The sequence below is a fragment of the Petaurus breviceps genome, unplaced genomic scaffold, assembly GCF_028583685.1.
Source record: "Petaurus breviceps papuanus isolate PSGF00001 unplaced genomic scaffold, PetGlider_PUasm1.0 91041, whole genome shotgun sequence".
Lineage (NCBI taxonomy): Eukaryota > Metazoa > Chordata > Mammalia > Diprotodontia > Petauridae > Petaurus > Petaurus breviceps.
The window spans coordinates 571,015-638,049 of NW_027187400.1; the positions used below are offsets into that span (position 1 = coordinate 571,015).

Here is a 67,035-nt window from a genome sequence, read left to right on the forward strand (position 1 = left end):
TGCAGGGATCACATATTTCCCCCTCATCCACAGGGGTTGTTTCCTAACTCTGGTCCCCATTTGGCCAGTGGCCATTGTTGACTCCTAGGTGGAGACAAGAATTTCTCAAGGCCTGAGAGCTCCAAACCCCCTACCTGCCCCAGATTCCCAAGCAATGTTTTTCTTCTCATTTTTCCATGGACTATGCACATTGCAGTTCTCATAAGCCCTCAGAGCAGCAGCCTGATCATATAGGCTGCAGGTTCCCTCCATGCTAGTGTCTTTCTCAAGCATGAGGGTGAAACAACACAGTGCCTCAAGGGAATGAGAGCCCCTCAGGAGTCCTCTTGATGTCAGCCCCTTGGAGAAAGATGCTGGAGTGGTTTAGTCTTGGTAGGTGAGACAGTGCATAGACCCCCTGTCCCAGCCTCAGAGAGTTTAGAGAAAGATGTGGGGCTTGGGAAAGAAGACTGCCAAAGGGCAAGAAGTGGGGCCAGAGAGACAATTCGAGGGACCTAGGCATGCCATTGTGGGAAGGGACAGGATCGGAGGAGTAAGGACATTAGCTCTGAGTACAGGATTGTTTCTTTGGTGAGAAGCTATCATATCAGTCAACCTGACCCTAAGCTTGACTTTTCAAATGGAGCTTAAAGATAAGTATAGGAAAGGAGGCTTTGGGGAAGCAGATCTCTCTATAGTTAACTCTCAGTACCCAAGTCAAGGACTCTTAAGTGTCTTAAGTGGGATAGACCCAGGCCCAGCCCTGGTGAAAGCAGTGACTTGTCGCCAAGTGTAGGCTGTGCATCATGTATCCCTACAAGACCACAGAGCTTTTGGCTGTGTGTGGGAGGCACAGGCCAAAAGGACTTCCAGGGGCTGATCTTTGGTAGCTGACTTTGCATGGCAGACCTGCCCAGCAGCCTAGGCTCCAAGGAGGTCCACTTCAAGAAAGGAAGGATCCTCCGTCTGTATCTAAACCCTGCTGCTGTTGGAATCGGGCCCAGGCCTTCCTCATTCCCCTTAGCTCAAATCGCTCTACCCAAGGCAGCTCTGAATTCTCAGGGAGAAAAGGGGGGCTACTCTACCCCCAAGTCAAAACTGAGATTTCCTTCTTCTCCCTGCCCCCTGGAACTATTTCTAACTGTGATCATAGCCCCTGGTTGCCCAGTTAGTCATTTCAGGGCCAGATCCTTTCAGGCAAATTTGAGATCCATTCTCAAATCACCAGTATTCACAAAGTGAGACCAGAAGTTGAAACATCTTAGCTCATGGGAAAATAGCAATTATGTCATGGCTCAGAGCCCCCATATCCTCACCCCAGTGTGCCTAATAATCAGCAGTCCCGCTTGGTCTCCTCAGGACCCCAGGACAGCAATGGAACAATGCAGTGGAATGGGAATACTCAGGGGGTTCCCCAAGGGAAGGAGCTGCCCTGGAGGGACATGGTTGGGAAAGCTGGGCCCAGTGCCTGTACAACCTCCCTCTCCTTCCCCTCATTCTTTGATCCCCCTCACTCCCCAGAATGCAGTATTTATAATAAAGAAAAAGGAAAAAAGAAAAAGGTTACTATATCCATTTTGTGACTAATGGCTCATTTGTACAATATTGAATTAAAGTTATGGGATGTTATGGTTTGTTTTTCTCAATGAGCTCTGATACCTCTGTAGGCAGTCTCCAAGCTCATTCTCCTAACCTCCTTCCCTCTTCTTGCTTTGCCCAATTTCTCTTTTGAGAGGAGCTCCTTCCCTTCCTCTCCCTCTCTGGGGTTAGACCCCCTTACCCTGTTCAGTGTCTAACCATACCTGGGGCTGGGTTACCTTCATAAATGCCTGCTGGACTAGATTGGATTTCGTCCCTGCCAGTCAAGATTCAGAAATTCACCTTCTGTGACCCAGCTGCCAAAGAATAACCAGAAAGTCTTTAGAGTTACTGGCCACCCCTGAGGAACATAGCAGCCCAAAAAGGCAACGTTTCACCTAAGGTTGAGTTAGGCCTGCAGGAATCACCCTAGAGAGCCTGTCATCTGGCTGCCTTTTAAAATAAAGTGGAGTGGGATTTCTAGGGCTTGGGAAAATCCCCCACAGCTTCTCTCCTCACTTCTTAGCATGATGGAACTTCATCAGATCCTTTCCTGAAAGCAGGTTTCAAACAGCGAGGAAGCATGAGAACTCAGAAGAGTAAGGGGAGATACCACTCAGCAGGCAAAGGGCACAAGCCCACCGTCTGTGTCGTCCTAAGAGCTGGATATCTGTATAGTATCTTACAATCACAGACCCCTTCTCACAGAATGCTCACCTGCAGAGAGAGCCTGGGTGCTCATTGGCCCAGAGCTAGGAAGAAGTGGAGAATGGAGGAAATGCAGTAGGGACCAGATTGGGAAGGGAAGAAGTAAGCTTGAGTTTAAAAACAAAACAAGATTCCATAGATGTCGAATGATGGAGTTGCCTCAGAATGAGGTGAGAGAACTGTGGCTAGAAACACCAAGTAATTAGAGTCCAGGGTGGACGACAGGAGCCAAGAGACCTGGGCAGAGCAATGCAGGCATGGCATGGGTAGGCCAATGGACCACCTGGACAAAGGTGATCCAGTGGAAGTCCAGATAACCAGCAGAGGAAGCAATGGTAACATGAACCCAGGTCAGTGGTTGCTTGTTCAGTGAACGTTTTCCTTTCCAATACTTGCTTATTAAAAGCCTGTTCCCAGGGAGAACCTGACAGGGCAGGATTTAGCCCCAATTTTACAGATGAGGAAATGCAGGCTCTATTCGATTAGCTGACAGTTAATGAGTGGTAGACTCTTGTGACTCCTGGCCCAACCCTCTTCCCATTGCCTCCCCCCTTGAGTCCTGACCACCACTGTTTCCAAAGCCACCAGGGTGAGTAGGGAAACAAGCCACCAGCTGGCAGCTGGGCCCCAGGCACTGAGTGTGGGAGTGGAAGATGGGGAGGGAGGAGTAGAAAAGAAAAAAGACCAGGGTGGGGTTGGGGGGGTTCTGACTATTTAGGCACAGAGGGAGGAGGGAAAAGGATAATTAAGTGAAATGACTTGAAAACAATTATGAAGCACTCAGTAGCAAAGAATATTGAAAGGCCCAGTTGGATAAGAATAGCTCACATTTGGCATCTCAGGTTTATAAAGCACTTTCCATGTATTATTACACTTGATCCTTACAATGACTCTGAGATGTGAGTGCTATTAGCACCCCCATTTTATAGATGAGGAAACTGAGGATCAGAGAGGGCGACCTGCCTAGGGCTACACGGCTCCTAAGTGTCTGAGCTGGGATTTGAACTTAGATCTTCACAGCTCTGAGTCCAAAACTGTATCTGGCAGCCCTGGACTTGGAGTTAGAGGAGATTGAAGTGAATTCAGATCCTGGCTCCAGCATTTGCCAGTTGTGTTTCTAGAGAAACTTTTCTACCTCTAAATGCCCCAGTTTCTTGATCTATAAAATGAGGGTGATGGTCCTTAAGTTGTCTAACTTAAAGGAAAATGCTTTGTAAATCTTAAAGCACAATTTTAAAGTGTTGTTATTACAATCTAACCAGAATCCAAAGGGGAAGGCTTTCAAAGGAAAGGCTTCTTGGAAAACCTCACGGTCAAATGGACATGTAAATTAGTGGGAAGGTCATTCCCAAAGGCAGGAAATATGACTGAGGCAAATTACACTGTGTCTCTGACATGGCTAAGTGACGGGTTACAAGAAAAATCTAAGGCAGCCTTGAAAGGTAAAAAGCCAGGGGAAAAGGTCTGCCAAGCAGAGATAGGGGTATGAGTTACCTTGGACCAGGTAATCTCAAAAGGTAAGGTTCTTTCTAGCTCAGTGTATGGATCTATAAATGTTTATGTCTGATGATAAGATGTCATTGTAATACCAGGTTAAATCCTTGGGGGGAGGGGAGGAGTGGGAAAGTGATGAGAAGAACAAATCAGAGCAAAGAATGTCTTTGCTCTTGGCCTTAAGATCCTGCTTCAGAAAGATGAGTGGAGTCACAGTGATGAGGGTGGCCAGATATGAGAGGACCAATCAGAAAGGGCAGAGAGGCTTTGGTTGTCTGCAGGTATTGGTTAGAGGGCACTGGAATTCTATTTGGGATCCGCTGACCCAAGGAGGAGGAGTGGCTCTGTAAGGAAACCCACCAGTGCTGTACCCCCCTGGCCCACCAGAGGTCTGACCCTCCCCCCAGTGGGGCTTGGAGAAGCTCCAGCCCACCCACAAACACTATGTCAAAGGAAGATCTCTCCACAGGCAAAGATGGGGCTGTTTTATCTCCCAGCCCCCACTTAGCAGGGCCAGGGAAGTGACCAGTTTCATCCAATCCTTGTCCTCCGCCAGAAGAGAGGGGCCAGCTTTGCTCCTCCTTTCTGACTCCATCTCACAGATTGCATAACAGATTCGAAAGCAAATGGGGTTTTTAATACCTTGTTAAAGGTGTCGGGGTTCCAGGAGCATACAGATTTAGAGTCGGACAGGGCCAAAGAACTTTGGGACCTTCTCTCTGGAGGTTCTGCAAGGGCAGAAAACAACTCAGAGAAACCACATAACAAAACAAAAACAGTCTCAAGGGATACAGCTTTCTGCTGTTAACTAAGAAGCTTCCCCTGGGAAGGACTCAACTCCCCTGGAGATGACTGCTCATGCTCCAAGGCTCCTTCCCCTGTTCTTTCATTTCTGTCCCAGACTCTTGACTCTGTGCCTCCCCACACCTCCCACCCTAACTTCTGTGAGTTAAGAACCCAGGATAAGGAGGCTCAGGTTTGGGGTCCAGGGGGCTCATGGGAGCAGGCAAAGGGCTTTCTGAAACTTCAGCCCATGCCTGAAGTTAGGGCAAAGGTGAATGTGGGGCACTTCCTCCTGATCCCACCCCAGGCTGCTCTGAGGATTGGGGAAGCAATTCCAGGCAAAGGCCAGACTAGCAGACAAAAATTATGAAGCCAAAGAGCAGGAAAGGACCTCAGAATGGAAGATGTAAGAGCTGGGAGGGCCCTTGAAACATAGGATGTCAGAGCTGGGAGCATCCTTAGAACACAATGTGAGAGCTGGGAGGGCCCTTAGAACAAAAGAATGTGAGAGCTGGGGGTGGGGGGGCCTTAGAACACAGAATGTCAGAGCTGGGAGGGCCCTTAGAACCCAGGATGTCAGAGCTGGGAGGGGTCTCAGAACACAAAATGTCAGAGCTGGGAGGACCCTTAGAACATAGAATGTCAGGGTTGGGAGGGCCCTTAGAACATGGAATATCAACAGGTCACAGGAACTTTGGACACAGGAAAGTTAAAGCTAGAAGAAGCCTTATAATATAGAGTTAAATACATAAGGAACTTTAGCACAGTACAGCTCTCTAATTTTATAGCTGAACAGACTGAGGCCTGGTTATCCCCAAAGCCAGTATAATGTTTCTATGACTAGAGGAATATTTCCATACGCGATGGTTTTGTGATCTCACTGATTGCAAGCCTTCTCTCCATGGCGTATAAATGGCAACCCTTCCATGCCTTCTCCTGGGTGACTTGTCAGTGTCCTCCCATAAATTCTCCATAAGGGCCATGGACTTTCCCCAGGCCTTCTGACATCTCATGAGTGCCAGTAGACCACAAGCAGGTTGTCCATCAGTCACTCTGCACACTCTAATCATGAATAAGATAGCCTGCCATTGTGTTCTGCCATAATCAGACCGTATCCAGAGTAAGACATGTAAACTGCCATCACGTTTTAGAAAGAACATTGGCAAAGTAGAACACATACCCAGGAGAATGAAGAAGAAGGCAACCAGGCCACCTAAGAATCATCCAAAGTAAATAGGGAGGACAGACATTTCAGGGAGTATGAATGCTGGGAGCATGGGCTGTTTTGTGAAAGAGGGATTAAGCTTGTTCTGCTAGGCCGCAAAAGCCATGGGTGGAAGGTTGAAGAAGTAGTCCAGATCAATATAAGAAAAAACTTCTTAACATTGCTAACAAGAAATAGTGGGTTCCCCATCAATGGGGGGTTCCAAGAATAGGTAAGGTGGCTGCTTCCCTTGAATATTATAGAAGAAATTCCTGCCCAGGTATAGGTGTCCTCCAAAAAGAGGACTCTTTTTGGTTCTGTCCAGTTCCGAGACCATCTAGCTCAATGACTCTCTGGATCTCTGTTCTCTAACTATAAATGGAGCTGTAATCTCTACCCCATCTACCTCACAGGATTGCTGGGAGAAAGGATCAAGTGAGACATAACCATGCTGTTTGGAACCAGAGATAGCCATATATTATTAATTTAAGTCATTTACTCTAATTCCTAATCAGGAATTGTCAGCGTCCCCTCTCCTAGTGATGGTTTCTGAGAAAAGACAAAGGGGTAGGGGTGGGGTGGGGAGGAGTGATGCTAAATCCTTAGTTGATTTGACAACTACTGCTGGGGGCACCTGAGTCTTTCACACTCCAGGGAAATCTTAAATTTCCTGATATGTGAGAGCCCTGAGAAGAAGCAAGAGGCCCATGGTCCGGGCTCAGGAGAAGGACCCTGCCACATGGATTAAACCATCCCTTCCTTCTCTGGTGCATCAGGTTGCTTTAACAGCTAACTGGTCCTTACACCAGGTCCTTCCAAGCCATCTCCTCCAGGGGGCAGGCCTGACTTTATAGAGGCCCCGCCCCTCCAAGGACAGAGTCAGTACCTGCCCACACCTGGTACACTGGTAACCAAGCCCAGAGCCAGAACAGAAGCAGGAGCAAGCCTGGCACCGCAGCCACTCAAGGGGACTACACCCCCAACCCTAACCTAGCCTGGGCCTATCCCTGGAACTTCAGGCATTCCCAGGTGGGTATTGGGAAGACCTGGGAATAGGGATGGCTAGGGTGATGGAGGGCAAGTAGTGGATTTGGACCCTGGAGCCTTTTTGTGCCCCGAGCACTGTAGTATGTAAGTCCTGGGATCTGGAAGCTCTGGGGACTTTTTTTCCCAGGGAAAGAGCAATAGTATAGATCCATCTCTAATTTCAGAAACACCTGGGTCTCCCAAGACCCTGTCCCTTACAGGGTCAAAGGAGCTCCTCTCTAACCAGGGACAACAGTGCAGAACGGCTGTCTCTTTAAGCAGATGGGATATGGGGAGGGAACTAGACATTGGTACCCAAGGGTCTCCAGATTCCTCAGGGTCACTTCCCTCTCCATTTCCTTCTCCCTTTTCCACTCAGGTCCCCCAGATTTCCCCAGAGCCCCAGCACAGTGCCCCACGTGGACCCATCCTCCTTGTCTAGCCTGTAATCCAGAGCTATCTCATCTCAAACCCCCAGTCACAACTTACTGATCCAGCGTCTCAACTGGACTTGAGACAAGTGTTCAGGAAGCCTCCCTCCATGTCCAGTGATGGGGATTTTTCTGCCTCCCAAAGTTTCCATTTCACTTTCTGACAACTCAAAGTGTTATGGGTTTTTGTTTTTTTTCTTACATTGGGCCCAAATCTGCTTCTCAAGCAACTTAGTCCCATTGCTCCTAATTCTGCTCTCTGGGGCCAAACCAAACAAGTCTAATCCGTGTTCCACGTGGTTGCCCTTTCAATATTGGAAGTCAACTAACATGTTCCCCTAAGTCCAAGCCAAACAGCCCCAGTTCCTTTCATTGTGTGAGTCCCCCAAACATCCTGTTCACCTTCCCCTGGATGCCCTCCAGTTGTCAATGTCCTTCGTAGAAGGTAGCAGCAAAAACTGGCCATAATACTCTTGAGCTGGTATGCCTAGGACAGAGGACAGTGCAGCTTTGTTTTTATGCCATAGTCTGTTAGCATGAATCTTTCTGGCTGCCATGCTAACACTACTGACTCAATGAGCTTGGAGGCTGCTGAAGCCCCTAGGTCTTCTCACATGAACTACTGCCCAGATACGTCTCCTCATCCTTCGACTTGTCCAGTGGGCTTTGTGAACCTAAAACATGGGTTTTCACATTTATCCCTATTAAAATTTCTTAGTGGTGTCATGGAAACAGCTCTGGAGTCAGAGAACATGGGTTCAATACTCTGGAAAAAGTTCCATCCTTACTGTGAATGAAGGGATTGGATCAGATCATCTCAAAGGTCCCTTCCAAATCCAGGCCCTATGAAGAAATTCAATTGTAATGTGGACCTGTATTCCCAAAAGAAGTAATTAATGTCCTTAGATTAGAAGCCCCGCACAGAGTCACCAGGGAGAGACTGAAGAGGACAAGAAGGCTTTCCCAAAGTTCCTCTTGGCCCCTTCCATCTTTCCCTGACCAGCCTGCATGAGGCAGATTCCTTTTTCCCATCAAATTCTAACTCCCTGGAGAACCTTCAGGGTCAACCTCCCTATATCTCCTCCTCACACTACCTCCTCTTCCACACTACCAACAATCCATTTTTCTGTGAGACTGAGATTGAGAATGAAATAGATAAGATTCCTTCCTCTCACAGACCAGAAAGAAAATGCAGCTGGTTTTGCAAAGCCCACAGGCCTTCCACTTTCATAGGCTTTCCCTGAGGAGGAAACAAAATAAAATTATGGATCCATAGAACGTAAGATCTGGAAGGGTCTTGAGAGACCGTCTAGTTTAATTGGCTCATTTTACAGTCTAAGGAGCTGAGACCCAGGAAAAAGAGGTGGTTAGCCCAAAGTCACATGGTTAACAAGCAGTAGAGTTAGATCTGGAACCTAAGTCACAGAACGTCAAAATTGGAAAGGACCTCAGCAGTCCAAACCATCCCTGCTCCATCCCCCCCAAAAACAAACACCTTCTACAACATACCCAGGTAAGTGGTCATCCAGTCTTTGCCTGAAGACCTCCAATGAGGGGAAACCTACGATTTCCCTAGGCAGTCCACTCCATCTCTGTACAGCTCTAGTTATTAGGAAATTTGTAAGCCTTCTGATTTCCAGGCTAGACTACACTACACTGTTCCTTTCTGGGCAGGGCCCTATGCTTGGTATGGTTGAGAACAGAGAACAAAGTAAGACAGTCTCTGCTTTTCAGGAGATCAAAGTCTGGTAAAGAAGTTAAGACACACACATGCAGATCCCCATTGACCTCGTACCTTGTAGGTATAAGGATGAAGGGAATCTCATAGAAAGTTAGAACTGGAAAGGACCTTCAAATAGACACTGTCAGGGATAGAGGAGACTTTAATGGCCATCTCATTGAGCTCCCTAACTTTACAGATAAGTAAAACAATTAAAACATCATCAGTGTCCTCGAGTTAGCCCTAATTTCCCTATAGCTCAGGATTCTGGCATAAAGGGAAAGTTTGGGAAAGCCAGCCTTGCCCTCCCTGATGTTATTCTTGAGAAGACAGGCAATCCTGTAGTTCCTATTAAGGACAATACTCCACTATCCAGGGATTTATCTGAACTTCTTTTGAAGCTCTTTCTATTTCCAGAAACTCATGAGTCCCTTCTCCTAACACACCACTGTATACACCATGACAAAGACAAAATGTACTTTGATTTGTCTTTAAAATACCAGTCAAGATTCATTGGTAGCCTTTAGTTGGGGGATCAGCTTTCCCACAGGGCTGTCCCACAATGGAATGAGCTGCCATATAAGGTAATGAGTTCCTCATCACTGGGTGTTATGAGCCTGGGTGAGCACCATCAGGGTACCATCAAGAGTATTCTCGAATGCAGTGGGAGATTGAATTAGATGATGCCTAATAACCCTCCCAATGCTGAGATTGGAGAAATTAGGCCCAGAAGGAAGGAGAAGCCAGATTCTTAGTAGGGGCTAGGAAGAAAAGAGAGGAAGGCCAGCTTCTGATGCCCAGGGCACTTTATGGAACAGGAGGAGGTGAGGCCAGAGCTGGGAAAGTCCTGGCTTCATGCCTCTGGCTCATGGATCATTCACAGGTTTTGGAGTTGAGAACATCAGGCCTCATCCTCACCTGGTACCTGACTGCTCTGTGGAGAAGCACTTCTACTAATGAGCATCGATCACCCATGCAACTTGTCCAGTGCCGACTATCGATGCAGTAAGTAGGAATCACACCCCCCTGCCCAGGCTTCCCAGGGGGTCTTCCACCCTGCCTTAGTCTATGCCTGTGGGGCTGGGGGCCAGTGACTGTTTCTGGCCAACACTGCCAGATGTTGTCAGCCTACCACCAGCTCCAGTCGACAGGAGATGTCCCCATCTCTGCTGTCACTCCATCCAGCCACTTGGGGTCAAGAATAAGTCAAGTGAATGCTCTGGCTCCTAGGGGTTCTTCCAAGCCAGCAACCCAGCTGGTAAAAGAGATCCAGGAGGGGTGGCTAGGTGGCGCAGTGAATAGAGCACCGGCCCTGGAGTCAGGAGGACCTGAGTTCAAATCCGGTCTCAGACATTTAACACAAAAACTAGCCATGTGAACTTGGACAAGTCACTTAACCCCAATTGCCCTCCAAAAAGCAAAAAAAAAAAAAAAGAGAGAGAGAGAGATCCAGGAGCTGGTATAGGGCAGCTGCAAAAGTCTAATAGTGTTCTATAAGGAATCCCTAGGGTTCTTTCCCCTCCCTCCATAGACCCCCTTCCTCTCAGCTCCATCAGTCAACCAACAAGCACCAACAGTGTGTTCTAAACACCAAGAAGATTTAAATAGCAGCATTTAGTTATTCGGAAGCTCCCTATAAGAGGGATACCCAGGCTCTCTTTCCCTCTCAACTCCCACCCCCAGGTATCAGATGACTTCAAAATTCTCTTCCCTAAGAAAGTAATCATCATTATATCTCCCATTGTATAAATGTTCATTTTTTCCCAAGGCATTGGGAAATTTTACCTACATTTTTTTTACCTACATTATCTAAATTTATCTCCACAAAAGGAAGTAGAGGCATTACCTGCATTTTATAGAAGAGGAGAGTGAGGCTGAGCTATGTTAAAAGACTTACCAAAATTTGCAGGGCACATTAGTAGCCAAGTGGGTACTAGAACGGTTTCCTGATTCCCTACTTGGGCTTCTTTTTACTAGACAAGACCAATTTTCGAAAGAGGAGAAGGAAAGGGAATCCCAAGAGCCATGGGGCAGGGGAACCAGAAGAGAACCCTTGGGATCATGCAGGTCATAGTTACTTTTTCCTGATCTGATGCCAAACTCTTGGGCAGGGTGAGGAGCAAAACGGGCTCCTGGGAGCTCCTATTCAAGCCCAGGCCAGGGAAGCTGAGGGTTCAGAAGGCAGGTGTGACCTCCCTCCCCACAACAAGACCTGTATTGACTTTGGAGGAGTCCTTTGTAGGTAATCATTAGCTACTGTGTATGTGGAATGATACCTGAAGTAATAAGTATTCATAGTCCCTGGCACAGCTGGCCTTGGCCACTATGGCAAAATCCGCTGATCTCACACTGGGCTATGGACACAAACCAGAGGCCAGCTAGAGGCCACTCCTATCCCTGTAGTTTTGTCTTTCCAAGGACATTGCTCTTCAGCTGAACAAACTAAGGGGTGTATTGAACTCCTTCCAACACACATCAAGGTCCTTCACCTGCCATGTTTTCCTCCTATGTCTTTATCCAAATCCTCTGTCAATGTCAAGGCTGATCAGGCTCATGTCCACCCTGGTCTGTGAAGTTTGCCTTGGTAATCCCAGTGTGGACAGATCCCTCCTTTAACTCTTAGCATTGACACTGGCCTCCTGTTCGGATGTCACTGTGACCTCATCTGTGTGGCTCCGTTCTCCATCACTGTGAACCATTATCATTCCAGGATGTACCATCATGGGCAATTCCTGTCTGTCTTTCCATAAATCTTCCACAAGAAAGTTGTAGTGGGAAGAAGAACACATTTAAAGTAGAGGGCCAAGCTTCTACCTAAGTGACTTTGGGCACATCCATTCCCTGGTTTAGGCCTGAGTGCCTTCATATGATGATCTTCAAAGCCCCATCAAGGACTATCCTAGGCTCCTACCTGACATGCCAGAGGCCTTTCTCTGGTTCCTTTACTCCTCTGTGGATGCCAGGGCAGCACTCAGAGTCCCCAGGAAGCAAATACAAAAGCCCCACACCCCTAGGGCTTCGTTGTTTACTAGAACATTCCCTATTCTGCATGGGGAATGGTTTGCTTTTCTACCACATCAGCACACTGTGACATTACACATAATACCATCTCGCCACTCGTGTTGTTTGCTGGAGAATCCTATCTTTTTAACAAGACTAGATGTGAAAACTAAGTCCTAGGAGGGAAGTGGGGAGGAGGAGGGGAAGAATGTGTGTTCTGTGCCTCCTCCTTCTTGGCATCCCCCTGGGTAGAGTCAGACCCAGGACTGGATACCCTGCAAATGGGCACCAAGTCTTTGCTGACTGATAGAAGAAGGCTCCTCTCTCCCTGGAGAGGCCATCTCTGATGGGCCTCTTCTCTCCTCCCAGGGTCCCCAGACGTGGTCAGCCTGCAGGCCCCAGTGATCATCATTCCGGTGTTACTGTCCTTCTCCACACTGCTTGTGATTAGCTGCATCGTATGGAAAACATGCCGGAGGTGGAGGACTACTGGCCAGTGCTCCCCAACCCAGTGACAGGTAAGCCTAGGTCTGCCCTAGAGATAATAGTAACAAAAATGGTAACTCATACCAAACTCTCACATGTGTATAGTGAGGTAAATAGGACAGAGATGATTACTCCCTCTTCTTCATCTCCACAGATGGGGAAACTGAGGCTTAGAGAGGTTAACCTGAAGCATGATACAATGTAAAAAAAAAAAAACCAAAAAACCACTCACTGGGGTTTGAGTCAGAAGGCCTACATCTAACATCTAGCTCCACCACTTATTAGCTGTGTGACTTGAATCACATGACTTTACTGGAGTCTCAGTTTTCTCATCTGTAAAATGGGGAGAACATCTCATTATGGCATAGAGGTGACCATGAATTCTGGGAAACTCTGCCAGGGTAGCATAAGTGCCTACAAAGTTAGGAAGGTTACAAACACAGTTCCCAAATGGCTTATCACCTGAGTCTCAACTGAGCTAAGTCGCAACATGCTCATAACCATAAGCATGGCATCCAAATGTCCAGAGTAAATAGTGAAATTATCTAGAGAGACTGGAGGCATTGAATGCCATCTGCAGTTCTGGTGAAGGAGGCAGATAAAACTGTGTATCTTTTAAAAATACTATGCTTATACTGCCCTTTCTCACAGAGCTGTTGTGGGGGGAAAAAACAATTTGCAAACTCTAAAACCCATGAGAAATGTAACCTCTTTTATTATTCTTTGTCTTCTAATCATCCCCTAACCTCAGCTATTCAATGACAAAGCCAGGACTGGCCTCCAACTCTCTCCTGGATTTCAAGCCCAGGCCTTTTTTGGCATTTTGCCCCCAGAACTCACCACCATTCCCAAGGTGCACTCAACTCTCCCCAGTCGTACAGTGATACCCACTCTTCCCTCTCTTCCCGAACTTCAGTCTTCCTATCTTTGCTCTCTTTAATCTTGTTCCAATCCTACTCCTCTTCCCCCCCCCCCATGTCAAAGCCTTAGGTAGAAATTGAGTAACAATGCTCTCCCCTCTCCATGCCTGAGCCCAAATCTAGCCCAGTTGGCTGGATAGGGAGGTGGCTCCCTTGCTGGTGCTGAAATGTAACCCAAGTCCCAAAGTCTTATTGCTATGGGACTTTTCCTCTTCGATAGTGATCAATGCCCCAATCCCACTGCAGGTTGCTGAAGGAAAAGACTGAGAAGATGTCTGCCACCTTGTTTCTCAAAGCCTGAAGAGACTGAAGCTAGAAGCTAGCCCCTCCATTCTTCTCCCCTTCTCTCCTATCCCTCGTGTGGGGCAGGCCACTACTCTCCGCCCATGAGGAGAAAGTTCCATACCAGTGGGTTTGGGAATTCAGGTTACATTAAAAAATAACTAAACAAATAAAAGAGCTATGGTTTCTATGCATACAATTAGCCCCAATAATCTCACTAATCCCAGGGTACTGCTCCCTAATTGAGGCCCTCCCTGCACAATATTTTGAGATTTCTTTATCCCTTCAAGACTATCCTTTGACTTTAACTTGATTTCTGAGTATTCAAATCATGGTCATTATAGCATTTAGAATTTCAAGAAACTTGAAGGACCATCAAGTGCAACCCTTTCTTTTTATAAAAAAGGAAACTGAGGCTCATGGGGAGAAGGGACTTACCCAAGGTCCAAGAGCTGTTAAGCCACAGACCTGGACATAGAACCCATGCCTGCAGACTCCCAGACTCCAGCTCTTTGCATTACAACTTCCTCCACTGGGGTGAGGGAAAGCCCTGATCAGCTCACCCACTGAGCACATCCCTCCACACACAGCCCCACTTCTTCCACTTCCAGCCTCTCATTTGTGCTTATTTGTGCCCTGCCATGACAGGCTATCTGTAATATGGTCCCCTTGGGTGGAAGAGAAGCTTTTGCCTAAGGAAAAAAAAGGCCTTGAAAAGAACATTTCCCAAGTTATCAGCTAATAGCAGGAGAGGCTGGGGGAAGTCCTGGCTAGGCAACAGAAGAAAACAGGACCCTCCAATTCCCTGGGGTTTCCTCCCTCCCTCCCTCCCAGTTTCGCTTTCTCTGCGCTTGGCTGAGCCAGAAATCCAACAGCCCAAAAGATAAAGAGACAGTCCCAGCCTCAGGGAATGGGCGCTTTGATCTCGGCCTTGGAGCAAAGACTCTCCACTTAAGCAAGGAGCTGGAGAGAGCCTGGCTTTGGGTTGATGAGAAAGGAGGGAGGGAGAGTGGCTGCAGAAGTTCTGCACAGTACTGAAGATTTTCCAATTCTACCTGCCTGCTCTCTGCTGCAGGTGCCTGATTTGAGAGCTCAATGCTTCCTTGGGACCATCTGCCTGCTTCATACCTAGCTTGGGTCTATCTACTAGCAGCAGCCTCTCCTACTGGGACCAACAGCCCAAATATGAACCAGCAGGCAGAGACATAGTCCTGAAGAGCCAGCAGCTGCCGCCATCTTTATTTTCTGCCTGGGGTGGGCAAGGCAAGAATTTGTAAACAGCAGCTTAAAGTACTATTTTCCATTTGTTCATTTGACAAATATTTACTGAACAAGATGGTCCGTAGACATATATATAGTAGGCTTTCAACAAATATTTTCTGAGTTAATGAAGGATGCTAAACCAGCTTTTGTGTCTTTTCTGTGACCATCCAACACTCACATACTTCTCCATCCTCTCTGCATTTTCCCCCTACAGTGATGAGGGTCTTGAGCTACGGACGTGTAACCAAAAGGTGCTCCATAAATGAATTCACTTTCTCAGCAAAAATTTAGTGCCAAGCATGTAAGAGACGCAATGTGTTATAGCATAAGATATCCTGGTCTGGAAGCCTTGATGTTTCTGATCCCTATTAATCATTTCTATTTTGTGCTTTCTACTTGGAAGAGTTGAGTAGTTCTGATTCCACTTGGGTACATGGTGGTCTTGTCCTTTCCTTGGTCTTTTCTTGTCCCCAACAAAGCCCCTTTTGATTACCGAATTCAGCTAATTACTGGATTCAATGACCCCAACATTTTGATAGGATGGTGTCACTTTTGTGTTTTCAACCCCTTATTGGCCTTTCTTTTCATTTTCTATACCCTTTTTTTGTAAATCTAAATTTTTTTTCTGTTTGTTTTTGTTTTTTTTCTTTTTGGAGGGCAATTGGAGTTAAGTGACTTGCCCAAGGTCACATGGCTAGTTTTTGTGTTAAGTGTCTGAGGCAGGATTTTGAACTCAGGTCCTCCTGACTCCAGGGCCGGTGCTCTATTCTCTGTACCACCTAGCCACCCCTGTAAATCTAAATTGATCAATAAATTTCTAGTGCAGCTTCCTCAGTCTCTTTACACACTTTTCCCTTTTCTTCCTCATCAGAACCATGTGTTTCATTAGAATGTATTTTTAAGAAAGGGTCTCTCAAGTCTCTCTTGGTTGATTTCCCTTGCAGCATTTTAGGCCTTGAGATGCTGCCTCTGTACGTTTAAAAATTCACTATCCTAAAGTCTAAGGTTCACAGTCCCCTATCCTCCTTCCAAAATAATCTTCCTAAGGCACAAGTCTGCTCATGTCATTCCTCAGCTCCTAAGTATTCATTCAGTGGATCCCTAGAATTAAATATGAACTTCCCTTCCTTTCCAGCTCATGTCCCTACCCTATTGCCAGTACCCTAGCCCACTTCAAACTGCTTTATGCACTGCATTCCTTCCATGTTCCATGTTTGTCATCATCTCACCAACACCCAACAGAATGATTTGCTGGGGTTTAAGAATTGACTGACCCATAGTCTTCATTCTCAGAGGACCTCAGGACTTCACCCATTAGCCTGCATTCATTATAAAACTTCCCTTGATCTGCTAACCCCAACCTGAACACAAAACTTCCCGAACTTTCTCAGCACCTCAGCGGGCTTGTCTTCTTGAGATCCCAGATCTACATTATGCAGACCCTAATTCCCTCTCCCCATCTTCTGTCACAGACAGTGTGTTCAGGTTACCTTTCCCAGCACCCAGTCTTCAGTGAACACTTGACCATTCAAAGAATATGTACAAATTTAGGAACAGGACATCTGGAAAGGAGAACTAGGAGTGAGCATAGAAGAAATCTCCCCACTGCTATACTAGTGGTCCTGTGTTTGGACAACCTGGGTTCCCTGGACTGAGCTCATAAACCTTAGCTAGCAATCCACCTGAACCTAACCCCACCAGGGGACTAACAATAAAAAAAACAGATCATTCCCACAATTCTTAAAATCAGGATTCAACCCCACAACTGCTCACCCCCAAGTTCACACAAGATACTGCTATAATTTACAGGCATCTTCCTTGTTCCCTACTAACAAGCAGAACATACAGTCCCTTGCCTATCTGATCAGAATCTCCTGTCCTTCCACCTCTTCCACCACTTAAACCTGTCCTTTACCTTTATTATAATCTCTGATTATTCAATTCCTTCCTTATCTGCTAGTCAAATCCCCTGCTCTAAGGGGACTTCCCTCCTTTCAGTTTCGACCTGTAATTAGACATTTCAGCAAGATACTACCCACCCATCTGATATCAAGCAGTAGTTCCCACCTAAGCCTCAGCCTTGGGGCAGTTAGGTGATACAGAAGACGGAATGCCGGGCCTGGAGTCATGAAGACCTGAGCTCAAATCCAGCCTCATACACTTACTAGCTGTATGACCCTGAGCAAGTCACTTAACACTATTCACCTCAGTTTCCTCATTTGTAAAATGAATTGGAGAAGGAAATGGCAAACCACTCCAGTATCTTTGCTAAGAAAACCCTAAATGGAGCCACAAAGAATTTGAAATGACTGAACAACAAGAAGCTTTAGCCCTGGGTCACCCCGATCTCTGCCTTCTCCTCTCTTAATCCAGAGCAATAGAATGATGCTGGGGAAAGTTATGAAATCACAGGCACCGAGTTAGCATATGATTAGAATTGTGCTGGTAGATGTTTAAAAACCAACTCTCTGGGGGAGGAAATGCACACTTTTAATATTCATTATTAACATTTTCTTCAGCACTGTCTTATGTCTAGAAAATCAACAAAACAACAAATTAAACTCTGATTTGTAACCTTTGCCCACTTTTGAGGTAGAAATGATTATGCTGAAAATAAGGAGCAAGCAATCAGCTCTTGAATACTCCTGAATATAACCAACTGAGCTATCACCACTGTATGGCAATTGTATTCATTTGTGATTGATGGTCTATCACACTTCCCCCAGCTACTATGTCAAATATGCTCATCTTTAAGCCACCTCCAAAGCCCTCTTCCTACAGACATGCTCACCTGTCCAATATACTACAATGGAAAGGGCATTGGTTTAGGAATTGGTAGAATAGGATCCAAACTACATTTCTAACGGAAGGAAGGAAGGAAGGAAGGAAGGAAGGAAGGAAGGAAGGAAGGAAGGAAGGAAGGAAGGAAGGAAGGAAGGAAGGAAGGAAGGAAGGAAGGAAGGAAGGAATTGTTTACTATGTGCCAGGCACCATGTGAAAGACATTCTGGGGGTACAAAGAAAAAGCAAGACAGTCCCTGCCTTCAAGGATGTGACATACTAATAGGGAAAGACAATACTATATATGGAAGTACTGTTGTTTTGGACTGAAGAACCACAGGTATGGTGAATGGGCCCACAGGACAATTTATTGATATGTCCTTTCCAGAAATGTTGGTGTTGATTTGATTATTGTTCCAAAAGCCAGAGGTTGGAGTGGTGACATGACAGGAAGATGACTGACAAGTAGCAGGCTATATGGTGGGTCAGGTTGGGCTAGTTATAAACTCTGACTAATCAGGAGCTTAGAGGGACTGAACTAGGTAGCTTTTGAGGTCCCTTCCAATTCTAAAACTCTCAAACTTTTTTATGACTCTACACATTCTTTCTTCTTTCCCTTCAATAAATAACTGATTTTTATATAGCACTCAGTTATTCTCAGGTCAGCTAGATGGCACAGTGGATAGAACACTGGACCCTGAGTTAGGAAGACCTGACACTTCTCTCCAGCTCCAGACACTTACTACCTGTGAGACCCCGGGTAAATCACTTAACACTGGCTGCCTCAGTTTCCTCATCTTTAAAATGAGCTGGAGAAGGAAATGGCAAACCATTTAACAAAACTATCTTTGCCAAGAAAATCTCAAATGGGGTCACAAAGAGTCAGACATGACTGAATAATTATTCTCTATTTCTCTCTTTTACTAAAAAACTCTTTCCTCCACTGGTTTCTTCCCGTTTGCTTACAAATATGCTCAAGTCTAACCCTATGCTAAAAACAAAAGCAAGGTATCATCTTCTGTCTCTTCTCCCTTTCACTGGTAATTCTCCAGAACAGAAGAGTTCCACAGTGACCTGTGGACAGCATGTGACCCCAAATTGTGCACAATGCTCCAGACCCCAACTAGGTTAAAATGTAATTTGGAAATATTTAGAAAATTTAAAAAAAATAAAATTTAAAGGCTTTTTCTCTGTTTCATATTCCTTGACTCATTTGCATCATCTGACAAATGCCCCCCCCCCACACACACACACACTCTTTGGCTTCATGACATCATAGTACAGTGGAAAGAACACTGGTGCCAGAGTTGGACGACTTTATTCAAATCCCACCTCATGCTACCTATGTGATTGTGGCCAAGTCATTTCACTTCCCAAGCCTCAGTTTCCATATCTGTTAAACGAAGGAATTGGCCTGAGTGCCCTTCCTGTTCTAGAACTGTGATTTCTTTTACAATCTCTTGGTCCTCTGGAAACTCCCTCACTTTGAATAGACGTTCTCACTTGTTCTGAGCAAGTGTGGGTGCCCCCCAAAGCTGTCCACCACCTTCTCCACCCATTCTCTCTCCTGGTCACCTCATCAGCTCCCATGGGTTCAGCTATCCTCTTGATGCTTCTAATGCCCAAATCTGTATATCCGTCCCTATTTTCTCTCCTGAAATCCAGGCCCGTGGCATCTCCACTTAGGTGTCTTTCTCACTGGCACCTCAAACTGAACATGTATAAAACTAAAACAATCACTTTCTCTTCTAAACTTATCCCTTCCTTTGACCACCCCCCCACTTCATCTAATCAGTTACCTTATATATATTGTCATATCTATCTCCTCCCTCCCCCCTGCCCCTTTCTATCACCCTATTTCTAGCCCTTATAACCTCCTCTGGAATCCTGTCATAGATTTAGTATAACAGAGTTGACTTGAAGCCAAGAAGATCTGTGTTCAAAACCTGCCTCAGACACAATTCATTTAACCTATTAGCCTCAGTTTCCTTGTCTGTAAAATAGGACTTCTCTCCCAGGATTGCTCTGCAAATCTTAAAGTACTAAATGAATGCTATTATTATTATTTACTTCTGGTCTCTTCCTCACCCTTCACATAGCTGTCAAAGTATTTGTTTCTAATACACAATTCTGACTGTATCACTGCCATAGTCAAAGACCTTCAAGGGCACCATTAGGATAAAATATTTTAAAATTCCTTGGTCTTGCATTTAAAGACGTCTAGAGTATGGTCCTTCTTTCAGAGTTATTGTTCATGACCCCCCACCCTGTGTACACTCTGTTAGCTTTGCCCTCTCCCATCTCTACAGACCGCCCCCCAGGCCTAGAAGTCATTTCCCCACGAAAGGACCAAAACAGAATCAATTCATGTTCTTTCCCCCCAAACTCTCCCCTCTTCCCAATTTTTCCTTGTTCTTTGTCAAGGGTAAGCTCCTCATACTCCAGTAATGTCCGTTTTTGTTGTTATCCCCAGGGTCTCCTACACAATAGGGGCTCAATAAACGTTTATTGTTGTTCCTGAGAACTCATCCTGAAAAATGTGCCTACATCGGGCAATGTTCCTTCTTGGCCATTTAGGAAACGAACAAGTCAGTGAAACGTTCAAAGTTAGGTAACAAGAGCCCGGACACTTGACAGGGATTTAGAGTTTTCATGTTTTCAATTAACAAAAGTTTATTTTCTTTTCCTCTCACCTCCTTCCCCCACCCCACTGAAATATGTAGTCAAGCAAAACAAATTCCCTCATTGGCCATTTCCTTCAGCTCAAGTATGAAATCTGTTATTGGAATTCACCATCTAGTGGCAGCTTTTAAACGCATCTGGATCTGAACTGCACTGTGCTCATGCTCTGGTTTTTGGAGAAAATGGTCACTTTTCGTTTTCGAATCCCAGCGTCCAGCCTGGCACACACAACCACTCCAGCATGAGATGCTTTTGTTCCTAAAGTTCTCCTCACCCTCCCTGGGATGGGAAGTACAACGGCATTTATGCAGGGCTCTAAGCTTTAGGAACCATCTCATTTCCTGCTCACACCACAGGGAGTAAAAGAAATTAGAAACTGAAGCAGGCAGCGGCTAAGTGACTTGCCCAAAGCCACACGGCTCGGATCTACAGCCGAATTTGAACTCGGGTCTTGCTGACCCACATCTAGCCCTCTTTTCACTGCGCCCTCTTTGTGAGGTAACCAGGGATTAAGTGACTGGTCCAAGGTCACGTGGCTAGTAAAATTTCTAAAGCCAGAACTCAAGGTGCTCCAAGTACAAGCTCACGTCGCCTCTCATTGGTCAAAAGAGGGGCTTAATAAATGTTTCGTGGATGTCAGAAAGCGGAACAGAGATGGCTGTTAGCTCCATCTTCCTGATGCAAACACTGAGGCTAAGGTTGGGTGAGGACACCAGACTGCGCAGGCGTGTGGGCTTTAGGAAGGGGTGGGGGGACCAACCTCCTCCTCCCCTCCTCGGGAGCTCGTACGCAAAGACACAGCACGAGGCTAGCAGCGAACCGGCCAAAGGCTCCTCAACCGAGCGCTGAGGAACCATCTAACTAAAACTGAGAACGTCATCAAACGTCCAGCGTCCGTCGCAGTCTCCATCGCCGAATGGACCGGAAGTGACGTACGTACTATGTGCTCAACTTCCGTTGACGTTTTTCCTGACTCTTCTAGTGGAAGCCCTTGAGTCCTCTGTTGCCACCGTGATCCTACTTTCCGTTCACTATCTCCCGTCCTATTCTTTCTTTATTCTTTATCCCCGAGCCAATCCACACACCACAGCACCCCTTCCCCTTCAGCTCCCGACTTCAACTCCAAAGCCAGGTCCTCAGATCCAATCTTTATTGGAAAGGGCCCGCCCTATTTCGAATGCAAGCATGCTCATTGGCTCGGAGTGGCAGGTGAGAGAGAGGGCGGGAAATAACCTGTGATACTAACAGTAATCCTAGGAGCTCATTGGCTCAGAATACAGCGGCAACCGCGAAGGTCGAGCTTTGATTCCACAGAGCCACGCCTCCTTCAAAAATTCAATGCTCATTGGCTCAGCTTTACTATTTTCCTTCGTGCGTCACAAAGAACCCCCTCCCCTCTTCCCCCTTCCCAATACGTATGTCCCAATCTTGGGTCCTCAGTTTCCAGACAGGGTGTGGCGGGAACCGAGATCACAAAGAGCCCCGCCCCTTTGCCTTTCAATCAGAGGACAATGCCGTTGTAGGGAGAGTGCTAGGAATGACACGAGTTCGAATATCTCCTCCAGTATTTTACTCAATATAGCGAGTTTTAAGCATGACTATAGCAGTTAATTTCTCAGAACCTCAACTTGGTCACTTGTAAAAATATAGCTACTAATACCGGTACGATTTCGTGAAGAGGGCAGCAACAAAAAAGAAAGAAAAAAGCAATTGAGTAAAACTAACCGATAGATTTGCCAGACCTGTGGGGATCTGCAAAATTCTATAGAAACAGTTCTCCAATTCTGCAAATTAATATTGAATTTTCTCATCACCCTTTTGGAGCATTAAATTCCCTCCCACTCCCAGCCATCCTCCTTAGACTACCCCATTAACATCGTCCTCATCGTGTATACTATTTTCCTGGTTGTACTAATTTCACTTTGCATTAGTTCGATTATGTTTTCCTGCTATCCTCCATATTCGCATTTCTTACAGCACAAGTTATATTCCACTGTGTACCACAATGTGTTGAATCCTTTCCCAGTGGAAGATCCCCACTCATCCAGTTTCGTTCTGACACCTTTCCCCTCCTCCTAACTTCCAGAGTGTGCAGAGCCAGGATAGGGGGGGGGGGGGGGGGGGGGCTGGATACAGCTAATATGGGATCCATGTCCAACATTTATTAAGTGCCTACTGAGTGCCAGGGCTGGGAATACAAAGAAAGATACAAGACATTTTCTGCTCTCAAGGAGACAACACACAACAATTATGTACAAAGTACATGCAGGATAAAATAGAAAGAATCAATATAGGGAAAATTAAGGGAGATCAGAAGGGCTTCCTACAGGTGAGGTTTCAGCTGGAACTTGAAGGAATGCCCAAGCAAGGGAACAGCCATGAAAATTCCTGGAGTCAGGATTATGGAGGGGATTGTAGTAGAACACCAGTGTTACTAGATGGAAGAGTATGTAGGAGGGAAACGTAAGGGGTAAGAAGACTGGAAAGGAAGGAGGGGGCTAGGTTATGAAGGGCTTTGAATGCCAACCAGAGCATTTTTTATTTGTTCCTGTAGGTGACAGGCAGCCACTGGACTTTATAAAGGAGGGCAGTGACGGGGTGGGTCTGTGCTTCAGGAAGATCACTTTGGGGGATCTGAGGCAGAGAGACCATCCAGAAGGACCACTGTAGTAGTCCAAGCCTGAGGTGATGAGGACCAGGGTGGTGGCAGTGTCATCGGACAGAAGTGGGCATATGCAAGGGATGTTATGCAGGCAACGCTGGGGATACAAAGCCAGAACAGAACAGTCCCTGCACTCAAGGAACTTGCATTCTCACAGAGACAGCACATACCTAAAAAGGTACTAAGGCATAAATCCTAGGTGACCCTGAGCTGAGAGGGCACTATCAGAAAGGGGGCTTGGGGAGGTACTAACAGCTGGGGGCATCAGGAAAGGTCTTGGGCATTTGAGTTACACTTGAGTTGAATTCTGAAGAAAACCAGAAATTCTGAAGAAGAAAAGATGAAAAGGGAGTGCATTCCAGGTATGAGGTCAACCTGTGCAAGGCACAGAGATGGGAGATGGGTGAGCATATGTGAAAAGCAGAGAGAAGGAAGGGAAAGGAGTCTCTCTGAACCACATACTTTGTGGTGCAGAGTAATATGAAATACAGTTACAAAATGGGGTCAAGTCATGAGAGCCTTAGGATGACAAACAGGTTTTTATATTTGATCCAAGAGGTAATAGGGAGCCATTAGAGTTAACTAGGTAGGGGGATAACATGGTCAGGACTGTGCTTTAGGAAAAACATTTTGATAGTTTTGGAATACTGGAAATGGAAGAGTTTGAAGTGAGTTAAGGAGATTAATTAGGAGGCTATTGAAATGATCCGAGGAGAGGTGCTAAAAGTCTAAACTAGGGTAGGGACCCTGTGAATGGAGAGAAGGAGACAGGTCAGAAATGTGGAAATAGAAAGAAGATTTGGAAATGTGGTGTGAGGGAAAGTGATGAATCTGGTTTGACTCCAAGGGGTTGAAGAGGGTGGATAATAGGAAGGATAATGGTGTTTTCAAATAGGAAAATTTAGAAGAGAGAAGCTTGAGGGTGAAGATAATGAATTCTGTTTTGGATATGGTGAGTTTGAAATGCCTACAGAAGATCCAGTCCAAAATGTCCAGTGGTCAGTTATGATACAGGACCAGGGCAGAAGAGAGAGACTAGAAGTGAGAGAATTGTACACACACACACACACACACACACACACCAGTTATTGTGTGCTAGGTACTATGCTAAAGGCTCTATGAATATTGACACACTTGATCTTCATAACTCTTTGAGGCAGGTACTGCTATTAACCTCATTTTACAGATGAGGAACAGAGAGGCAAACAGGATTAAGTGACTTGTCCAGGGTCACACAGCTAGTGACTGAAGCTGAATTTTAACTCAGATCTACTGACTCCAGGCCCACTCCATCTAGCTACAGCTAGGCAAGCTGATTAGTGCGGGCTATATGATCTAGGAGTCATCAGCACAGTGATGATAAACCCGTGGAAAAGTATGAGGATATTAAATGAAAGAGTATAGAGAGAGAAAAGAGCCCAGGACAAAGCCTTTTTTTTCAGGGGGATGCAGGGTGGGGGCACTCAGATACTGTGATATAGATGATGAACCAGTCAAAGGAGATTAAGGAGGGGTCACATAGATAAGAGGAGAATCAGGAGAGAACAGTGTCATGAAAATCTAAAAAGGTAAAAGAATCGGGGTTTGCTTTTAGTATGTTTGTCCTGCATTAAATAAAGTCTTTTAATTAAAAAAAATGCAACTGCTCCTAAAATAATGATAAAGGCCTGACATTTATATTTCATTTGAGCCTCATGAAAACTCTTTACAACGAAGAGGTTGAATGAGATGACCTCTACTGTCATTCTAAATCTTTAATCCTAAAATGATCTATTATGAATTCTCAGAGTTAGAAGTAGCTTTTGCAAATATAACTTTAATTTGGGGGGGGGGGGTAATGTTACAAAATGAAATGCAAATATTTGTTTCTCTGGGGCAGGTTAATTGTAAATATTAACAGGGAAGACTGTCGACCATTAAAGGCTCACCGTTCACTATTAGAAATTTTGCTGTATCATGTTAAAGAATCTTTAAAAAAAAAGGGGGGGGGGGCAGCTAGGTGGCACAGTGAGTAAATCGAAGGCCCCAGAATCAGGAGGACCCGAGTTCGGTTCTGGCCTCAAATACTTAACACCCACATAAAAAATAATTGGCCGTGTAACCTTGGGCAAGTTACTTAACCCCAATTGCCCTCCAAAAAAAAAAAAAAAAGAATCTTTAAAAAAAAACAAACACTTTTGAAATCAACTCTCAAGTCTTCTCTTCTCTGGTTCCTTTGATACTAAATTAAGGCTCTTTAACATAGAATGCAATCATCCTCATTGGGATTAGTTCCAGGTTTTCAATATTCTTCCTAAAATGTGGCTCCCATGCACTGAACACAATTTTCTACTGCCGTTAATGTGGTGGGATGATTACCTATGTCACTTGATGTGGTCATTATGCCTCTCAACACAGCCTAAAGATTGCAACAGCTTTTTAGTGGCCATGTGACCCTCCTGGGTCCTATTTAGAATTTGCTATCTACTTAGATCCCAAGATCTTTTTCACATGCACTGATCACATGAACACACCTTCCTCAGCCTTGATTGGTGCAGTTGGTGAAGCCAGCCTGGCTGGCTCTTCATGATCACTGCTTCCCTTTCTAAACACTCACAATACATCCCTTTTAAAGTACATTCTAAAACTGTAGTTCTCAAACTTTTTGGTTTCAGGACCAAAAAATTATTGAAGATCCAAAAGAGCTTTTGGTTATATGGATTATATCTATTGATACATATTAGAAATGAGAGTTAATACATTTTTAAAATATTTGTCAATTCATTTAAAATAATATAAGGAATCTATTACATATTAACATAAATAATATTTTATGAAAAATAACTATTTTCCAAAACAACAAAATTAGTGAGAAAATGGCTTGTTTTACATATTTTTGCATATTTCTTTAATGTATAGTCTAATAGAAGAAAACTGAATTCTCCTACTGCTTCTGCATTTCAGCTTGTTGCAATATATTGTTTTGGTTGAAGTCTTTGAGGAAAATATGGCCTCACACAGATATGTAGTTGGGAAGGGGAGGAGTACATTAATAGGCAAATAATAGCTTGATATTAAGAAAATAGTATTGACCTCATGGACCTCTTCAAAGGTATTGAGGACCTCAGGAGTCCAGACCACACTTTGAGAAGGAAAGAAACAAGCATTTAAATGCCTACTGTGTGCCAGGCACTGTGCTAAGCATTTTTTCCTTTTAAATTTATTTATTTTTAGTTTACAACATTCAGTTCCACAAGTTTTTGAGTTCCGAATTTTCTCCCCCTCCCTCTCAAACCCCCCTCCCTATGGCATGTAATCCGATATGGGCTCTACATATACCTTCACATTAAACATATTTTCACAATAGTCAAGTTGTAAAGAAGAATTACAACCAATGGAATGAATCATGAGAGAGAAGAAAACAAAATAAAAAAGAGAAAGAAAGCAAATAGTTTGCTACAATGTGCATTCAGACTCCATAATTCTTTCTCTGGATGTGGATAGCCTTTTCCATCATGAGTCTTTTGCAGTTGTCTTAAAATATTGCTGAGAAGAGCCCAGTCTGTCAAAATCAGTCATCACAGATACAATGTATCTGTAATTATGTACAATGTTCTCCTGGTTCTGCTCCCCTCACTCAGCATCAGTTCATATAAGTCTTACCAAGTTATTATGAAGTCCATCCACTCCTCATTTCTTATACATGCTAAGCATTTTTACAAATAGTGATCTCACTTGATCTCCACACAACCACCCTGCTAAGTAGGTGCTATTATCATCCCCATGAGTAAAACAGGATAATACTAATAACACCTACCTCTCAGGATTATCACATAATATTTGTGAAAGCACTCAATACAGTGCCTGGCAATAGTAGGCCCTTAAATACTTTTTTTCCTTTCATTTTACTGATGAGGAAACCTGAGGCAAGAAGAGATTAAGTGACTTGCCTAGGGTCACACAGCTTAGAAAGGGTCTGAGGCAGGATTTGAATTTGAATCTTCCAGATTCTAGGCTCTATTCATTGCACCATCTGTTTCACCAATGGTATCGAATTATTGCCAGGAATAAAAGGCAAGCTCCCCAAACTATAGTTTGGATAAATTGACTTTTTCCTCTTTCTAGAACATTGAGCATTTTCCCATCTCCAATCTCCTTCTCTATGACTTTTTCAAAGATCAATGAAGGCCACCCAACTCTCCTATTTCTAAGTTGTTCAGCACCTTGGGACTGAGTTCACCGAGACCTAATAACAACTCAGGGCCGCTAGGCGGCACCATAGTGAATAGAGCTCGAGCCTGGAGTCAAGGGGCCTGAGTTCAAATGTAGCCTCAGTCATTTGCTAGCTATGTGACCCTGGCCAAGTCACTTAACCTTATTTGCCTAAGTTTCCTCATTTTTAAAATGAGCTGGAGAAGGAAATGGTGAACTGCTGCACTACCTCTGCCAGAAAAACCCCAAATTGGGTCATGAAGATTAGGACACTATTGAAAAACAACAACTTATCCAGGACAACTAGCTACTCTTCTGCCATCCACTCACTCTTCTCAGATTTAAATTCCTTGTAATTGTCTTCTGTTGTTTCCAGTCCCAAGATGATTCTCCTTTGGCAGAGAAAACCGAGAGCAAATAAATGTCCCCTTGTTCTACCCTTATCATTGTATTATCAATCCATCTCCCCAGCAGCAATCTGGTTTTCATCTTCTGTCTTTTCCTTTTTTCTTGTCCTTATAATCATCAGAGGATTGAGCTCAGCCTGAGATTTAGTGATCTGGACACTGTTTTTACAGGAATCTACCACTGTTTAGTATTCATCCCTTGACTCCATACTCTATAGGGAGGCCTAGAAACTGGACCTCTTGATTTCATTGATATAGGGAACTCTCAGAGTAGGAAACTCCCTCCATCAATGCACCTGGGCCTCTGTTCTGCAACAGCAAACCTCAGAGGGTTTTCTAAATCTGTGGTATCAAACTCAAATAAAAAGGGGTAGGGGCAGGCGTGGGAGAGGGAGTAGACACCACTAAACAGTAAAGAAGAATCTCTGTGAATTGCATATTGACTTAGAAAATCATACATTGTCTATAGTTTATTGTACTTTTATTTATTTTGTTAGGTATTTTCCAATTTTAATCTGATTCAGGCAGCACTACAGAAAGCTAGGGACCACATGCAGCCCACCAGCTACATATTTGACACCTCGGGTTTCCATCACTCAGAGATGAATGACTTGCCCAGGGTAATGCTGCCAATATGTGTCAGAGGTGAGACCTGAACCCAGATCTTCCTGGCTCCAAAGCTGGTTCTCTATCTTCTATGCCATGTTGCTTCTTTTGTACATAATTGTTTTTAAAAAATAAGTTGCAATTGATATCTTTTTTGTTACATCACCATAATTTTATGTTCCTGTTTAAGAGGAGGGTCATTTTCTAATCAGACCGTTTGCAGAAGCCCGACTGTCATTTCCTCAATGCCATCAAAAAAGATCTCTTTGCTAGTCTGTATCCCTATGTGACACTGTAAGTGCATGGGATAGCTCTTCAGATACCTGCAGACAGCCATCATTTCCTCCCTCTACCCTGCTGCCCATCCAGTCCTCAGGTTAAACATCCCCAGTTCTTTCAAATGATTATCATCTGGCTTAGTACTGAGCATCTTCATCAGTCTATCCTTTACATGACTGCCAAAATGATTTTTCTGAAGTGTGGTCTGATCACATCACTCCCTTTACTCGGTAAACTCCAGTGGCTTTCTATTGTCTCCAGGATCAAATATTCACTTTACTGTTTTGCTTTTAAAGCCCTTCATCATAACATGGCCCCAACCTATCTTTCCAGCTTCATTGTATATAGCTCCCCTTCCCAAACTCCATGGTCTAGTCCAGGCTTTCTCTTTGCCTTGCTCATCACACGTGATATTCTAGGTCCCATCTTCTCACCTTCTCAGTGACTGCCATCCATGCCTGGAATACACAGTCTTTTCATCTCCACCTCTGTTATCACTTCCTGGGACTCCTCTAAGTACTGTGTCCCCATCCTTCCCTCCTCCCCAGAGACCCTCTGAAATCTCCATCCCTGTACCCTGAAGCCTCCCTGAGGACTCCAGCCTCACCTGCTAGGGTCTTTATGAGAGATCTCTCTCTCCCCAGTGACAGATTACTGAAATGGATAGATAAGGTTATGCATCTGTGTCAGCCACCTGGTGCTGTTAGCTCCTGAAATTCCCAGAACCAGATCTGGCTGTTTTTTTATCTCAGTAGGAATGGGCTCATCTCAGGGGTGAGTGGGCATTGCCAGGAACCTGCCAGTGTCACCAGTGTGGCCACTGGACTCCCAGGGGGATGGAGGACATCAGGGAGTGGTGTCAGCCTGACCAGCAGGCTCCAGGCAGAAGCAGTCTGGAGGCCATGTGTGCTAACAGCCAAAGGGGCAGGTGCTCAAAGGTCAAAAGGAACCCTTAGCAACCTTCTAAACCCAGAGACCTCCCTCTTTTTACTCCTGGAACTCCTACCTGATGCCTTTCCTGTGGTATTGTTGCTGGGAACCAATTCCCTTCTGTCCTGGTTTTATTAAAAGCTTCCCTAGGGATAGGGAGTCCAGGTGGGGGCAGGGTCATCAGCTTCCCTTCTGGAGGAAGCTTCTCTGTTTGACCTGGTTTTGTGACTGGAAGGAGATGGTAGAGAAAGTAACTGAAAGGCATTGGTGAGCCTGAGGGTGGGGTATTCTGACAGGCCAGAGGTCTAATCACTGTGGATGGCTATTGGGGACATTTTTATAGTGGGTGTGGTCTGCTCTTTCTTCTTTTCCATCAATCTTTCCAGAAAAAAAAAAAGATTCGACTTTTATTTGGTTAGAAATTCAAGGATCACTCCTCACAGAAACAGGATAGTGTTATGCAAAAAAGACCTGAGACCTGGGGTTTAGTCCCTTTAATATGCTTCAAATCTGCTGGGTGAGCATGGGAAAATTAGTTCTCCTTTCTGACCCTCAGTTTCCCCTTCTGTAAAATGAGAAGTCTGTCTCTAAGATTCCCTTCAGGTTGACTATTCTAAAGTTCCTCCTAGCTGTCATTCTATGGTGTAAGGCTCTTTATAGGTGAGATGTTCTGTGTTCAAGTGTTCCTTTCAGCTCTACTATCATATTCTAAGGTTCCCTCCCAGTGCTATGTTCTAAGCCCCCTCCAGCTTGGATACACCCTAGATCTAAGTGGCAGTGACTCCCTATCCCATTCAGTACCATTCCCCAAGCAGAAATGGTTCAGGAGAATTATATTCTTTTTTTTTCTTTTTGGAGGGGGAAAGACAGGGCAAGTGGGGTTAAGTGACTTGCCCAAGGTCACACAGCTAGTAAGTGTTAAGTGTCTGAGCCCACATTTGAACTCAGGTCCTCCTGACTCCAGGGCTGGTGCTCTATTCACTGTGCCACCTAACTTCCCCAAGAATTATCTTCTTATAGAAAGACAGAGACAAAGAAACAAAGGGAGATATGAGAGAGTGGGAAAGAGGAGGAAGGAGAGGAGGGAGAAAGGGAGAGAGTGGAGCTGGAGAAAAAGATAGAGGGTCAGAGACAGACATAGAGAGACAGAGACATACAGAGAGAAGAAGGAAAGAGGGAGAGAAATGAGAGACTATACAGGTTCAGAGTTAAGTATAATTCACTCTGTGTTCCAGTGAAACCAGACTCAATATAGAATCTCCCACCTCCACATATTGCATCTGCTCCTCATTCTTAGAATGCATTCCTTAATCTCCACCTTCCAGAAACCTTTTCCTTTGATGGTGAATTGAGGTGCCTGCCCCCTTCGCCATGAAACCTTTCCTGATCTGCCCAGCTAAAAGGAAACTTTCCTTCCTCAAATATTCTTTGCCAAGGTTTCTTTTTTTACCCCAATAATCTTCATCCTGATTATACTTTTCTGTACACATTGCAGCTCACTCAGCAGATTGTAAGCACCTTGAAGGCAGAGACTGTCCCCTTTTTCTTTGTACGTCTACTGCCCAGTAAAAAGCAGTATGTATATAGTAGAAATTTAATAAACATTTGTTGGGTTTTTTATTTATAGAATGCTTTAAGGTTTAAAAATTGTTTTTCCTCAAGAGCCTATGGAGTATATAGTACAAGTCTTCATTTTACAAAGAAACTGAGCCTTTGTCAGGTTTTGCTGAAGAATTTCAATGATTCCCACTCTGCCAGACTTGCCCTATGGCCAGAAACAAGTCCAAATTTCCTGGCCTGACAATGAAGGAACTTTATGATCCCACTCCAAACTATCTTTTCAGTTTTCTGCTTGCAGGAAGCCCTCCTCCCTTCCTCACCAAACCTGTTTCCCATAGCACACAGGTGTGTTCTCACCTCTGCTTATCTACCTTGCAGTCATCCTTCAATGCCTGACTCAAGTTCCTAAGATTCAGAAATAAAGGGCATCTTAGAAGATCTAATTCAACTTTCTAGTTTTACAGATGAGAAAACTGAAGCCCAAAGAGGTTAGTTGACTTGCATTTATTAGGTGTTTACTAAATGCCAGGCAGGTGCTGTGCTAAGCTCGGAGGTTAAAACAACAAAACCCCACCAATACCTGCCCTCAATGAGCTTACAATCTTTTTTTTCTTTTAAAGCAATTGGGGTTAAGTAACTTGCTCAAGGTTACATGGCCAGTTATTTCTGGGTGTGGTGCTAAGTATCTGAGCCCAGATTTGATCCCCAGGTCATCCCAACTGAGCCACCTGGCCACCCCTGAGCTTACAATCTTACAGAAGAAATAATATGAACAGATACATAAATAAAAAAAATACTAAGTGAATTAAAAATTAATGGTGGAGATGGAAGAACTAAAGTAATTGGCAGGATGGGGGAGGGGGCATTTGAGCTGAGCCTTGAAGGAAGTATGGGATCGTACCAGGTGGAGGTGAGGAGGATATCTGTGCCAGCTATGGAAGATCTCCTTCACAAAGGCACAGAGATGGTAAATGTAACGTCATGGTTAAGGAACAGCTAAGAGGCCAGTTTGGCTGGAGCAGAGTGTATGTGAAGAGCAACCTGTAATGAGTCTGGAAGCCTGATTCTGACGGGCTCTACATGACAGAAAAGGCTGCATTCTGGCTTAGAAATGGGAGCTGCTGGAATGTATTGAGCAGAGGAGTAACATGGTCATACCTGTGGTTTAGGGATATTACTTTGGCAGCTGAAAAGAGGATGGAAAGTCTAGCAGTAAGAAAGTCAATTAGGAAGATGGGGAAATAGCCTAGGGGAGAAGTGATGAGGGCTTGGACTAAGGTCGTGACTCAGATATAAGGTTTTATGGAGACAGAATCAGCAAGAATTGGCAAATATTTGGATATGTGGGGTAAGGGAGAGGGAAATCAAGGACAGTTCCTTAGCTGGGATCAGAAGAATGGTGGAAACTTCTACAAAGATGAGCAGTTTGGACAAGGGCAGGATTTTAGGGGAAAGGTAATGAGTAGTTTGGGACAGGTGTTTTGCTTTTTTTTGGAGGGCAATTGGGGTTGTGACTTGTCTAAGGTCACATGGCTAGTTTATTTTTTTGTGTGTTAAGTGTCTGAGGCCAGATCCCAACCCAAGTCCTCCTGACTCCAGGGCTGGTGCTCTACTCACTGTACCACCTAGCCACCCCCAACAGGTGGTTTTTGATGTCTACAGGATCTCCACTGTGAAATGTCCAATAGGCAGTTGGTGACGTTGGGCTGGATCTTAGAAGACAAAGGTTGGCTATAGAGGTCTGAGAATCATCTAATCATAGAAATAGTAGTTGAATCCACAGGAACTAATGAGATCACTGAGAGAGCAGAGAAGGAAAGGGATCTAAGACTGAACCCACCCCTGGAGAGAAACAAAGGAGTCTGAGCAACAGCCAACAGCCAATGGGGGAGATGATTTATAGGATCATACCTTGAGAGCTCAAATGGACCTATGAATAAATTAATGAATAAAAAAAGTTAAATGCATATTATGGCTATCTCTCTATCACAGCTCTCATTTTACAGGTGACAACTGTGTCTCAGTGTTGAAAGAACTCAGGGAGAACCAGGAAAAAGCAGTACTCTGAAAATCCTGGCACAAGAGGGTGCCAGCAGGGTCAAATGCAGAATCAATAAGTCCAAGGTCCAAAGAGAGATCCCACAGGAAGGAGCAGAGCCAAGATTCAAACCTGTTCACAGACTCTAAACCCAGTGAGCTTTCCAGTATGACTGCCTCCCTTCCACCCCCACCACACAAGCCATCCATCTGCCTGCCTCCCTCATGGGAGGTCATTCACATGCACAGCTGGCCAGTCATCTGCTAAGCTAGGACCTTTCTGATGCTTTGCTGTCTTCCCAGTGGTCAGAACCTGATCCCAATTAAAATTACATTGTATTTATTTCTCTGTTACACATATTGTTTCCCTCCAATGGAATATAAGCTTCCTGAGGGCAGGTACTTAATAAAGGTTTAACTGAACATACACAGTACATATACTTTGTATAAGCTTTGTCTCAACTGAATTGTAAAATCCTTAAGGGCTGATAGTATATTGGCCCCAGTGTCTTGCACAGGATCCTAAGGTAGGTGTCCTCAGTCATCATGTTAAAAATAATTCCTGTTTATACAGTACTTTAGTTTACAGTGGGCCTTCATATGCATTATACCACACCTGAAGATCACAACAGTCCTGTGAGGTATTAGCCCCTTTTTACAGGTGAGTAAACTGAGACCCATGGAGAAGTGACTTGCCCAGGGCCACACAGCAAGTCAGTGATGATTTTTTAAGGCCACAGTAACAATGGAATTAAACAGAGCTAGTTATTAAATATCTGGTTACATCCCTCCTCAGGCCATCTTACAGAAGATGAAACTGAGGGCCCAAGTGGAGATGACCCATTGGTAGAGTTAGCAGGGAAGCCAAAAATCCTCTTACGGGTTGTCTCAAAAGGTTCCTACTTTCCCCATCACAGCCAGGGTTCCCCATCAGTAGGGATTCTTTCTTCATCTTCCTAGTGGCACTTGACTATCTACATATGGTATTTAGCTATTTTCTCATTCAGTGCTCTCCTATGGAGGATGAAGAGTGTCTAACCCAGAAATGGGAAGGGGAAGCTATGTTTGCTGGAAGCTATGTTTGCTTGAATCCCTCTGCTTCCCACCCTAAGAGCCCTAGAAAGAACATCAGAGATGTTCAGAGTGTGCCCCTTTCCAAGACTAGGCCCCTGAGCTAGATCTAGCAGGCTGCCCAGGTGCCAATGCTGGCATGGAAGGACTGATCCAGGACCATTGATTAGGAGGATGGACTCTCAGCTCAATTGGAGCTATCCTCAGGAAGCTGAGGGCCTCTACTCCCCTTTATCAGGGGCAGAGCTTGATAGGACTGTACAAAGGACCGTTCCAGGTCCTTCAGGCTGGTTGGGAAATGAGGCAGGTGGAGAGCCAGGGACCCTGCTAAACATGGCCCAAAGGGGCACAGAAGGCACAAGCCCAAGAGTCTTAACGAGATGGGCAGAGGCAGGGAGCTCAGGAAGGTAAACCCACTGGATGTTTATTATTGTGCTGTTTTTAAAATTTTTAAATGGAAGGATTTCTAAAAGACAGAGCCCAGGAACAGAGAAGAGGGAGGGAAGAACATGGGTGGAGAACATTCCTGGCCACAATGCTGGGAACCTTTCCTCCCAGCACCTCCCTGCTGGGCAATGAGGACACAAGCTTGTTCTGTCCTGTCCCCACTGTGAGGGAGGACACCCATACTGGAGCAGAGCTGGAAGTTACTTCATCGAGGGATGTAGAGGGAAGTTAGAGGTTTAGGGGGATAGGAGGAGAAAAGAGAACGCAGGAGGTGACAGGAGGGACAGTTGTGTGTGGCTCCAAGCAGTAATATGGCCTCATAACCCACACTCTGGTCCCTCGAAGTCCCATCCAAGCCCCAAAGGCACCAAGAAGAAAGGAGCCAAGTTACAACCTCAACCATAGATAGGGGTGCTCAGAGGCTCACCCACAGAGGGTTACAGATGAAAGGGTACCTAGAAGTCATCTAGCCCAGTGGCCTCTGTTCTTCCACACTGGCTTTAGGGAAGAGTGGGGAGAAAGGGAGGATGAGTAGGTCCATCACAGAAGGTCTAGAGGAGGTGAGGGACAAGGGAGGATTGTGGAATAGGAGCTGATATCATCTGTCCATTGGCAATAAGGCATCTTTGGTCAGGCAGTAGCGATGCTGGGGACCTGGGCTGGTCTCAGCTGAAGTCTCGGTTGGGCAGGAGAAGTGGAGCAACCAGGGTCCACAGGTAGAGGAACAGCCCTGCCCAGGTGGCACAAATCTTCACCCAGACTGCAGTCCAGGTGCTGACCATCTTCCTGGTGACATCATCTGGTCTGGAAAAAGAGGTACCCTTTTGAATACAAATCTTAATTCCCTACCTACCCCCAAATCCTAACCCCAAGGGTCCTGAAACTCCACCAGGCCCCAGCCTGGTTCCTAAAATCCCTCTAAAGAAGGAATAGAGACTGTGGACTGCAACATCTGATGCAATTCTAAGCATGGAAGGCGGGTGCCCTAAGATGCAACGCAGAGGAAGGGAACGCTATAGAGAAATGGATGCCCAGATACAGTCATGGACAGAGCAGAAAAGAACTCTTGCCTCAAAGGTGCAGAACAGTTGTTATACCCTGATCCAGGGACTGAAAGCATCAGAACTGGCAGGTGGGCATAGCAGGTATGCCCCCCCACCCTGGACTAAGGGCTCCCAAAAGTCTCAGTGCAACTGAACCAGGGGTGGGAGACCTGCAGCCTTGAGGCCACATGTGGCCCTCTTAGGGATCTGTTGTGTGAAGTTTGGATTCAGTCAAAGGGCCACACTCAAGGATCTAGAGGTGCATGTGTGGCCTTGAGGCCACAGGTTCCCCACCCCTGCCCAAGCCAGCTAGCCTGCCCAAGCCAGCTAGCATTTCTAGAGCACTTTAAAGTTTGCAAAGAGCTTTGCCAGTATTACCTTATTTGATTCTCACAACAGCCCTGGGAGCGTACCCAGGCCCTTTTCCCACTTGCCTTCATTCTGCCCTCTTTTTTTTTTAATTGTTTTTTTTTAAAGCAATCGGGGTTAAGTAACTTGCTCAAAGTCACACGGCCAGTTATTTCTGGGTGTGGTGCTGAGTGTCTGAGCCCGGGATTCGATCTCCAGGTCGTCCCAACACTGGAGCCAGTGCTCCTACTCGCTGAGCCACCCGGCCGCCCCTAAGCAATTGGGGTTAAGTAACTTGCTCAAGGTTACACGGCCAGGTGTTTCTGGGTGGGTGCTAAGTGTCTGAGCCCGGGATTCGATCTCCAGGTCTTCTCAACACTGGAGCCGGTGCTCTTACTTGCTGTGCTACCTGGCCACCCCCATTCTGCCCTCTTAGCCTAGGCTGGACACCACCAGCTCTAGGAGCCTGAGGCTGTATAAACCATCTTCCATCCTGGGTACCCAGCTAAGTGGATGCCGAGCTGGACTTGGAATCAGGAAGATCGGAGTTCAAATCCTGCCCCAGATATCTACTAGCTGTACAACACCTGGGCAAATCACTCAACCTCAGTCTGCCTTTGCTTTCTTTTTTTGTAAAATGGGGATAAAAATGGCACCTACCTCAGGAGGGCTGCTGTAAGGATCAACTCAGATAACGTGTGTGGAACGCTTTACAAGCCTTACGTTAGGGCACTGTATAGATGGGGGCAGGTATTCTTTTCACTGCTATCCAGGGTATGGTACACCCTCAGCTGACTGAGCAGGAGGGCTTTCCTTCTAAACTCCTCCTTGCTCTACCCGGGGCCATCTCCAGTCATCCTGATCCATAGCTGGCCGCTAGACCCAGATGGCTCCGGAGGAGAAAGTGAGGCTGGTGACCTTGCACAGCCCTGCCTCACTGTAATCCAATTCACTCGCACATCATGGCGTCACCTCCCTGATGTCACGGTCCTTTTCCAGAATGAAGGACAAACAGCAACCTTGCTCCACAGCCCCACGAGGGCAAGCCAGACCATTAGCTCCCAGGGAGGCCCTCACCTGTACCAGTTGGTGAGTGTCATCATGATGTAGAGGGAGGCGAGGAAGAGGCAGAAGTGGAAGAAGGAGTAGCTGTAGGAGACTCCCTCCTGCTCATTATCGTAGACCTGGCCCTCAGTCACCTGCTGCTGGCCATCCAGCATCGGTGGGGTCTCCTCCGTCTGCATCAGGCTGTTCACCTGCTTGTTGTCAGAAGACCGGATGCTGCAGGGGAGGCAGAGAGAGGGGGATGGGCTGAGACCTAGGGCCCTGAAGTTGGGCAGGTAAGCAGGAAGCTGTGGTTCCATTCCAGAGAAACCTTGACCAAGCATTAATTTCCTCTTGAGTGTCCTCCCCTGTCTTGGGGGCACCAGTTGGGCAAGGAGGAAGACAAGAACAAAGGTAGCCAAGGACTCGCTATAGAAACTATGGATGGCCAGAGAACAGGGTCAGACAATTCACAAAAGCAAAGGTACAGGATGGAAATATAAATTTTAAAAAAACATTCAATCATACTAATGTCAGACAAAGGCAAATTTAAACCAGTTTGAGATACCACACTTTGCACACATCAAGTTGGTTTTTTTTTAAAATAGTGGCAAAACTTGGGGTATGAAGAAAAAGGTACCCTCATACATTATCGGTAGAACTGAAAGTTGGAATCACTTCTCTGCAAATGTAATTCAATTTAACAAATATTTGTTTTGAGTAAATGGCTACCATTTACAAGGCACTATTCTACCTCAGAAGTACGTGAATTGAGTTTCATAAAACCAACAATGCCCTTTGATACTATAATACATCCTTGGAAATAAATCCTCAGGATATAATTGAAAAGGGGAAAAAAGGGCATGTGTTTCTGTGGAATAGAATGGCTATTGCAAATTGCGAAGAGAAGAGCTAAAAGACGAGTGAAATGACCCACAGTTGTAAAGAGTCAGGGATATTTTGGAGGCAGCTAGAACAGGTTCACAAGAGTCAATTGTTAAATTTTTAGGATGAGCCTCTGCACTTATATAACATTACCACAGCTCTGTACATCATGGGAGGGTGGTTAAGAGCTGGACCATCTAGGTTCAAGCTCTACCTCTGCTCCATACTGGCTGGGTGACCAAGACAAGTCACTTTACCTTTGAATCCTCAGAAAGTTGCAGAAAAGGTGCCAAAATGCACTGAAAGAGGAAGTTCCTCCCTGAGAACTCCCTAAGCCCATGAAATCAGAGGTCTGGTCTCTATACCCATACTTCACCTACTCGGTTTCCCAAGGGATGAATATATACCATAATGAGAAAAGGGCCCTGGGCATGGAATCAGGAAGCCTCCTCTTCCTGAGTTCAAATCTGGCCTGGCAAGTCACTTAACTCTGAATGCCTCAGTTTCCTCATATGAAAAATGAGCTGGAGAAGGAAATGGCAGACCACTCCAGTATCTCTGCCAAGAAAATTCCAATAGGGTCAGGAAGAGTCAGACATGACTGAAAAAAATGACTCAAAAACAACATAAATATTATGAGTGTTAGAATATCCCCAAAGTCTTAAGTGTGAGCTGTTTATTATAGTTTAAATAAATGAATGGCTTAATTATGTTAATTAATAAGCTTATTAAAGTTTAAACTGTGCTAAAACTTTTGGTACACTGTATATAATAATTAGTAGCAATAATAGCTTAGATTCATATTCTCCACAGGAATAGTCAAGTGGATAAAGAATGCCCTCTATCCAGGCAATAATTTACAATGCATCCTCCATTCAGTCACTAAAGGGATTTGCTTAAAGAACAGGTTTGAATTGTATCTCTCTCTCACACACTCTCTGTTTTTCATCTATCCCCTTCATATCTCTCTCTTTCTGTCTCTCCATCTATCTCTCTCACTGTCTCTGTATATCTGTCTATCTCTGTCTCTATTTTTCTGTCTCTGTGTGTCTCTCTGCTTCTCTGTCTCTGTCTATTTCTGTCTCTGTTGTCTCTCTCTGCCTGTCTATATCTCTCTATGTCTCTGTCTGTCTCTCTCTGCCTCTCCAGACTCAATCAACTCCAGTGGTTTCCTGTCACCTCCAGGAGCAAACACAATGTCCTCTGCTTGGGCTCAAAGCCCTTCACAACCAAGCCTCCTCCCACCTTTCCAGTCTTCTTGCTTCCCAACACTTACTCTCCCATGCAGTGACACTGGCCTCCTGGCGTCCTTTAAGCCCCACTAAAATTCTACCTTCTACAGGAAGCCTTGCCTAACTTCTCCTTAATTGCAGAGCTTTCCCTATTTTCATTACTTCCTATTTATCCTGTATATAGTTTCCTGTAAATCTAGATCAGCATATAAATTATTTGTTACAAATAATACTAAATGTTTTAAAAGAGGTAGGAATCTGGGGCACAGGAGAAGTTGGTGGGAGTTTAGGAATACTATCTTTAGGCATGAAGTGGAAGGAATGAGACATGAATGCATTTCACTGAGGTCTGAATGAGGGAGTGAGCTCAAAGGGCTGCTGGAGGAATCAGGACTAGACAAGGAAAAAGACTTCCCCTAAAAAAGAACTGACAGCAAAGCTTGATGTTCAAAGGGGCTAGCAATGTGCTCAGGGATGAATCCAAGTGAGCCTGAAGAGTCCTCCAAGAAGCAAGGACCATGTCAGCACAGACCTGGTGTCTGGGGAGCCCAGAGACCCCACCTGATGAAGATAGTGCAGAGGATGAAGACGATTAGGCCAACAATGCTGGGTGCATCCCACCACTGTGTAGTGTAGACGTCGGGAGAATCCAGGCTTGTTGTGTTGGTGATTACTGGAAGGTTAGGGTTGCATTTCTGGTCTGAGGACAGAAGGGCTGGTTACTCCAGGGCAGTGAGGGGACAGGGGAAGCAAGGATAAGGGGCAACAATGCACGTACCAAGCTTTCACAGAGTGGGTCCCACCTCCCCACAGCCTCCTGCCATCCAGGGGAGGAGAAGGAGGGGATCAGGAGGAGCTCCTTTACTCACCAGGGATGTTGGTCAGAGCTAACCAGGTGATAAACATGGTGTAGGCACTGATGACAGAAGCCTGCAGAAGGCCTGAGTTTGGCTGAGCTTCCTGTTAATCAACAATCGCACAGGGGATGCCCTACTCACATTCATCAGGAAGACTTTTTCCAAATCCCAATATATAGATGATCTCAATCATGCCTTGTAGCTAGCTCTGCCAGCCCATGTTCTAAGGCCCCTCCCCGCTCTCACATCCTGTGTTCTAAGGGCCCTCCCAGCTCTGACATTCTGTGTTCCAAGGTCCCTCCCAGCTCTGACATGCTGTGTTCTAAGGTCCCTCCCAGCTCTGACATCCTGTGTTCTAAGGGCCCCCCCAGTTCTGACATCTTGTATTCTAAGGCCCCTCCCAGCTCTGACATCCTGTATTCTAAGGCCCCTCCCAGCTCTGACATCTTATTCCATATTCTTCAGGACTTTTCACCTCTGTTTCTATCATGGTCCTTGCCAGCTCTCACATTCTGTGCTCTAAGTCTCCATCCTAGCCTTGGCTCCCAGGAGGGGTCAAGGGGAGCTTACCTGAACCTTGGGAAGAACAGCCACAATGGAGACACAGACACAGAAAACAAGGTTGAGGCTGATGAAGACCTTGCCTTCATAACAGGCTCCTGAATGGGTATAGTAGGTGTACATGAGGGCTATGGCAGCCAGGGCGATTCCATAGAAGAGGAAGGTGAAGAAGAAGAGGCCTGGAGAGGGATGAGCAAAAGCAAGTTTGGGCTGGGAGTCCGAGACCAGAGGCCCAACCCTGGTGTGGCCCCTACTAGAGGTACGGACTTTAGATCTGAACAATTATCTAAGCCCATCCGAGGTGCCAGGCAGGACTCGCTCAGGGCCAGTGGTGGCCAAGCCATGGCTGGAACCCAGCTCCTGACTCCAAAGTCAGTGGCCTTTCCAAAAGAGCATGCTGCCTCCTCCAGGGCCTTCCCCTCCCTGGGCTTCAGTTCCCTCATCTGCAACATGAGGGTGTGGAAGCTACGGAATGCTTCCTAGTTCTGCTCCACAGGATGCCAATGGGAGCTTCCTCTGCAGGAAGAATTCAGCATTAGTGACATTTTCCACTTTGAAATACTAGATACCAAATTAGGAACACATGGAAAATGTTATAGTTCTTGACATGAAAACAGACTTAATTTCCTCTCTTCTATTTTAAAATTTCCTAGTTCTACTTTATTTGGGGGAAGAGAGATAATCCCGAAAGCCATACCTCAGTCCCCTCTACTAGCATTGTTTCCATAATTCATCTTTTTGACATATAATAATAATAGTTAACACTTTATGGTTTTCAAAGCGCTTTACAAATGTTATCTTGCTTGATCCTTAAAACAATGCTGTGAGATAGGCACTCTTGTTATTTCCTTTTTACAGATAAGGAAACTGAGGTGGAGAGAAGTTAAAGGATTTTCCCACAGTCACAGAGCTAGGAAGTATCTGAGGAAGGATTCGAACTCAGTTCTCCCTAACTCCAAGTCCAGGACTCTACCCTAGCAGGCTGCCTCAAACTCCGTGGTTATTTTAAGAACCATTGATCCCAAGGGGCAACTAGGTGGGGCAGTGGGTGACAGATGGCACCAGCCCAGAGTCAGGAAGATCTGAGTTTGAATATGGCCTCAGATACTTGATAACTGGGTGACCCTGGGCTTAACACTGATTGCCACAAGAAAAAAAAATAATTGGGTAATATTTAATAAAATAAAGAAAAATATGCTAAAACGTAGATAATGTTAATAATTTCAATTGATGCAGCATGGAGCATGGATGCCATGCCTGACTCAAAGTCTAGAAGAGCAGAGTTCAAATCATATATCTCTGATACTTAAAAGGTATGTGACCCTTGTGAACTGATCCAACCATTCTGGAGAGCAATTTGGAACCATGCCCAAAGAACAATTAATTCCCACCCTTTGACCCAGCAAAGCCACTGCTAGGTCTGTACCAAAGAGATCATAAAAATGGGAAAAGGACCCACATGTACAAAAATATTTACAGCAGCTCTTTTTGTGGTGGCAAAGAACTGGAAATTGAGGGGATGCCCATCATTTGGGGAATGGCTGGACAAGTTGTGGTATTTGAATGTAATGGAATACTATTGTGCTATAAGAAATGAGGAGCAGACAGACTTCAGAAAAAACTGGAAAGACTTGCATGAACTGATGCTAAGTGAAGTGAGCAGAACCAGGAGAACATTGTACACGGTTACGGCCACATTGTAAGGTGATCAGCTATGACTGATACTGCTCTTCTCAGCAATGCAATGATCCAAGACAATTCCAAAAGGTTCATGATGAAAAATGCTATCCACATCCAGAGAAAGAACTACAGAGTCTGAATGTAGATCGAGGCAAACTATTTTCTTTTTTTTTTTTTGGTGGCTTTTCCCTTTTGTTCTGTTTCTTCTTTCACAATATGACTTATGCAGAAATATGTATAATATGATTGTACATATATAACCTATATCAGATTGCTCACTGTCTTGGGAAGGGGAGATGGGTGGGGGAAAAATCTGGAACTCAAAATCTTATAAAAATGAATGTTGAAAACTGTATATGTAATTGGAAAAAAATATATTATTTACTTAAAAAAAAGGCATATGACCTTGAGCAAGTCATTTAACCCTGATTGCTTCTAACCTCCCCCAAACCAAAAAAAAAAAAAAAAATCACTGATCCCTAGGGTTTCTTCTGACTCTAACGTCCTGTGATTCTTTGAAGAGGAGAAAAATTAGGAAGAGAGACACAAAAGACATACTGCTATTTTTCTGAAAGCAATGGTAGCTCCTGATGGATTTGAAATCAGGAGACCTAGATTCAAGTCCTGTCAGCACTTCCTAGGTAAGAGACTCTGTGTATGTGTGTGTATGTGTGTGTGTGTGTGTGTGTGATGATGATGATGATGATGATGATGAATGCATGGAGGACCTTTTGCATCTGTATGTCCCAGTGGAATACTGGGATGCACAGTGAGGTGGGACAAAGGGGAGGGGTGACCACCGACCTGCATACCAGCACCTCGAATCTCGCTCTTCGGCCTTCCATAGCCAGCTCTGGTTCCAACAGTGTGCAAAATCGATCAGCAAGATGAGCTGGATGAGAATGAAGAGAAAGGAGCCGACCACCCCAAAGTAGAACCAGACTGGGGGGTCGGAGAAAGGGGAAGGAAGAGTGAAGGCCCGGTGAGCCTGGCTCAGACTCTCCCCCAACCCTGTGCCAGAAACCCTGACCCAGTGCCACCCCCAGGAGACAGTAAGTTCTCATTAGTGCCTCAAGAAAGTTGGAGTTTTAAGTCAAGGGAGGCAGACTGTCCTTTACACACATGCTCTCTCTCATACACACAGACACACCCACACACCTCAGACAGGCACAGCATGCTATGTGTTGGTGTGAGCGTGCCCTCCACCCCAGCTGAGTTGGCTGGTTCAATACTTCAGGGTTAGTACCATAATCAGGAAATACTTGGGTATCTTGAGTATCACCATTAACCTAGACAGTAGCAGGAATGAGCCATGTAGATATAGGTATTTGGGGCTCAGTGTTCTGGCCCAGATCAGGTTCAGGGAGCAAAGATCAGAAGAGCTATCCCCAAACTAGCATTCAGGGGTGCATCCTTCCTTGGCAACCACCATCAGGGAGATGGGGAGGAGAGTGCAGAAGGCGAATGAACCTGGACCTGCCATGCCCTGCCACCTACCATTGGTAAAGTTTCCATCTGGGATATAGAAGGCCCCCACAGTGATGCCCAGAAGAACCAGGAACTTAAAAAACCAAAACCTGGGGAAGGGAGAGAAGATGTCAGTTTAATGGGGCTCATACATGGTAAGAAAGCTGGTATCAGGGCGCCTAGGTGGCACAGTGAATAGAGCACCAGCCCTGGAGTCAGGAGGACCTGAGTTCAAATCCTGCCTCACACTTAACACTTACTAGCCATGTGACCTTGGGCAAGTCAACCCCAATTGCCCTGCCCTCTCCCCTCCAAAAAAGCAAAAAAAAAACCAAAACCTAGTATCCAGCTTCTCATGATATCTTTGTGCATTAAATGGAAAGACAGGGGTTGGATAATCGTATTAAGTAGATTCAGAACTGGCTCAATGTCTAGACAAAAGGACTGATAATTCATGAACAAATATCAGCCCAGGAGAAGGTATCTAGTGTAGGACCCCAAGGATATGTCTTTGGCCCTGTTCTCTTTGACATTTTTTAGAATGGATGAAATTAAAAATGGCACATTTATCAAATCCAAAGATAAGAAGGAGGGATGGCAAGCATGAGGAAGGGATAAAGATCCCCAACTATGAACAGGCTAAAGCAATGAGCTGAATGCACCAAGGTGAAACCTAAGAGGAATAAAAACAAACTCCAACCTACACTTGAAAAATCAGCTGCAGACGTGTAGGTTGGAGGTGGGGGTAGAGCAAGATAAGTGAAAAGACCTGGGGGAGGCTGATCATGGGGATCGTTGATGCCTCAGTCACCTTCTCAGGAAAACAGGGCTTTGAAAAAGTGGCCTCATTCAGCTGCAGGAGGGCCTGGCTGACTGGCCTCATTGTGTAATGTAGCCCCACCTCATCCCTGGGGAAGGCTCTCCTTGACGGAGATTCTATTGACTGAACATGTACTTAGTACAGTGCCTGGCAAACAGTAAGTGCTTAATAAATGCTTCTTCCCCTCTTCTCCCTTCCCTTCCACTAGGAGCATCCTAGGCAAGGCCCTCTGCTGATCATCACGCTTAGTTTGAGAATCACTCCATCTTGGGCTGCTTTTCCATTACAGAGAATTCTGGACTTGGAGGGTGGAGGGAGGAACCTGCTTTTCATATCCATTTGAATCAATTTTTTATTCAAAAGCTTAAAATGTTCATTCCATGGATTAAGGAAAGAAGGAAGAAAGGAAGGAATGGAGGAAGGACAGAAGGGAGCAAAAAAAAGAAGGAAGAAAAAGAGAGAAAGGAATGGAGTGGGGGGAGGGATGAATGGAGGGAAGGAAGGAGAATAAATGGAGGGAAAAAAGGAAAGGAGGGAAGAATGAACAGAGGGAGGGAGGAAGAGCAGGAGGATGGGAGGAAGACGTGGAGGTTTTGGTGGACTTGGATCATGAAGTCAATGAATGGCAAAGTCAATGGCAACATGCTGGTCAAAAAAGCCAGAGCATCTTAGGGTATGTTCTATGTCTGTAAGATGGGATGTGTGGTCCAGGCATCTGCTAACCTGAGCAGGCTCCATCCTGAGGGCTGCATTCACTTCTAGGAGCCCCATTTTGGGGAGGACAATGATAATCTAGGGTATATCCAGAAGAGGGCAGCCAGGATGGGGAAATGAGCTGACGTCATGCTGTGTGAGGATGGGCTGGGGGAACCCGGAGCTGAGATGGTGGGAGGACATTGTAGCTGAAGGGCTTTCTAGTATAGGACGGATGGGACTTGCGAGGTTTGGTCTTAGGAGGTATATGGATGTGGTTTGGGTGAATTTTGGCTCCATAAGGAAAAACTTCCTAACAATGAGATTTTCTCAAAATGTAATGTCCTTCCTCAAGAGGTGGAGGGAGTGAGTTACCCATGACATGATACTTGCCATTATCCCGCATTACAATTATGTGCATCTATTTTTTCTTCTCCTTATTAGACTGTGAGCTCCCCAAGTGGGTAGCTGCCTCCCTAACACAAAGCCAGGTGTAATTTTATACATATATTCATCTTAGTTCATTTTATTTCTTAAAAATATTCTTTTGTAACATTCTCTGTCCCTCCTTTCCTCCCCTTCGCCCCCTTCCTCCCCTCTCCCCAAGATGGTAAGCAATTTGATATAGGTTATCTATGCACAATCAGTTAACATTTGTTAAATGAATTAATGACCAGAATGGAGAGGGGAAATGGTGAGGCCTTGATTGGTTGATGGGGATGGGCATTTCATCCCTACAATCAATCCTGAGTTCAGGGATTGAAGGAAAAACTCTCCTCTACTCACAGTGACTCCCTTAGCTCAAGGCCTCAGCATGGGGTCATGAATCTTGAACTATGAAAGGGACCTTAGAAGACATCTTTTCCAACTCCCCCATTTTACAGAGAAAGGAACTGAGGTCAAAGGAAATTTGTTGTAATAACCATCAGAGATAGGATTGGAACCCCAGTCTTTTGACTTTGGAGCCAGTGTTCTATGTATACACTGCCCAACGTACCACACTACTATCGCAATCCTTTGATTTCCTTTCCCTGCTCTAGTCTCCCTCATCACCAATCCAGCCTCCACATACTTTCCTAAAATACAGTTCTGAGCATGTCACTCCCCTACTCAATCAACTCCAGTGGCTCTCCAACCTTCCTTTCTGGTCTTATTATAGATATTATTCCCCTTGGCACACTCTATAGTCCAACAACACTAGCCTTCTAAGTCTTTTTTTTTAAAGGCAATTGGGGTTAAGTGACTTGCCCAGGGTCACACAGCTGTTTAGTGTCTGAGGGTGCATTTGAACTCAGGTCCTCTTGACTCCAGGGCACCACCTAGCTGCCCTCTTCTGGTCATTTCATGCACAGGCCACTCCATCTTGGTCTTGATGCCTTGGTATTGGCTCCCCCCCGCCACATCTGGAATGCTTTCTCTCTTCACTTTGGCTTCTCAGAAGCCCTAGCATCCTTTGAAACTTAGTTCAAGGGCCACCTTCTCCATCAGGCTCATCCAAATGCCCTCCCCCTACTGCTAACATCTCCCACTGAAACAACCACATCTTAATTTTGTCCCTCTTTAGATGTTTCATTATTTGTCTCTGTAACTCTGGGGCTTTATTGACTATTATTGTTGATTGGAGTGGGCAGTAGGGAGGGCTGCTCTCTCACCCATTCTGGATGGCAGCTCTGGGATCCTTGCTGGTCTTCACACAGATCATCAGCAGGGTGAAGAGAAAGAAGAAAGCGGCTAGGGCAAAGCACATTCGGTAGACAGCACGATGGCCCAGCATGGATCCACAGTCCACATGGCCCTGGATTCCCAAGGTGGATGCGCCCCCCTCACACACCCAGGGCAGCTGTGGGGACAAAGCAGTGATGACTCCCCTCTCCCCTAGCCCAGCCCCATTTCCTTGGCATGTTGGGGGGGGTACCACCTGCCGCCCATCTTCATTGTCTCAGAACAGGTGCAACAGCCCCCTTCCATCCAGAAATTCTTAAGATAGGCCTGATCCTTCCTGACCCGTCCAAGCCCTTTGTGGCCCCAGAACAGCTGTGATTCCCCACATTCACTGAGCAGGTTGCCCATGATTAGGGCTCACAGCTGCACTCTTCCTGAAACATTCCTTTATGCCCCTCCCTTCTCCTTCTTATATTCCCAAGCTTCAGCTCCTAAGTCCCACCCTGTTTCAGCAGAACCCATCACTGTCAGGTTTTACTTTCTCTTGATCCCACACTCCAGAAGTCTCTCCAACTTACTCTCCTCCTCCCCATCCCTTAGGTCCCTCCTTTAGTGGGGGACTACAAAAAAGGGGAGAAACAACCTCTATTTTTGCTCTTAAAGGGGGACTTCAATGGGCAGTTTCCCAACTTCCCACCTGAACTGGTCAGGATCCCCCCAGCTTCACCATCCTCCTCCAAGCTGGCCCATTCCATCCACTGCCCTCCCCCCACTGACCTTGTATAGTTGGCTCTCCACTCCAGGGGTGAGCATAATGATGGCTACCAGGACTCCTAGGAACATTAAGAAGGTGAAAGCAAGGCGACTGATGGTGGAATTGCGGCTGGAGGGGCAGCAGCCACACAAGATGCAGGGGGCTGAGCCACAGAGACAGGATGCCTGAAAGGGCAGAGACAGCCAGATCCTGATTATTTATTTGTATTTTGCTCGTAGCCTCTGTTTCCCAATTATACCACCTCCCAATTGAGAACAAGGGAAAACTTGGGAACAAGGAAAAACAAGAGAAACAGACCAATACTCTAACTTTTCTAGCTACGAATATCACATTTCATGGAGAGTACCCCCCCCAACCTTCCTACTGAGGGGAATGACGTGTTTCATCTGCTGCTCTGAGGCTTGTACCCATTGTTCTCCAGCTCAGGAAAACCTCCTTCAAAATACAGGGATACCACACCCCCCACCCCAGAAAGTTTCTCAAGGAAGACTGGAATCCCCCCCCCCCTTTTTTCCCTCTTATGGAAGAGAAGTGAATGGGGGCAGGGCTTTCCTTAGTAGAGAAAGCATAAGCAAAATAAAGTTGTGTATTTCTGCTTTTTGTCACCCATTATTATCAACCAATGACCTGAGCAGTGGTTTGGGTCCGTATCCACATGTTCTCTTTCACGGAGAGCTCTGGGACAGATGGGGTTGGGTTGGTGTAATGGGAATGTAAATTTGGAAGATCTTCCCTGCCCCTAGTCTAATGTGCACCTGAAGCCTGGGGTGGGAGGCTTGTTTTTCAGTAGATACTTCTTGATTGGCCAGTGGGTCAATAAGGTTGTTACATTCTCTGAGCCAGGAGAAGGCTATATAAGCCCTGATGTGTAGCTTTGTTTTGGGGCTCACTTTGAGAAGTGTTCTGTGATTTGATCTGGATTCTGGGGAGCCATTGTCCAGAGCCCCCCGGCTTTGAAAACCCCAGATGTTGACTGGGTATGGATGTAATGGTTGGACAGTTTGGAAATCTGTCTACTTGATCTGTTTCTGTCTTGATAATTCTGCCTGTATACTTTGAAGTTCAGGGTGCTGACCTTTTTCCCCTGAACTAGGTAAAGGATACATATTTGACTGATTAAAGTAAGCTTATTAACCCATTTTGAGTTGCTTTCCTTTAGCAAAGCAGATCCAAGAACCTGTGTTGGCAGACACCCTGGGGACGCGCTTGGGGTGCTTGCTGCTACAGTTGGTTCTATTTACCTTTCTTTGTATCCCCAGCACTCAGCACAATGCCTAGTACACAGTAGGAAATTAATAAATGCCTGTTGACTGGCATTGTCCTTGGCTCTCCTTGGCAGCCCTAGTGCTTCCTGGACTTTAGGTCTCCTGATACCATTCTAATGGGACCTTCACAATCTTGTGCATCTAGCCATATTTATCTGCTCTTACTTCCATCTTATACGTTTGCCTTTTTCACACCAGAAAGACTGAAATTTAAGAATACCTCAAGCAATCAAGCTTTGACAACTGACACAATGCATTTTTTAAATTCATAAGACAAATAAAATAGAGATAGTATGATGAAAGCTTTTATTTAAAAGTAAAAGTATAATTTTTGTGTTAATTGGCATGCCAAGTCCTTCTAGTATTAACATCTGAATTGGTCCATGAGTGTCCTGTGCATCCACATGAGATTCAACAGAACTCCCTGCTATCTTTTTCATTTGTCTTTGGGAAAAAAATTGAAACTATCTGTCTTGGGTTGACGACACTTGTAGAATTGTTGGCTGCTGGAAAGAGCATTAGACTTGGAATCAAGAAAACCTAGATTGTAATTTTACCTTAGACACTTTCTATCTGTGTGAACGGTCAAGCCACTTCGATCCTCTGAGCCTCAGTTTCCCTCCTCTATGAAATGGAGAAAATATTAGCACCTCATAGGATTGTTGTGAGGCTAAAGGTGGCTTCATGCCCAGTACTCTATCCACTGCACCAACTGTCTCTAGAGACAAAAGAACGGCAGGACCAAGGACAGAGTCATGGGTAGGAGCTACTCTGTTCTAGGGGGCCAGTAAGAGGACAGTCAATGGGAGCTGAGGGGCAGCAAGAAGACAGGTTGGGAAATCAGTAGAAAGTAATGTTCTGGGAACTAAGGGAGGAGAAGTGATTAAGGAAGAATTGGTACAGGAAATGATTGATACAGAGTAGTGTAGGCAGATACAATGACTACAGTACTGTAAATGGAAAGATGGAGAAAAGCAAGCCAAATTCTGAGCAACTGAAAAAACAAAGATGGTCCCAGAGAACAGATACAAAATATCTCTTTTTTTGTAATGGCAAAGAGGTGGGGGACTACTAAAGCAGAATAGTGCATACATTGTCAGAGACAGTCACAGTACTGGGTGTTTTTCTTAGTTAAAAAGGAGGGTTCTGTGGGGGAGGATTATCATTAACAATAATAATAGTGAGCATTTAAAAAGCACTTTAAGGTTTGCAAAGCACTCAAGGCAGGTGCTATGATTATACTTATTTTAGAGAGTAGGAAACTGAGTATGGGCGAAGTTTTAAATGACTTGCCCAGGCTCACATAGCTAGTAAGTCTGCAGCAGGATTTGAACTCAGTTCTTCCTGATTATAAATCTAGCATTCTATGCCCTGTGTTACCCAGCTGCCTCTAGGATCAGAAGTCTGTTTTCAGAAATGACTATTGATCTAAACATAGATAAGGATTCAATAAATCAAGAAAGGGGTGGATCTCTCAGTTTCCTCCCAGATGAGATTCTATGGCCAAAGTCACCTAGGGAGCTGGAGAGGGATCCAGTCTCCTGATTCCTGAATTCAGTGCTCCTTTCACCCCAGCCTGTAGTCGGAGGCACTAAACTAGCCCCCTCAGCAAAGCCAGGACAAGGCTTCCCAGAAAGGGAAGGGCCTGGCTTAGTCACAGAGTATGGGTTGTCAGTCCCAGTTGGCTTTGGCCCAGAAATGCCTTCTCACTGAGGTTGGCTGGTGATGCCTTCTCTGACTGGACACAAGTGGGAGAAAGGCCAATGACCTTTTCTCCCTCTGAGAAGCATCCTCTTTCCTTTTCCTGTCTCCATGTGCCTACTTCTCAGAGTTCCACAGATTCTATTAAACTTTAATGTATTTATTTCTCAGATTAGACCTGTGATGTCATCAGGGTAGAGCAGAGGTCACAACAGTAGCTCAGAGTGGCTTGAACCAGATTACAATGTAATTATGAAATATTTAACAAGATAAATGAAAATGCAACAAAATGTGGACAATGAGAATTTGTGGTTTTCTAGGTCAATATATTGTTAGCAGGTCTTATGGTTTGATTCAAGCTCTGATACCACTGGTGTAGGGAACTTCCCATGAAGAAAATTCTTCTCCCAAGGCAGACTGATACCTGCTTGGTAAATTGGCCTTAAGATAGTTGCCTAGGGTACTGGGCAATAAGGGATTTGCCCAGAGTCATCCAGTGACTGGGAATCAGAGGCAAGATCTGACCCAGATTTTCCTGACTCCACCACCAGCTGTTCTCTACATTCTCTCTCATAAGTTCTATTACAAACTTATTAATGAGTTAATTGATGAATTAATTAATTAGTTGATAAATTAATTGATGAGTTAACTAATGAATTAACTTGTTAATTATTCATCCTGAAACAGTCATCTCAAACATCAGAGCTAGAAGAGACTTTGGAGATCACTTCCTGTTTCTTTCACTTACTAATTCATTCCTTCCTTCTTCCATTCACTCATCCACACGTATATTTCTTTTAATTTTTTTTCCTTTTTTGGAGGGGAGAAAGCAGGGCAGTTTGGGTTAAGTGGCTTGCCCAAGGTCACACAGCTAATAAGTGTTAAGTGTCTGAAGCAGAATTTGAACTCAGGTCCTTCTAACTCCAGGGCTGGTGCTCTATTCACTGCACCACCTAGCTGCCCCCACACCTATATTTCTGAAGGATTTTGGAATCACTTGTGTGACATGGGAGATACTGGTACAAGACCATTCAGCACGGTGTGCCTATACCAAGAACGCACTGTGCTCTATGAGCAAAGCGGAATTGGACTAAAGCCATCTCCACTCCAAACGTTCACATGGACTATTTGTGCCCAGCTTGTGGTAGAGCTTTCCAAGCAGAGCCAGTTGGACACACAGTACCTTGACCCCAAAAGAGTGATGTCATTTTGGTCTTTTCTGAGAATGAAGGATAACAACCAATAGTGTGCAGAAGCTGTATTTAATATAGGAAGATAAAGACAAGAGGTTTCTTACTTTCTGGAAGCATTATAGTCCAATACAGTCATTTTACAAATAGGGAAAATGAGGCCCAGGGAATGGAAGTAGCTAGCCCATGGTCACAAAGCAAATTAGGAGGCAAGATGGGATAAGAACAAGCTAAAAGGGGCTCCCCATTGCCTCTACGATGAACGATGAAATACAAGTTCCCCAGCCCAGCATTCGAGGCCTTCCACAATCTACCTTTCCAGACCTATCTCATGGTACCACTTTTATATTCCTTAAATTCCATGCAAGGAAGACTATGAGCCCTTCCTACAACCTGGCATTCCATCTCCTACTTCCACACCTGTGTACAAGCTGTCCTCCATACCCAGAATAAACTCCTTTCTCATTTCTGCCACCAGAATCCTGACCTTCCTTCAAGGCTTGGCTTAGCTGTCAACTCCTCTGAAAAGCCTTCCCTAATCTCTCCTGTCCTTAGTGTTCTTCCCTTTCTCAAATGACCTTCTATTCACTTCTCAGACAGAGGAGACAGGAGGGGGTGGGAACAAGGGCCTAAGTAAATAGCCAGGCCCAGACTAGGGGAAGGGCCGACTCTTCATCAGCCTGGGGCCTGGGAGGACCACATAGAAGCATTTTGAGTTGAAGACTAAGAGTGAAAGAGGGAACTCATGACAGATAGCCTCAATATTCCAAGTAAAACAGGTAAAATCCTCTGCCAAGAGAGTAAACAGAGAGTAGGAAGTAGGGGGCTTGAGCAGAAGGCTTGGAAGCATTGCTGTGCAGAGTTCCACTGAAAATCTAAGAGGAAGAATGAAACTCCAGCTGAGATTTTTGTTGCTAAGTCACCCCAGCTATATCTGACTCTTTGCCACTTTTCTTAATGGTTTTCTTGGCAAAGCTCCTGGAGAACTTCACCATTTCCTTCTCCAGCTCATTTTACAGATGGGGAACTGAGGCAAACGGGGTGAAATGACTTGCCCAGGGTCACACAGTTAGTAAATATCTGAAGCTGGGTTTGAACTTAGGTCTTCTTGACTTCAGGTCTGGCTACCTAGATGCTTTACCGTCTGAGTTTAGACACATAAGTATGCAGTGGACCCAGCTGGTCCATCAGAAGACTCCTTCCAATGCCATCCAGCAGCTCGGGAGTAGGAAGGGAGAAGGTGAACAGAGAGCAGGGGTAACCCAGGACAGGGACCTGGCAACTCATGAATGAAGAGAGGACCAGGGGGTGAGCAAATAGTGGGGAACAGTATATAGCTGAACTAGCCAATTTATAAAGTCAAAACTGAGGCAGAAAAAGGGAAGCCAGAAGGAGAGGAGGGACTAGAGATTAGAGTGAGACCAAAGAGCATTGCTAGAGGCAACACAGCCCATCAACTGGGTCTACTACATATTTATGCTATCTGATCTCAACTACTGAGCCTTTTAGATAGTGAAATTTGAGTTCAAATAACGGGTATGTTTAGCCTAGAGAAAAGAAGGGGGATCGAACAGCTGTCTTTACATTTATAGAAGGCTGTCACATGGAAGAAGCGTTAGCCATGTTCAGGTTGGCCCCAGAGGGCTGAATTAGAAGTTGCAGAGACAGGAATTTAGCCTGGATGACAGAGAAAACTTCCTGTCCCACTGGACAGATCCCAAAGGGCACAAGCTGCCAGAGGAAACGGGGGTTCCCCCTTAGCAAATAAGAAAATACTGGATAATTATTTGGGTATGTTTGGGTAGCGAGGTACTCTTATTTTCAGTTCCAAATGCTTTCCCTTTCTTCCACCCTTCCCCTCCCCATTGCAAAGTCAAGAAATGTGTTACCCATTATACATATGAAGTCATGCGAAACATATTTCCACAGAGAGGATGAATTCTCATCAAAGTACAGGTTGGCCTACCTGACCATGTTTTTCAGCTCTGAGGTTTTGTAATACATATTGTAACCCTAAGGAGAAAGTAAGTTTCTTGGGGGCAAGTACTGCATCATTTATCTATACTTAATGTCCGCTGTATAGAGCTGAATCATTGTATATAACATGATTTGGAATTCAAAATTTTTTTAAATGGATGTTAAACATTTTTTACATGTTATTGGGAAAAAAACCAAAATATTTGAAAAAAGTACTGGAAGCTTATATAAGTTCCTAGACTCTGAATAAAATTCAATAAAAAGAATAGATTTATATTACCCCCCCCCCCATCCTCCCGAAAAAAGTCAGACTTCCAATTCAACTCTGAGTCGAGACCCAAATTTCAGCCTAAATGGCCTTGGTCTCCTAGATTTCAGCAACTCTATGTTATCAAAAATCCTCTTCAAATTCAATTACATCACTAATGAAGCTCTGTCTTGTCACAATAACTGGGTTCCCTGTGTGACTTTTGGTAAGTTGCTTAACCTCTCTGGATCTCAATTTTCTTCTTTGTAAACTGAGGGTATTAGACCAGATGGCCTTTAAAGTTCCTCCCAGTCCTAAATATAGGATCTCATGGAGCTCTCAGACAGCCAGCTGGGGCCTAGGGCCATACAGTGGAAAGAGCCCTAGAATGAGATCTGGTTTCAAATCTCATCTCTGATGCTGACTGCCTCGGTGACAGTGTCATTTAACCTCTTAGGCCTCAATTTCCTTCTCTGTAAGGCTCTAAAGTCTGGTCCAGTTCTAAAGTTGTCCTATCCTTCCCTCTCAGGTTCCTCATCTGTAAAACAAGAGGTTTGGAATAGATGACCTCTGAGATTCCCTTCTTGCTATGATCCTCCAATCGACCCTGTAAAAATCAAAGTCCCACTAGCTCAGGGACCTTTTCCTTGACTGCACAGTCATTGTGGAATCACATTGAGCTTTCAGTTCACTAAAACCCCCCAGGTCCTGGGCATAAAGGGCTTAGTTATACCTCCCCCAATCTTGTATTTGTGCAGGTATTTTATTTTAAGGCCAAACATAGGACTTTATATTTGTCACTATTAAATTTCTTCTTATTAGATTCAGCCCTCCTTCATTCTGGATTTGTCATTTGGTCTTTCCTGAGGGGTGTCATTTTTTATTCTTGAAGTGGCATAAAGACTGTACCCATTCATCTGTTTTTTTCGTGACTTTGTCTTATCTTTCCTAGGTAGGGGAAATGAAAAGAATCAGTCATAGGACTATGGGGAGAACACTTAAGGGCACCATACAATCAGAAGTCTTCAGGAGTTCTAAGAAAACAGGGTTCAGAATGCATGGACCCATGAGTTTGACCTAGCACTCTCGGCCCTTAAATTGGGGTAGGGGTATTCTGGGGTGTTAGAAGCAAAGCTGTGTTGAAGCCAGCTCCAACTGGTGAGTAAAGTATTCAATGTTCACTATGAACAATTATATCTCAGAAATCTGCAAATGCTACAAATCAGGGACTGATTTATTGCTGTTTGTTTAGATTTAAGTGATGGAGAAAATGTAACAAAAAGGATTAACTTTCTCTGAGAGCCACAGGCCCCTTTTCAAAGGCACCACTCTCACCAGTAATCCAAGAAGATCCTGCCCTAGAGGGACCCATGAGGGTGGGGCTCAGGCTGGAAAACTGTAGTGAAAGTCGAAATTTGAAGATCCAAATGCCATCTATCCTTTTCACCAGCTGCCTATTCTCCTGCCTTCTCCTTCTCCCCACCCTCGAAGGGAATGCTCAGTTTAAATGCCACCATCTTCCACACCTGGCTTCTTGGTACTTAATCTCTGATGTTATGGTCCTCTTGAAGGAAAGAAGGGTAAATAACCACAACGGTCTCCTACATGTATATAGGCAGCTAGATAAGTGTGGCAGTGAATAAGATCAGATTCATCTTCCTAAGTTTAAATCCAGCCCTCAGACACTTATTAGCTGTGTGACCCTGGGCAAGTCACTTAAACTCGTTTGCCTCAGTTTCCTCATCTGTAAAATGAGCTGGAAAAGGAAATGGTAAACCACTCTCTGCCAAGAAAACCCCAAAAGGGGTCACAAAGAGTCGGTCAGGAATGACTCCCCTTAACTCCTAGAGAATGTAAACTCCTAGAGGGCAGAAGTTTTCACTTTTGTCCTTGTATTCCCAGCATATAAAAGCAGTTCCTGGAACACAGTAAACAACTTAGTTTACTAAGTGCTTTAAGGCTATGAAAGCACTTTACAGACATAATCCAAATAAAACATTGGGCGGCAAGAACTATTATTATACCCATTTTATAGATGAGGTAACTGAGGCAGACAGAAGTGAATTACCCAGGGTCCCATAGCTAGAAGTATCTGAGGCAGGATCTGAATTCAGGTCTTCCTAACTAAATCCAGGACTTTTATCTACTGAGCCACATAGCTGCTTAAACATTTAATAAATATTTGGTCATTGACTAGGTATTTTTCATTTATCCACACCTTACTACTTTTTCCTGATATGTTCCTTCTGAATTTGTACACTATTTCTTCCTTTGTAAATAAACTCTGGAAAACTCAGCCTAGGGATGTGGAGGATGGACCAGGTGGGACAAAAAGGAAACAAATTCCAGAATAGTACATCTAGCTTAGATACAGGTCACAGAGGAAGGGTAAGGTAATTATTAAAAGAGTGGCAGATCTCTGAGCTTTAAAGAACTAATCAGGCTCCAAAGCTCTTCGAGGCAAGTCAGGAGGTTAGAGATGGGATCAGTGAGCAGGAAAAGTTTAGAAAGTGAAAACCTTGAGTCTTAAGGAAAGGTCCCTAGAATGACTCCAGGGAGCCAAAGGCTCTCCCATGATGGATCCAACAGCAGGATCCCAAAGAGAATATTAGCTGAAGGAGAGCAAGCTTAGAAAAGCCAAAATGGTTGTTAGCCTTCCCAGCTTTGTGTCAGACACATGAACAAAAACATTTATTCAATGCCTCATAAATACCCGGCACCCTGCCAGGTTCTGGGGGTATAAATTCAAAAGGTTCTGTTTGTGTCCTCAAAGAGCTTATAATCTCTATAAACATGAATTTATACAAAATAAATCCAAGAGAATTTAAGAAGGGGGAGGAGGAAGGGGACAAGGAAGGGAAGGAGGAAGGGAAGGAGAGAGAAAAAAGGAGGAAGGGGAGGGGAAAGAAGAGGAGGGAGAGGTGAGGGAGGACGGGAAAAAAGGGATGTGGAAGGGGAGAGAAGCGGAGGAGAGGGAAGGGGAAAAGAGGGAAGAAAAAGAAGAGGGGGAGGAGGGGAAAGAGAAGGAAAAAGAAGGGGAGAAGGGGGAAGAGAAGGAGGAGGGGAAGGAAGATCAGGAAGTTTTTCACTTTAGCAGAGGTGAGGAGGAAGTGCTTTCCAGGCCTGGTGAGGCAGCCTGTACAAAGGCATCATGGGAGTTAGGAGTTAAAAAGTTCTGTGTGAAGACTGGCAAAAGTAACCCATTTCACCCTCAGAGATTTGTGCCTCTGGAATGAGGATGCTGGATAGAAGGTGAAAGGGAGGCACGAAAAAGGGAGGTGAAAAATAAGACACAATCCTGCCTCACAGTTTTACAAGACTCATTCCTACAGCAAATATTTCCACTCTCCTGTGCTGACTGGCACTGGCCACCTTCTCTGGGCCAATCCTCCATGATTCACCAGCTTCCTTCACACACACTAACACACACACACATACACACACAACCCCTTCCCCCCCCCCCCTTACTACCACCACCACCCTGAGTGTATTATTTCCTGGTAGTCTCTCCCACCCCAGGAAACAAAGGTCTTACACACCCTGGCCAGTCAGGGATCAGCCCATTCTCAGCCTTCCCACAACCCCTAGAAAATGGCCGTGTAGCTGGAGAGCCTGACTCCTCCCCCCACACTAAGGGATAGAGGGGATGAGGCTGAGCAGGGAAAGAAAAAGGAAAAATCTGCCACCCCCCCTTCCCCAATTTCCATTCAACAGGAAGAACACCCTGAGCCCTCTTCTTTGTGGAGAGGAAAGGGTGGGCTGGACTTGGAAAGAATAAACCCCAGAAAGACTTAATGAGGCCCGGCTGGGAAGGGGAAGAAACTCAGGAACAGCCTTGCCCTCTGGGCCTGGGGCTAACAAGAGGGGGATTTATTTCACTCAGCTAAAAGCCGGAGTGCAGGGGCTGTTTTTTTCCCAGACACATTTTCCAAGACACTTTGGCTTAGAGCCAAAGCCTACCCTGGCTGGAACTGAATGAATGGTCCCCCTCTGCTTTCCACCAATTGAGCCCCCCATTTCTAGGCATGATGGGACTTTCTTTAAAAAACTGGGCCCCCAAAAGGTTGTCCCTGCATTCCCCTTCCCCCACCTACAGAAAGCTTTGGACACAATAGCAACAGATTCTTACAAGCCCAGGCCCGGTCCGAAGCATCTAGTCTGAGGGGCAGCCAGTCCAAGTGGCCCTCTGACTGTCTCAGAGCCACCAGCTGGTTGTTTGGCTTCTCTGCCCCCAACAGCTCAGGGACCAGGTTTCCCCTAGGTTCCGTTTGATCTCTGAGGTTGAGAGGAATAGTTCAACGGGGACGAGTGGTCCACTGATGACTGAGAATGAGACTTAAGTAGGTTTGGTAGCTTGTTCAGGGGTAGGCCCCAATTTTCACCCCTTCCCACAACAAAGCCCCACTCCCATATTCCCAAAGGTATAGTTTAGATCAAAGAGTCAGCTGGGAGGGACTCTAAGATAGTCCAGCCCAATCCCCCTATTTTATAGAGGAAGAAACTGAGGCAGGGAGGACGTTAACAGGCTTAATCAAAACAGTCGGTCTGCATTTGAACCCAGCTCCTGGGTCTCCAAATGAAGTGCTTTTTCTCCCCGCTGCTTCCCAAGATCCATAAAGTACCTCTAGATCTGACTTTCCAAAAGGAACTTCTCATTCTAGTCCCAACCCTGCTCCTCTAAAATCAGTCCCAACACCACTCCAGACCCCGCCCCTTTGTATTCCCCTTCACCCTGTAAAATAAAGGGGGGGGGGGGGAGAATAGCCTCAAAACTCAAAATTCAACATTCCCTTCCAGCTCTGACTTTCTTTGAAAAAGTTAATCTTACATCCCGTTTAACGACCCTGCTCCCAGACCACCCCCAAACTTACTCCTAGACTCCCCCCCAGACCACCCTGAATCTCGCTCCCGCACCCCCTCCCCTTCCTGCCAGACCACTCTAAAACTCTCCTCCTCCGGAACCACCACCAATCCCACTACCAGACCAGCCCCCCAAATCCCATCATAGCGGTGTACGGGGCTGTCAGGGAGTTAAACACCCTCTCTGTCCTGTAACCCGAGAACCAGTCACCCCTCCCCCAATCCCTGTCCTGCCTTTCACCCCCAACCCCAAATACCAGGGTATAGGGGGGCAGGGCGCGGAAGGAACTCCCTCCCTTCAAGCTATTTGGGGCCTCACCCCACCCCAGGGCGCAGAGCGCAGTCTTCATTCACCCTGTAACACGAGAACCTGCAGCCAGCTGCTCGGGCACCGCCGGCTCACTCAGGGTAAACAAGGAGTCTAGCCCGAGCGAGGAAGACGGAGTCCAGCCAGCAGGAGTCGGGAGACTCCAGGAAGGGACCCCGGATCAAGGGAAGGGGCATCGGGCTGTAGTCGCGCAAAAACTAGGTGTTGGACACAGAGTAAAGGAACCGGGAAGAGAAGAAAGGAGCCCAGGACTGGGGATGACGGTGGGGAAGGACAGAAGAAAGTCACTTACACAGCTGAGCAGGGAACAGACCCCTAAACAGGCACCCATGGTGACGGCTTCAAATTCAGCTTTCCGGACCGACTCTGGGGCGTGCGCTCTTTCTGCGCCCACCGGGCGCGCGGAGCCACGGTCCCCGGCTTCGCTCCGCGAAGAACCCCGCCCTCCCCCGCCGCCCTACCTGCCGAGCCCTCGGGGCTCCTCCTCCGCAAGTCCCTCGGTCCGCCCTCCCACACCCCCTTCCACGCTCTGCCCTTTCCCGCGACGCCTCGGGGGCGCTAGAGAGCCGGGCACTCCGAAGCTCACCTGGCGATCCCAGGGCGGCTCCCGGGCGGGTCCAGGCGGAGATTGGGAGTAGGGGAGCGGATACTGGGCTGGTTTTGCCACCCTGGGTAGTCCCCTCTCTCCTACTATTCCGAGAGCACTTAGGCTGGCGCTCCTCCCCTTTGACTCCAACACTACCTAGCTAGTACTACACAATTACATGTATTTACATATCTGTCTTCTCTACTGTCAAGGAACAACAGCGGCGGCAAAGGAGAGTAAGCTCCCTGAGGACCCGAATCAAGTCCTTTGTTTGGTCTTGTGAATCCTCAGTGCCAATCACTGAGCGCTTAAGGAACTGGGGTTTTCAAATGACAGGGAATAAATGGATGAATCCAGGCTCTGCCATTGATGCACTAGGTTTCCCTTAGTAAATCTCTCTCTCCTCTCTGGGCCCTAACTATCCTTTCGGTAAAAATGAGAGGGCTTGGACTAGAATGACATCTAGAATCTTAGCCAGCTCTGACATTGCGTTTGTGCCCAGTGCCGCGCAACAGGGGAAAGACAGAGAGACAGAAAGAGAGAGAGACAGAGAAAGAGATAGACACAGATAAAGACTGAGAGAGACAGAGATAGAGAGACACAGATAAAGACAGAGAGACAGAGAAAGAGATAGACAGACACGGATAAAAACTAAGGCAGGGATAGGCAGACTGACGGGGGAGAGGGGGGCTAGAATGGAGGAGAGAAATTTGCAGATTTGACCCACTGCCTGCACATCCCCCAGATTCTGAAGCTCTTCCTAGATGAGAAAGGGGTGAGGGGAGTTGCGGAAATGCCACTTTGTCTTTCACCTCCCCTCCCCAGAACCTCACAGATCTCAAATCGGGAAGGCAGGGGAAGGGGGGAAATCTTCCTATTGCCTAACCCAACAGCTTCCGGCTGAAAAAGAAGCCAGCCGAAGTGGTGGGAGGGGGAGTGGGCACCTGCCAGGTAATCAGAAGAGCCTGGCTCCAATCCCCAGCCTGTCACTAAATAAATGTGCAAAGTGGACAAGCAAGTCATTTCCCCTTTCTGAGCTTCGGTTTCCTCACCTGTAAAATGGTGATAATAATATTTGCCCTTGTTTGCCTTCCAGGGTTGTCAGGATTAAATGAGATAATGAATGTACAGCTAAACGTCTAATGCTATATTAAGGTAAGATGTCATTATCACTCTGAGAACGCCAGAGCTGGAAGGCACTTCAGAGATCATTTAATCTAAACCCCTTATTTTGTAGGGGAGGAAACTGAGAGCCAGAGAGGGGAAGTAATGTGCCCCAGGTCACACAGGAAATAAGCAGAAGAGGCAAGACCCAGCTCCAGGTCTTCTTACTTCAGGGCTTTTTCCTGGAGGTGGGAGCACTGGTAACTAGTCACTTCCTCTTTAATGTCTTAAAAATATAAGGCTTGGACTGAGAACTTTCCAACAAAGACAAGAATGTTGGACCAGGGTAGGGAAGCTGTGGCCTCAAGGCTATTATGTGGCCCTCAAGTGTGACCCTTTGACTGAATTCAAACTTCACAAAATAGATCCCCTTAATAAAAGGATTTGTTCTGTAAAACTTGGACTCAGTCAAAAGGCTACAACCAAGGACCTAGGCCATATGTGGCCTCCCCACCCCTGTGACCTAGACCTCCTACTAGACTATGAGAACCTTAAGGATAGGAACTGGGTCTTAACCATCTCTTTCTCCTCTCAGCAATCCTGTACAGGGTGGGTACAGTGATAAGTGTTTATCAATTGTGTGAATGAAAAGTATTAACTGTTTCATAATTTTAATAATAATTTTATTATAATTATTAAACTATTACTATTAGTATTTATATGGACTTTAAGATTTACAAAGTGCTTTCCATATATTATCTCATTTGATCTGCATAGAATGGCTAGCAGGTAGGTGAGACATTAACACTTGAAGTACCTGTTGACAAGTAACAAAGTTTTTTTTATAATTTTCATTTGAAATAATTTTCATCCTATCAATCTCCTTTTCTTAACCTTAGATTTTTTTTTAAATGCACTGCATCAATTGACAAAGCTTGGCCCTTCAAAGTATTCTTAAATACCAGTCCTTCTAGCTTAAACTGCCAAAGATGAAAAGGAATAGAAAACAGTCAATGTTGGAGGGGCTGTGGAAAGCCAGGCATATTAAAGCATTGTTGGTGAAGCTGTCCAGCCATTTAGGATAACACTTTAAAATCTTTCTTTTTTGAGGGGAGGGTGAATCACTTAAATAAATGTTCATCCCCTTTGACCCAGACATCTAAATATTGTCCAGCTATGTCAAAGAGACCACTGACAGAAAGAAGACTCATATGTGTAACATAATATTCATACAGCACTCTTCATGGTATTAAAAAGCCGGAAACCCAGCAGGTACCCATTGACTGAGGAATAGCTGAACAGTGGCAAGTAAATGTAATGGGATATTAATGTACCATTAGGAAATGAGATATATGCAGAATTCAGAGAAACAGAAAGGTATTTTGAAATGACACAGAACCAAGAAAATAATATAACATATTATACACAACTACAATAATATAAACAAAAATGCTGCCAAACTCAGATAAATGGTAATGACCCATTTTGGTCAGAAAGAAAAGAAGAGGAAACACTTCCCTCCTCTAACTAGAGAAGTAGAGGACTACAGTCAGGGTACTGGAGTCAGGAAGACTCACCTTCCTGAGTTCAAATCTAGTCTCAGACACATATTAGCTGTGTGACCCTGGGCAAGTCACTTAACCCTGTTTGCCTCAGTTTCCTCATCTGAAAAATGAATTAAAGAAGGAAATGGCAAACCACTCCGGTATTTTTGCCAAGAAAACCCCAAATAGGGTCACAAAGAGTTGGACTAGACTGAGAAATGTCATATGGGCTGGGAGCACTACAAGTGTAGAATGAGGCATATAATTTTAGATACGGTTGACTCATGGTTAGATTTTGCTTAGGTTTTACACTGTTACAAGAATCAGTGTGTAGGGACTCTAGGTATGTTGAGAAGTGATTCTAATTTTTAAATGATTAACTGAGGGAAAAAAGAAAGTGAGTGGGAGGAGAAAGGGTAGGACTGCCCAGTGACTCACTCTACCTTTTGTTTAATGCTGTTCCTGGAGCTCCCTAAGTGAACATGAGTGTTACTTGGGAATGAAGTGGTGAAAAAAAGATGCAGTGAGTGAGGGGTCATGAAGTGAGAAGAGTCTGTTTTCTAAGTAAAGGGGGAATAATAATAGCTGAGTACCTCCCTTTGGATTTTTGTGAGGAGATAATATGTGGGAAGCATTACATAAATGCCAGCTATCAGTCTATCATTATTATTACCAATATTTATAATTATAATTTTAAAAGATGCCCATAAGGAAATGCTAAATAGACTCTTTGAGTCCAACCTAGAGAGAGATCAAAAGAAGGATTTGGGATGGGAGGAAAAGGACAATTCATAGGTATTTGGGATCAGGGTAATCTCACCTGGAAACAGGTTAGAGGTGGGGCACCTGGGCCTCAGACAGAAATAGGGACAAGGGCACAAGAAAGGGTGTCAGATTTCTCAGTGGCCCTACAAGGTCTGGGGACAGTCCATTTTCAGTGGAAGGAGGACAACAAAGAGATCCTAAGAACCTACTGGCAACTTGATGTAATAGAGAGAGGATGTGGCAGAAGGATTAGATGCTGGGTTTGTTTTACTTACTTCAATGATCTTGCTAAATATGTAATCCTGATCAGGTCACTTCCCCTTTCTAAGCCCCAATTTTCTCCTCTATAAAATAAGGAGGGAACACTCCTCCATTGGATTGTAAGCTCCTTGAGGGCAGGGCTGCTGGCTTGTGTCTCTTTTTTGTTTCTCCAGCACTCAGCATGGTGCCTGGTATATAGTAGGTGCTTAATAAATGCTTATTGACTGCAGCTTTGCAGCTCTAAACTTAGGGTCTTTTTTCTTTTTCTTAAAATGGCTACTGATGAGAGTGGTGGAGGTCACCAGAGCCATGGGTTTGATTCCCACTTAGCATTTGGGTGACTATGGGCAAACCACTTCACTTCTCTGGCTTCATTTCCCTCCTTCCTTCGTTGTCACAGGTGATGAGGTATTAATGTGTTAACAAGATTGAGTGAAGAGGAGCCTTTCTGTGACTGACTCCTAACCTGATTCCAAAAGGACTCCCTCTATTATGTGCCAAATGGGAACAACCACCCATGAACCACCACCTACCTCTCAGGGCTATTGAATGAAAATTGATTTGAGAACCAAACTCACATACCAGAGTCCACCTCCCATTCCCATGACTTTGGACTGACTTTGCTCCATGCCTGGAATGTTCTGGCCCCTCTGTGGCGCCAGAGTAAGAAAGGCATTGGACCTGGAGTTAGGAATTCAGGAGACCTGAATTCAAATTTGACCTCACTCACTTAATAGCTGTGTGACCCTGGGCAAAACACTTAACCTCAGTTTCCTCATCTGTAAAATGGGGATAATTTCCCCTACTTCCCAGGGTTGTTGTGAGGATCAAATGACAAGATGATTGTAAAGCACTTAGAACAGTGCCTGGCACATAATAAGTGTCCTATAAATGTTAGGATGATGATGATGATGGTGGTGGTGGCGATGCTCTTCCACCTCACCTCTGCCTCTTAGTCTTCCTAGCTTCCTTTAAATAACTCAAACAGGGGCGCTAGGTGTCGAAGTGAGTAGAGCATTGGCCCTGAAGTCAGGAGGACCTAAGTTCAAATCTGGCCTCAGACACTTAACACTTACTAGCAGTATGACCTTGGGCGAGTCACTTAACCCCAATTGCCCTGCCTTTGCCCCTCCAAAAAAAGCAAAAATAAATAAATAACTCAAACGACACCTTCTGCAGGAGGCCTATTTCCTTGGAGGTCACCTTTCATCTACTTTGCATGTATTTTATATGTCCCTTTTTCTAATATTTTGCCTCACCCATTAAACTATAAGCTCCTTGAGGTCAGGAACTGTTCTGGCCTTTCTTTGTATCTTCAGAGCTTAGCACTTGGCCCATAGTGAGTGCTTACTAAATGTTTGCTGTATTTCCTGATAACAAACTGATGATCTCTAGCTCTGGTCCCCATGGTGTCCCTACATCCCATTTGGAAAACCTCCACTATAATTCTTTTTACCAGCTCCCTATACCCCATAATCACAGAAGATGAAAGACCCTGAAGACTTAGAACTGTGGTCCAGAGCCCTTTTCCATAAGCACAGACCTTCATATAGGAGGTGAGTTTATGACTCACTTCCACACCCCCAGCAGACAGACTTACACACACACACACACACACACACACACACACACACACACACACATACACCCTATACAATTCTGCTTTGTAATTACCAGCTATTTACACTTGAAGTCTTTCCTGATCACTCAGCATTGAAGAACCCCAAGCAGGAACCCCAGAGATTAAGGACAGAATGGAAAGCCAAGTGCTTTACTATCATGGAGAACAAAGCAAAAGGCTCTTTGGGACCAAAGAGGATTCAAGTAGTGCTCAGGTTCGGGGGTCAGGTGGGTGGGAGGGAGAGAAGAAGGGAAAGGATAGTTCTGCTGGGACCAACAAGGGACCCTACCATACCAGCCCCCAGGACTGTCACACCCCTCACCGAGTCACTATGAAGTGAGCCCTGAAGGGGCTGGACGATGCTGGAAAGTCTACCATTAGAGCTTCATTCCTTTGGCTCAAGCCTTTATCTCTTACTAAATGAAAATATCCCCAGAAGGACAATCATTTCTACCTTAATATGAACCAATTTAGCAGGAGTGAGGTAGTGAGGACAAGTCTTCTTTTCTCCATGAATGAACCCCAGTCCCTTCAGCCAGTCCCATATGATCTGTTCCTCATTCCCTTCACCAACTTGTCATATCCTTCCTCTCCAGTTTGTCAATATCCTTCCTAAAATGCAGCATCCCAAACTGAAGAGATGTGGTTTGGGCAGGGCTTCCCTGGGGGGGGGGGGGAGAGGGGAGGACAGACACCCCTTCTGCCTTCTCTGGCTTCAGAAAGGTAGTTCTATTCTAAACCCACCTACCCCTTATTGGAAAGGATCATTACATCCCCCAACTTATGAGGAAGAGGAGGACCATGAAAATAGCAACTTAGATTTCTATAGCTGTTTTAAATCTGCACAGGGCTTTATATCCATTATCTCATTTAATCCCCACAAAAGTCCTGTCAAGTAGGTTAGTTCACAATGAATCAGTCTTAATTCCTCAGTCCTTTGAGGGAAATTTGCAGCTAGCAGGGAAAAGAGTATTGAACCAAAGGAAGGAAGTTCCAATGGCAAAGATTCAGGTGTTAACCAGCCCTAGGTAAGGGTGTCTGGAATAGAAAGCTTGAGATCTGGGATTTAGTTTCTGCTCTGTCATTGACCTTGGGCAAATAACTTTAGCTATTTGATCCTGTTTCTTCATGGGATTACACACATGCACACGTGTGTGTGTATGTCTCCTATCTTACTGGGCTTTTGAGGGAATGAAGTGAGATAGTGAAAATGAAAGAGTGTATGAGAAGTTTTGGGCACTCCCTAAATGCCTAGTGGGGCATTCTGTTACCTTGGTCTCCAGGGGCAGCTCTGAACTTCCCCCACTGCCAGAACTGCCTGGTGTTACACACATACTTTGAAGGCACACCTGTCCTGGTGATGGTAGTGGAAAGTCTCAGCTAGGCCCTCCTCTCCAGCCCCTTCCTCAGCCTGTCCCAGGGGTCACAGATAGTGCCCCTTCCCCAATTGAGGCACACAGCCTAGTTCTGAACTCCAGCCCAGAAGAGATGGAAGCAGGAAGGGTTGAAGGCTCCAGGATTCACCTGACTCAATGCCCTAAATTAAATATCCATCTCTCCAGTTGCAAAATGACCAGTCCTGATCCCCCTGGGACCTAACAGTTTCAAGGCACCCTCTTATCCATTTCCTTGGCCATCACCTGACTTACTATTTTCCCACAGGTGGGGGAACAAAACAGCAACCATCCTTATCAACTAATACTTACTAAATACCTACTGTGTGCAGAGCACAAATACCAGGAACTGAGGTCCTGCCTTCCAAGAGCTTACAGTCTAGTAAATAGACCATGGCTTTCTTGTTGAGGATTTCTTTGCATTCACATTTTGAGCTCAAGTCAAGTACCAGGTCAACTGTCGGGCTTTTCCTGGTTCCCCTAGCTGCTAAGATCTCCCCCACCCACATATTAATATATATTTAGTGTGTGTGTATGTGTGTGTGTGTGTGTGAGAAAGAGAGAGAGAGAGAGAGAGAGAGAGAGAGAGAGAGAGAGAG

General features: G+C 45.3%; 2 protein-coding genes across 4 annotated transcripts in view; one reads left to right on the top strand and one right to left on the bottom strand.

Annotated features, from left to right (window-relative positions):
* The window catches only part of TRIM62 (tripartite motif containing 62), a 57,980-nt gene extending 56,372 nt beyond the window's left edge, over positions 1-1,608 (top strand). The window contains exon 5 of the mRNA XM_069079212.1: positions 1-1,608. This exon is cut by the window's left edge and continues 734 nt beyond it. The gene's annotated coding sequence lies outside the window, so the exon portion shown is untranslated.
* A 29,852-nt stretch (positions 1,609-31,460) lies between these two features.
* On the bottom strand, positions 31,461-59,858 carry SERINC2 (serine incorporator 2). Of its 3 annotated transcripts, XM_069079323.1 has the most exons (11): positions 59,454-59,660; positions 49,416-49,482; positions 47,596-47,757; positions 46,809-46,996; positions 43,674-43,753; positions 42,981-43,118; positions 40,506-40,675; positions 39,948-40,038; positions 39,640-39,778; positions 36,995-37,198; positions 31,461-35,330 (listed from the first exon to the last, which is right to left on the bottom strand). In XM_069079323.1, the coding sequence occupies exons 3-11, from the start codon at positions 47,659-47,661 to the stop codon at positions 35,192-35,194; spliced, it is 1,215 nt and encodes a 404-aa protein (XP_068935424.1). In that variant the 5' UTR covers positions 47,662-47,757; positions 49,416-49,482; positions 59,454-59,660; the 3' UTR covers positions 31,461-35,191. The 3 variants fall into 3 exon arrangements, with proteins under 3 accessions (XP_068935424.1, XP_068935426.1, XP_068935423.1); XM_069079325.1 differs by lacking the exons at positions 49,416-49,482; positions 59,454-59,660 and adding an exon at positions 59,748-59,858; XM_069079322.1 differs by lacking the exon at positions 49,416-49,482.
* Positions 59,859-67,035: the final 7,177 nt, after the last annotated feature.

Bases quoted from the DNA above. Each gene is read 5' to 3' on its own strand.
- SERINC2 (XM_069079322.1), bottom strand. From the start codon at position 59,492: ATGGGTGCCTGTTTAGGGGTCTGTTCCCTGCTCAGCTGT. The intron at 40,039-40,505 runs GTAAGCTCCCCT...GTTGATTAACAG, and splicing joins CTGTTCTTCCCAAGGTTCAG to GAAGCTCAGCCAAACTCAGG. The intron at 39,779-39,947 runs GTGAGTAAAGGA...TTCTGTCCTCAG, and splicing joins AGCTCTGACCAACATCCCTG to ACCAGAAATGCAACCCTAAC.